Source organism: Saccostrea cucullata, unplaced genomic scaffold (genome assembly GCF_032062105.1).
Source record: "Saccostrea cucullata isolate Sc308-1 unplaced genomic scaffold, CSIRO_AGI_Scuc_v1 ctg1891, whole genome shotgun sequence".
In the NCBI taxonomy this organism is placed as follows: Eukaryota; Metazoa; Mollusca; class Bivalvia; order Ostreida; family Ostreidae; genus Saccostrea; species Saccostrea cuccullata.
The window spans coordinates 100,345-161,000 of NW_026919632.1; the positions used below are offsets into that span (position 1 = coordinate 100,345).

Sequence of the window (60,656 nt, forward strand, 5' to 3'; positions counted from 1 at the left end):
TGTTCTCAAATAAAATATTATTTGCGGTAAAATAAAAAGCCATTAACTTGGATGTGATGTTTATTTTAGTATTTTATTCATAAACTGAACGTGCATTTATCAGACAAGCGATACTGTCGTGTGTTTGTATGCAGATTCAGGGCCCTAATAAATCAATTTATTGCAAGGGTATACCCTCAATGTATCTTGTTAAAATTTTACACATAAACTCAAGAGGCATTAAGATATTTGAAAAGTGCTGCGAACCTCTTGAAATCTTGCAAATAATTTAATTATAGCTATATTTAATGTAGTTGACCAGCAAAATATTCAACCTGCCGTCCAACAAATTAAATTTTACAATTTAAAAAGGAAATCGATATAGGTTCGCATCACTTTTCAAAAACTACATATAATGTTGAAAAGGATTATAAAATAAAATAAGATTTTTAGTTTGGTTATGCCCTTGCAATATTGAAATTTATAGATGACCTCTAAACTGCAAGTATAATTGCCAAAGTCAAGTGACGTCGACATACCATGACAAGTCTAAATAAAAAAAAACCTAAATGTCCCAAACATGTAGATTTAAACCAAAGTACATTTTTTGATATCAGTGAATTCCTAAAAAGATTCGCCCATCCTAATAAAGTATGTATTTTTTATCTTAAAAAATCGCCGGTTATTTCCATTTGTAACCTTAACTGTGCTGCGTAGTTGTTTTTAAATAAAGTAAGTGCATACATAATTAAGATGAAATAGGATGAGACAGGATGTCTCTTACAAAGTTGCGAATTTTATGGTCCAAGGATCATGGGTTGAAAGTTCTTGTGTAAAGAAGTGGATGTATGGTTATATGGTGAAAGTGCGCGGGAACGTAAAAGAAGCATTTTCATTATTTTTTCGGGAAATTTAGACCTTTAAAAGAAAATGAAGTTTGATAATTCACCAAAACAACAGATACACGTTAACTATTATCGCATAAGGATAAAGTGTCTAACGCAAAACGTGCACTATCATCACAGCATCACGTGATTTCGATTAATATCGAAATATTCCTTAATAAAAAGCTAACAGAACAACTGTACCCCGGAGTTTAATAATTTCTTGGAATAAAAATCTAAAAAAGCACTTTTCATAAACTACAAAGTAATATGCAGAAACAATTAATAGCTTGAATTTTTAATTTCAACTACGGTATGCCCTTGCGATATTGAAATTTTTAATGACCTACATCCAGTACACTTACTATGCATTCATCACGTGACTGTTCATCGATTGGACTAAACTTCATGCAGTACAGAGTGGGTTATATTATGCTATTTCCATAAGTATTTAAGTTAAGATAATTAAACAGCTTAATTAAAATAAATTCAGTTTTAATAAAATCCCCCTTTTTGCACGTCTATTTTCCTTTGATTTCTCATAGTAGGCCTTAACAGTGCTGCGTACACCACAGCCACACAAACGTAGGACATATAACATGGAACGGAGGACATAACACAAAATTGTAAACACATTAAGTTACACATTAATACGGAAAGCTAGTTTACATACAAATTATTACCCACATAAACCACCAAACATGAATGCGGGATAATAATGGGGTTAACATCACAGCGCTGCATTACAGAACTTGTATTAAATGCTTTTACACAATAATTACATTATTTTACATGTAACTTACACTTACACACAGTACCTTTTCTTACATAGTTAGGTTATTGTTTAGAATCATAATGAAACTAAATACTAGAATACTAGAGCGGATACTATCCATTCATACTATTCACTATAATATTTACAGAACATACAAACTATACAAGCAAAGGAACATTCAAACGAATAAACTAAAATTAAAATACGTTGAAACAACAATGTTATCCCAGGACCGTTTAGTTATCAAAACAGAGAAGAACATGTAACTAAAACAGAAGTCAGTGTCTATAATAACTCTTTAAAATATTTCAATTTACAAAACTTTGACAGTATAAAATTGGACAGTCAGAGCTCGTGAAGCTATATCTCGGAAAGCCGGTTTTAAGAAGGCCGAAGCCTAAACCCGGTGAATTAATACCGGTAGGGGGCAGGTACCAAAAAAGGTGTTCGAATAAGAGGTCCAGCATAGGATAATTGAAAGAAACTACGGAACAATGTTAGAACAATAAACACAGTAATCAGGCTAAGTGCATAAAAGTTATGATGAGCAATGGGGCCTAGCTCTTTCAAAATAGTGAATGCCCTGGCCTCTGGTTTAAAATACGAATTGAACTCAAAAGTTAGGAAGTTGTTACATGATGCTTAGATGACCTTTAAGGCCAATGGGTTTCTTGTTTATTTTATAATATAACCTAGAAATTGGATAATTTACAAAGAAAATGTGAATTTGAATATCGGAAAAGTTTAGCATATATGTACAGTCCTGTGCAGTTTTTTAGGCTCGCATTATTTTTCGCAAAAATTAAGCCATTTAGTTCACAATGATACCATGCAAAAATGTGCAAAAATGTATAAAGGTAACAAATTAAATTTAAACAGTGACTGTTTAACTTTTTTTTTTAAAATTTTGTTTCACTTACTGTAAAATCATATATTGGGGTCAAGTTTTTTTTCGAGGTTTGAAGAAAAAATGTTCGTTTGTGGGGATTTGAATTCGTGGTTTTCAAAAAATGTTTAGAAGTACTACATATGAAATGTTACATTTCCTGTTGGTCTTGAATTCGTGGGTCTCTCCATACCTCAAAAACTACTAAAATTAAACCTTCACGAAAATTAGTGATTTCACAGTACTTAGAATATAATTCGCACATTATTATTTGACTGAATATAATATACCACTGGCTGATAAATATACAAGTTCCAAAATGTTTCTTTTTTTCATAGTTGTTTATTGTGAATTGTATCCTTTCTTTAAAGAGCAGTCTTTTGGTCTTGCCTACACATGTACAGACAGAGTACAGCTCATATAACTTAAGGTTTCGTCAAAGGTCAACATGTCCAAAATTTTATTTTTACCATAGCCCCAAAACTATGTGAGGTATAAAGTAAAAACTTTTACAGTTTATAAATTTTTGATTGATTAACAGATAGAAAGTATCACGAGATTAAAAAAATAATTTGAAAAAATATTAATTGAAAAAATTCTTCTTAAAAATGCATATATTTTCAAAAAATACACCTAATTAATTCTGGGTTCTTAGTGAAAACCATCATTGCAGAAACAAAATATGTTTATCAATGAAGGGCAAGTTGGACTTGGATAGCCTCTGGAAAGTTGTTTTCCCTGTTTATTTTGTCCAAATGTTAAGACTTGAAAGTGAAAGTACATTGCAAATGGCGGGTTCTACAGGGGTCTTGTCTTTATACATGTCATACTTTCAATAACAACCTTTCAGGGACCATTCAGGTCCAACTTGCCCTTCAGTGATAAACATATATTATTTCTGCAATGATGGTTTTCACAAAAAAGACAGAATTAAGCAGATGCATTTTTCTTCAAATATGCACATTTTCTGATACACTTTTTCTAAAAAAAAATATATTTTTTAATACATTTGTTATCAAGTGATACTTTCTATCTATTAATCAATAATATATTTATAAACTGTTAACGTTTTGACTTTATACCACACATAGTTTTGGAGCTATTGAAAAAAATATTTTTTTGGACATGTTGATCTTTAACGAAACCTTAACATCAGTATTTCTCCTTTCATTGACATTCATTTCATCTGATATATAGCATAATGCGATATTCGTCCCAATACATAAATTCAGTTTAAAACCCAAAATGTTAAGTAATTTTCCTTTTCAAACTAAAAATTTACTATTTGATTAAATAAAATAGGATTAAACTAAATAAGATTAACAGTACCTCATTATCCACTCTTTGCCTTTTTTTTGGCAGATCTGTTCATTTTTGGTGCCCTATTTCAACAAAACTAAGGCAAATATGCTAATCGAATGAAGCTTTGAAGAAGTCAATTCAAAATATCAACTTCAAACATATAGTATTAAAGAAAGCTCAATTAATTCAATTTGCAAACATTTATGGTAGGATCATATAACTGTTCCATCGTACCAGTTATTAATTAAGACCCCTTTAAAAAGTCGACTTTGAAAGGTCCTGTATCCTTGAGATGAACTTTACTACTAATGTTATTGTGCTTTAAATTCAAAACGAGAGCTCGAGGTTATAAAGTGTAATTGGTTTTATAAATAAAATGAACAGTAAACAGGTACATGTAGATAATTTTATTTTTTACAAAAACATGTTTCATGAAAATGAGTTTCCAGACCTTAATCTGAAAGATTTTCATGATTTTAAATAGAAAAGTGTGTGGTGGTGGTTGGTTGGGTGTCAGAATTACAAATACAATATAATACATATTTTTCTTGTTTTTTGAGATAATTAATGATGGCAATTTTCCAAATCGCCGATACGCTTGTAACAAATGAAAAAAAAAATCTTCTAAACTGACAACCCTTTGTTGCTATTGTTTTTTTATGCACAAAGTGAATCGTACAAAGATCCAATCATTGAAGGAAACGCAACGTTTACGCCAACTACATGTTTACATTTATCTTCGAACATATGGTACAGATCAATCTATGATCGATATTAAAAAGACAGCAAAACTGTTTTTATTTTCAAAAAAATCAAAGATAAGAAACTAAGAATGATTTCACGGGAGTTTGTAATTTGTTGTTTACTTGAAAATGCGTATAATAAAATTTAGCCGTTGCCAAGTTTAGAACACCAGTGCTTCGAGGGTGAAGAAAACTAAAAGAATTTATAAGGCATTTAAATGGATACTTTTTCTTTTATCAGAATAATACCTGTGAACACATGTACATGTGTTTTATGAACAGGAAATCCTCCTGCCAATTGAATTTATCGATAGTACAATTAAGAAAAAAGATTGAATTCAACAATATTGACCATGACCATTTTTATCTTGAAAAAAATCATCATTATTACCTAATTTTTCTTTATATCATCATATTTCACATGCATTTGAAGTGACCCTGTCTTGCATATTCTGTTGCACTCCTGACATCTGATAATAACATTGTTGTAAAAATTACATCTCATGAATAAATAATACATTCATAGTTTGTAAAATCAGTTTAGAGTTTTGATAGTTTTCATCGTTTAGGGCAAGTTTTTAATATTTTAAAGATTATATTTAATACATTAAACAACCAGAAGCATTCTATTTATCATTTTTTCTATATATTTATTAACATTAGACCAAGAGCAAGAGCCATTTTATGCATTAAATGGCCCTGTACTTATATCAATTAATTAACTATCACTATCTTTCCCATTTCATATATCAAAATAAAGTAGACTCTTGGTGTTTCATTTTCTATAATAAAATTTGTTTTGAAAATCCAGATATTAGAAAACAAGTTTGCAATGTTCTTGAAATTTGCAGAAAACGTGCGTATTTGACTACATTTAGCAAAGAATTAAAAAATGACCACAGCCCACGATCCAAAAAATAAAACATGTTTTTTGATCTTCAGAAACAAAACTTCCATTTTGTATTTGCATATTTTGGATCGGAGGTTGTGCTCTATATTAAACATTGAAAAATTGCTTCAACTTTAGGTCATTTTCAAAGGAATTTAAAGGATATGAGGAAATGACGCATTTTATGACGTCATAATGCATTGGCTAGATAAGAAATTACGTCACGATTAATAGATAAGTGGTCACCAACACTCCAAATGAAAAATACTGCATTTGCAACCTAAACTGATCGGTTTTGATTTTTCAGAAATTCTCAGGGCCAAATAAGACTCAAAGTGGCTCTTACTCTTTGTTCATATTTGTTGCAATCATATCCAAGAACATAGGAGTCTTGAAAGTGGAATTGTGAAGTGAAAATTAGAAAGGAATTTGTTCTGTTCTTTCGGTTAAGTTGGGGTGGAATTACTTGAATTTTATGACAATGTTTTGTGTGTTTATTTTTAACTCTAAAAATAACCGTAAAAAGATAAATAAAACATCTGAATTGATAAAATGAAAAAAATATGATTTTAATTATGAAACTGTCAATAATTTAATTCTGAAACGTACAAATTTATCATTATTAATTGTTGATAATAAATGAATATAAATCTTTTTATCATATAACTTGAATAAAAATCAAAAACGTAATGCAATTCTAACAAAAGAAATATAGATCTTAAACATCGACATACCCTGTAATCGTTGGATCTACTGGGTAAAAATGGCTTTATTTTCCAAAATTCAAAGTCAGAAAATTATATACTGATATAAGCTTTTTCATGTTTGGGAGCAGAAGATCAAATGCTTCTCTCCTGACATTATTAGGTATGCACTTATACCTCACTTTCATCAATGCTGGTTGTGATTTATATAACATTTAACAGTTGTAGATTGTTCATTAGTTATTGCTTTACACTTTGAAAATTCTTTATCTTACTAAATTGTCTTTCAGATCTATCTTTTTTAGCAACACTACATTTTTTTCTGTAACACTCCTAAACTGGCATAACATTTTTTTCAACATTAGCCATGACCACTACTTGATCAAACAATGGTTACTGGACTAAAACTGTAAATCTCAATACTTTGAAAAACGTTTCGCGAATCAAGTTATCAATTATGTATTTTGCAGGTGTTTAGATACTTTCTAAAGACAAATGTTGAGACATAGAAATCTATTTTCATTGACTTTATTTTTAGTGTGGTTTGATTTATATGTGTTTGGTATTTTCCTTAATTCACCCAAAAGCAACACAATTCGCCCTTTAGTATATTTTTGAGTAACCCAGAATTCCACGATTATTTAACAAATGAAATTTTTTCATAGAAATAATAGGAAAAAAATACACAATTTGAATTTTATTTACGAAATGCATCAACTATGTTTTTGTGTCTTTCCGATTACCATCAGAGTTATTTTTTTCAAACGTAAAATTCCTGTAGAATCCGTGGTAACTTATACATAATACAATTATCATTTTCATTTATCTGATTTGTAAGTTAAAGCCACGTTGGTACTTCATTTGCTTACCTGGCGCCAATAATTATATAGTCCCAGTTATTTCCCATGTAAATATCTTTGTCCATAAATATATCTAATATATGACTGCAAAAAATAATATCATAAAGGACACTTATTAAAGAAAGTTTTAATGAATTCAAGACAGACTGAAGTACATTTACAAGATATTATAAAGTGTTGAAAATGAATCACAACTTTACTTTTCTGTTAATCATGTCTTCATGTGCTAGTAACTTACTTGCAACATGTCCGTGAATAACCCTTTATCTCGCTATTGTCTCGCTAAATCTCGCCAGAGCTACTGTTAAGAGCTACTCTGAACTCGTTGAGTCTTAAAATTAGCAGACAACAGAAAAATAAATGGTTTCGAACACTTCAGAAGGGGTAATGAGATAAGTAATATATAGGAGGTTTATCTCGTCATACCTTAGTTTGATAATGTTGTTTTTAATTACAAGAACAATTTGACCTTAATATGTGCATAAGAACTCCCTGTAAGCTCGCAAAACTGTATATATTTGTATTTTGTTTTCTTTTCCTAAGGTCTGATTTGTTACCCGGGGAGGACACAATGGGAGAAAAAGGTTTGGTCCTATAAATCAAATTAAAATGCTTACGTTCACCTTTAGGTAATGTAATGCAAAGACTTTTAACAGGTCTGGGCGGCCTCCGTTTTTGGAGGATAGCTAGATTCAATATGGCAGCCAAATTTTTTACCATATATGGAAATCGCAATGCAATGTCGGATAGTTTATCTTCTGATTTCAGAGGATAGGACAGGTAATTTTCAAACGCCACATGCCTACCTTTAATCAAAAAGTGCAAGCACCAGAGTACAATTAAATAAAAGATCAGACATTAAACTATCAATTGTATGTGGCGATTTGAGATTCTATGTCTAGAATTTTTACAATACGCTTTCAAAGCTGGCACTTCTTGCGCTTCATTTCTACTTAATATTTCTTGTTATTTTGTTTAATTTTTATGTTTTTTCCCTATCAGGACAAATAAAAAGGCACTTAAATGCTCAAACAATACATAAATAACATTACTTTCATATTTCTTTTAATTAAAGATTAGAGGAAAAGGAAACACAAAAGAAAACCTACTGTAAAGACAAAATACACTCTGCCTGATAATTTAAGCAAAGATAAAATAAATATTATTTAGAGAAAATAAAAAAAGAAAAATCCCACTTTTTAGCTGTGCAGCATCTAAACTTCCGCTAGAGTTCTTAGATGAGGCCTCGACGGGGACCATGCATTCGCAGTATATATATTTCCACGGACAACGTAAGTTTCAGTCAGATTAGTTTTGACAACGGGTAGACGCAATTGAATTTAAGTCAGTCTTAACTGATAAGGGGGACGGTCTAACCTTGCTGTAGATGGAGATTGATCCTAATTTATTTCAGGGGTCTTAATATTTCAGTTTTATTAGATGTATACACATACAACAGTATAGAAGACTAATACAGAACGGAAAGTAGCTCCGCACACTAGCTGTAGTCCCGTGCAGAAGAGCAAACTTCAAAGAAAAATTCCTCTACCGTCTTATTAAATGAAATAATAATGAAACTGAATTTTTCAAAAATATGTTTTTTAAAACTTTTAAACTTTTATGCTGTTAACACATAATTATGGTACCGGAAAATGAGGTTGGCTATAATTAATTTTCAGACAGGAAAGGGTCTTTAACAAAGCTTTCAAATGAATAATTTATTGACAGCAAATTACCAAAATTTGTTTAAATGATTTAAATACCTATATTTAACCATCATCGTATGAAATTTAACCTTTTTTTTTGTTTTGGTTGAAAAATCAGAGTACGGTACATAAACTGATACTTGAGATGCAAGAGTTGCTGTTATTTGTTTTGTTTAGACTGCCCTTTGTTTTGAAAAGTCCGGTAGGTGGCGACACCTCCATCCTCTGTTTCTAGAGGATAAAATCTATCCTCCAAAAACAGAGGCCGCCTAGACCTGTTTAAAGCATGTTAAACATTTAATTATGCTCACCTTCGAAGAGGGAAGCATATTGCTTTGCTGCTGTCTGTCGGTCTGTCAGTCGGTTTGTCTGACGGTCCATTTAGTTTCCGTTCATTTTCTTCACAACCATATGCATTGCACATACTGAAATGAAATTTGGTTTACAGATATATAAGATAAATTTTAGGTCATATTTTGTATTGAGTAAGGTCGCGTCATTTTTGATAGAGTTATGGCACTTGGACTTTGGAAAATTCCAATTTTTTGCAGTTTCCGTTCATTTGCACATACTGAAATGAAATTTAGTATACAAATTTATCAGATAACTTTTTAGTTCCAGTTCTGTTTTGGGTATGATCGCGCCATTTTTGACAGAGATATGCCCTTTTGGACTTATAGTCTATTTATTGTTCCTATATATATAATCTATACAAATGCAAACAGCTCATAACACTACATATTCACTGGATGTTAGGCCGTATTCACCGGAGGGTCATTGCGCGTGCAACTGCATTGTGACATCACAATCAAAACCGCAAAAACGTTGTAAACAATCGTTGCAACAGCCGCAGCCAATCGTGATATTTAAGCAGGAACAAATGATAGACAAACCTATAAAACACGGATGTTAAAAACTGCAGTCTGGACATTTTTTTTATTTTCAACGACAGAAGTTCGCAAATGAAAACGGTGTCGTTTTGCAGTCTTCAATGCCATATTTGTTTAAATCCAGACTATGTACAATGTAATAAAACAATAATGGACTCGTTTGGTTTTCACCCAAATAGAAGTGTTTTGGTTGTCAGAGAGTTAACTTAACAGTTTTTCAACCAATCATGACGGTGACGTTGGCGCATAACAACGTCACAACAAGATAGGAATTTTCATCATTCCACCTCGATTATTGTCAAGGCATTATCACTGAAACTTAAATTTATACAGCAGACAATCATACTCAATTTGTTCACCCTAAATTGAAAGAAACCCTCTGCTTTAATTTGGGCCGCGAGCTTGGTCACTTTACGTCGGTTTTATTCTCAAACGCGCACGTTCGCGTCGTTTGCGTGATTTTTTTTAGCATGTTGACACTGGAAAAATGTAGCTATTGATTGTCGAGACTTTTTTACAAACATTCACGTGTACCATACCTGCTGGGTTCTGTACATTCTATCCTAAATCGAAAATTCGTGGGATTCGATTGGGCGGGGGATTTGTTTGCTTTGGAATAATACAGCTAATCTCAACCATTAAGACTACAGTCGGAAGGGTTGAAAACTAATGCTATGAAAAAGAATAATGCTCTAGTGAACTAAATGCACAAGAAAATCAAGTTTGTTACTGATGCAAAGAGGAGATAATGAGATTTTTTAGTTTTATTTTATTTGGGGGAGGGGGTTCGACATATTGATATCAATATCTCAGGAATTATCAGTAAAATCACACAAAATTTAGGTAACTTGTTGATTAAAGATGAATTAGAATGTATAACAATGCTGAAAAACATATTTGAAATAATTGTTTGAATTTAACTCAAAAGTTTAATATGCGTTTCTTTATCCTTTCAGTATATATTGAAGAACTCTGAGTCTGAGAATTGAAAGCGATTAACAGGGATATATGTTTACATTTTTTCGGAATTACTTTGCACATACCATTTCATGGTTGAATTCGACTTTTCCACTCGGTGAGCAGAGTTTAGACTCTGTTTAAGGAGACGAAAGAAATAAAGACAAACATACCATGCATGATTGTGTAGATAAATTATCGTTGAAGACAAAGGTGTAACATTTTGTCAGTGAATTTCTTCTGAAAGTGAAATGAGCACTATTCTGGGGGAGGGGGTACTCTGTGTTAACCGGAGCTAGTTAAATTTTTATACCCTGTGTTATTATTATGTGATGGATAAAATTCTGTTACTGAAACAAGTGCCTGCGAATAACATTAAATAATTTTTGGAAACATTTACATTTAACTACCGTTCACGGCAGCTCAGTCGGTAGAACGCTCGTTCCGTAATCGGGAGGTCGTGAGTTCGTATCTCGGCCGCAACTGACCTAGTCGATAAAATGGGTAGCAACTGTTCCTTCGCCATGCGCTCGACACTTGAACTGAAAGTTGCGGATCCTTCGTATGAGACCTTAAAAACCGAGGCCCCATTTCAGCGGCATGCGTTGGCACGATAAAGATCTCTCACTGCTCAATGGCCCTGAGTGCCGAGTAATTAAAGGTCAAATTTATTTGAAGCCCTTCACCGGCGTACGGCGACGTTTCCATATAGAGAAAAACCGACATCTTAAGAACGAACGTAACTCGCCCTAACTTCCCGTATCTCAATAGTTTTCTCGGGATCAGTGATTGCACCCATATAAAGTTTAAAATCGGAAGAAATATGTATATGTGTAAAAAAGAACGGATAGTGTTTTAACAACTTTGAAATTGAAAATTGCTCATGCCAAACTAATTGTAATCACTTACAATGTTTTTAAAAAGCGAAAGATTAGAAGAAAATACACCATAATACCTTAGACGGATTAGGAAACACGTTTGTCATGCGTCAGTGATTAAACGTTTACAAACTACTAGTACTCGTAGTGTGCGTCTTGTTCATATGGGGAAAAGGTTACGTTTTACAGCTTGAAAAAAAAAAATAAATCCGTGCAATCAAGTAAATAGGTAGCACTATAAAGTGACTTCTATTGAGAGAGAGAGAGAGAGAGAGAGAGAGAGAGAGAGAGAGAGAGAGAGAGAGAGAGAGAGAGAGTCTTTTTTAAATGTATTAAAATAACACTTCAAAGAAATTAACGAGCATTCATTATAGACAGTATCTTCTTAGAGGATGTATTAAATGACGATCTTAACTAAATTATCTTGGGTTGCTTTTATTTTATAGCGAGCGCAGCGAAGCGACGCTCGCGAAGCGAGCTCAATAGACTAACGTGTAAGAACAGAGAAAATTCGGATTGAAATCTGTACATACGTCAGCCAAATTTCTCTGTGCAACATTCCCAGAATTCCTGCACTACCCAATGTCCTTTGCGCGAAATAAATAAATAATAACGTAAATTAAGCATAATTATATCAGACTTTCAGTTTGTAGAAGTCTTTCAAAGAAACAAGAAATAACTCTGCAATGTTTTTCGACAAAAATTGCACTAGTTCTATAGTTTCAAACAGACGCTCGGCTGTCTCCGTAAGCTCCGACGAGCTTTGTGACGTCGTATGACGTCACAGCTAGTCGAGAAGTCTCGTGCAGCTTGACGTTCGAAGTGGCTGATCTCAAGTGTTTATGGTACAACTGCGCTCGTCCCAACGGTCACACCGTAAAACATATTATATGTAACAGGTATGAAGCAAGCAATTTCAGTTGGGAGGGGGGGACAACCAAACTTTTTTAGTTTAGAGTCACTACCAAACAATTCATTGGGAAGCCAAAATGAAAGATTTTTTTATTGATGGGGCACAAGTATACAGTTTTCTATAACATTACATTGTTTATTTATCGACTTCATGGGGGGGGGGGGTTATCTCCAAGCCCTCAACCCCGTTCCTATATACGAACACGTGTACATGATGTATATCTGTTTATATATGTGGATTATAAAAAAGGCTGAAAAATATGCATTTATGTAGGGTGTTGCATTTTTCTTACTAAAGTTCTTTTGTTTGTCTTAAAGTTATGCTCCACTATGTCACTGTTTGTTAACTATGCATTAATCGTCAAAATATAAAATTAGAAGATACACTTTATACACAGAGTTATTTTGACCGAAGGTCCAATATACATATAAAAACAATGACAGAAATTATAACTTGCTTTATTTGTAAGGAAAGATATATATTCACAGTCTTGTTGTAAAAGAAAAAAAAAAGATTGATTCCAGAATACCGACAAAAAAGATACCGGACTTTTAAAAGTGTGAATAATATAAAAACGTAGTTGTCACTCTTTATTTAAAAAATCATGACCGTAGTATCTTAAATAACCTCTAACATTTAAACTGTAAGTATCAATTTTGTATGTTGTAAATTGTAAATGTTATTAATGAAAGAAAGCCAAAAAATATCTTTGGACCCGGATTTATATATAGTTCAGGGATTGGGGGAGAAGGGGAGATAGGTCCTATGATGGCATGCTAATATGGAAATTGGCCTCATATATCTTAAATTATGTCAAAAACATAATTCCCTAAACTACCATTTTTACGCCCCCCCCCCTAACTCTGAAAGTTAAGGATATTAATTTCGGTCTGCCCGTTCGTCTTATAATTCTGTCCGTCTGTTATACTTTTGTTTCAAGCAATATTTCGAGAAGCCTTTGAGCTTTTACAGTGAAATTAAAAAACAATAGCTTTGGGTCTTGGATGTTAAAAAGGGGGTCCTGTTCATTATTTCCCGTGAGAATTACTGTAAACGTATTACATTTAGCGTGTACGATATTTGGCGGAAATTGACTCTTGAATAAGTGAGCGTAGAATTGATTTAGCCATTTTTTCATAATCTTATTTCTGTGCATACGTGCAAGACATTTAGCTATGTACTTGATTTAGCGGTTGCTGCGATCCGCCACAGCCGCTAAAAAGAATACACAGCCAAATATAATATGTTTACAGTATATGAAGATTTTTAACATACATGTTTATAAGAAGAAGCCTTATCAACCGACAAATTACAAACGGGCATCCCCCTGGATTTATAATATTGCAATTATACTTGTGTATTAAAGCCACCTTAATTTTATTTTTCGCAGCATACAGTATTTTGAACAAGAATTTCTTTAAAGTTTTTGGGTTTTTGCTATTTAGTTTTAGCTAGACCATAACTCCTTATTGTCCCGACCGTCCTTCGTAAAGTACCCCCCCCCCCCCCCCCCCTTTTCGACCCCTACTAGATCCGCACATACTATTATTTTTTATTTCATGCCACAGAATAATATTTTTTAAATTTTCCTTTTATTTCCCTTCTGGAACCCCTTTGCTCGTCTAAATGTCCATTAAAATGTTATTCTAGCGTCACGGTAGCGACTACGACAAGACGTGGCTTTGAGGTATCTTGTGGGGATTTTATCCATAGAAATCTCAACAAAATTGAAGAATTCAATAATGCAACCGAGAATACATTGGACAACAATGACTGATCCCCGTTTTTGGTTACGTTCGTTCGTAAGATTCTCTTATGAGTGAAAAATCCTCGAAAGGGGACGTTAAACAATATACAATCAATCAATCAATTTACATTTAACTTATTTATGGTTAACAACAACAGCATATCGATTTTTCTTTTTAAAAAAGGAGGAAGACATACGTCATTGTATGCATTGTATACATTGTACTAATAAATTTTGGAAATTATATGAAATAAAAAAATATGGACTCAATGCCCGGTCAATATGCATTTATTATGATTCAGGATGACAGATATTGACCTCAGATACATGTAGATGAATGTATACTCCATGTCTCTTCATCAATATCTGTCATCCTGATTCTTTATAAATGCGTAATGACCTACATTGAATCCATATCTGTATAATAAAATATGCAAATTTATATTACAGCATCAAAGCAACAATTACCTGATCTCAAAGGTAAGTGTTTATCGTTCGTTCTCAATATATCATGCAAATTAAATGAATGGTTTTTTAAAGCAATTATTGGATTTGGATACTAGTATAAATATATCCAAAACCAAAAAATAAAATAAATAATTCAGTGTCCGGTAATCAATATTTAAATAAAATAAAAAGGCAGCACTTGTCAAAACGTAAGCGCTTTCATTATTTTCTTCAGACGTTTTAAACAATTTAAACTTGTGACGTAATAACGTTACAATACTGATAGAGGAAACTTTTAAATGAGTTAAAGGAAAAGAAAGCATACTTTGCAATCATTTTAGTTCGTGGGGGTCAAAGTTCAAGGGAAAGCAAAATTTGACCTGTTCGTGGGGACGTGGGTTACTCGTAAACCCAATGGTTCGGGGGGTGGGGGGTTGGAAATTCGTGGGTAAAGGTGACCCACGAAATCCACGAAAATTGGTCCCCCACGAACAAAGATGATTCTACTGTAGGATTAGCATACAAATGTCTGTGTTGTACAAACATATAAAAGTGTCTAAAATGAAGGTTTTTAGTGATGGTTTAAACTGTTTAAAAAGTATCTTTCATTGTCTCGTCTTTGCACTAGATTGTTTGTATAAAGGTTGTTAAACGGAAAAATTGAAAATTGTCCCCGGTCACATATATCAAGATGTCCGCTTACATTTATTTTTCGGTATTCAGGTTGGTAAATGTGCCGTTTGTGTATGCAGGGACGTGTACATAGTGTGGTTCTAACTTTCCCCAATACAGAATTGTCTACCTCCTGCACATGTAATACAATATATTACGTTTTTAGATACGCATGTGATGTCTGCCATTACGGCATTATTCCCGAAATTAAAGGTATTTTCAGTTTTCATGTAATTGCAGGTTCCACAACGGAAATCGAAACACTTGTTCACTGAATGTAATTGTTGCTGATGGAATGAGGATTTGCATAATATCCGTCGTAGATTCATTGGTTGTCGTTTGCTGTTGATAAACTTATATTTTCTAACACGTTGACCATTTCCTCATCGGTTAATAGAACGTTGTTTAGTGGAAGAGAGGTTAAGTTTAAATTCTTATTTTGGATTGTCAGTGGTGACTAAAGGTAATATCTTTAAATCAGAAGTTTGGCTTCTGGTTGGATTGATAAGGTATTTTCTGTCCAGTTTTATTGCCTCTTTGATTCAGTCTTCATGATACCTATAGGATAATACTGTTCAAGGAAAAAAAAACATTTTTAATTCACTTGGAAGTTTATCTCTTATCTCTTGTCACTAACTATAGTGCAGATTCTTCTTGCTAAGTTATAAGGAATTGAGCGTTTTGTATGGCTAGGATGGCAGGAACGAAAGTGAAAGTATTGATGGGTATCTGTTGGTTTGTAGTAAATATCAATCGATAAATGCTCCTCATGTTTCGTTATTGAGATATTACATTTTTAAGTTAACACTATAGTAAATCAAACTTTTCACCTTAGTACATCAACGTTTAAATAGAAAACACTATAGTAAATCAAAGTGTCAATATTATCACTATAGCAATGAAAGTGTCAAATAAAGTTATCACTATAATAAATCAAAGTTTTCATAGTGTCAAAGTTATCACTACACATGTAATTAATGCAAGTAAACTATAGTTATTAACTTGAGTATTTTTTGCTAGGGTATCTGCTTTTGTCCGTTGTTGTTCGTAAACTTTTGAACATTTTAACTTGTTTTCTGGACCTGCGAAACCAATTTCAACACTGGGTCAAACGTTTTGGTGTTACGTCGAGTAATGGAAATGCATGACATCCTTATGTTCTCTTGGGCATTCCAAAATTATGGGTTTAATGGCCCCCAGGGTAAGGGTTCTGGTGTAAGTGTGGGGCTTTAATGATTATACAGTAAAATTCATGAATTCTTTCAAATATTCTCCTCTGCTCCTTGGTATTTTGCGAATAATCTAAGTGCATGTATATATCGAAGTATCTATTTATATAATTTATAATAAAAAAGAATCATTTGCTTTGAAATCTGCTTCTGGGTATTAATCAAACATCTTTAATGGGCATGGGTGCCTTTTCCAAAATTGTGTATTTTATGATCTGTGGTTAAAAACACAAACCAAATTCAATTGTTGGAAAGTTTTTAAATGATACTCAGGTGACCTTTTTATGTCTATAGGCGTCTTGTTTCAATAAAAAAAAACCGTTACATGCATACACAACGAAAACATTACTTACGGAATCTCGTCTTTTCTGCTTAATTGCAAGTGGCATTGCATTCGGAAAAAAGGATGACCTCATCAAACATTAACAAATATACTGCTACTATTTATATATAATATAGTGTTGTGTTTTGTATTCAGTATGCCTAGTCAGGGTTTGACACATGATGCACGAGCCGGAGGCGTGTGCACTACGTATCAAACCCTGACTACTATTTCGGCATAGTGATCGCAAAACACAACACTATTGTTATTAAAATGCTGACTGTTGCATAAAAACGACAGTATTTTATCCATTTCCAATATTTCATCACCTCTTTAGGCTATGTGTTATCATCTTAGTACACATGTACACCTGTTATGACGTCACGTTGTACTACATTACGTCATAATCTTGTTTTCTTGTTTCATGCAATTAGGGAATAACCATCTTCTAATTTGGTATTTGTGACCGTTAATGCTGATTTAACGGTCGCAAACTGTGTTTTACCGGCGACGAGTAAGCGGAGCCGGTAAAAAGGATGTTTACGACAGTTAAATCAGCAGTAACGGTCGAAAATACCAAATAAGAAGACAGTTATTCCCTTTCTAATGCAACCCATGGATTTTGTTTGTGGTTTACGTGTTATTTTGTTACATGAAATACCTCACGGGACATTGTGTTTTTGCGTCGCTCTATTATGACGTCACAATAAAATGCTTTCTCTCTCGTTAATTCTCGTTTTACTGCTTTAAACATCAGTGCATTAGTATATCAAAACGTGTTTTACAAAACAATTGCATAAGAATAAGGCATAATGTATAGATAGGTTCAACGAATGTTAGTTATGTGAGTTTGAAATAATTGAAACTAACTATATATAAATATATTAAAATACGCATTCACAGATATTGGCGACTGTGGTGTAATTCAAGCACGTTATTTAATTAACTATATTCTCATGCATTAAGTAAGCCATGGTCTATCAAAATTTCATTCAAGTCTGAATGCCATGAAAAACGGTCTTGGTTTTATACTGTAACAGTTTCAATGGAAATCGAAATTAATATAATGATAAAAATTTCCTTATGCCAATTAATCCCTACTTTCGTTAACAAATGAAGAATTTAAATGTTCAACGAGTACTGCTAGAAAAAATTCAAACTTTTGACCAAGATATACAGCGATTCTTTAAATTATTGCATGCAGCGATTTGTGTTGAAATTAATGAATAAAGCTCTGAATATCCACCCCATTCCCTTACTACATTTTGTGTTGTTTGTCACGCTTTAAGTTTATGAAAGACGAAAACATTCCTTTTAATATGTCTTGTGTGAATTCCATTTTGGAATTAAAAATTGACGTGCAAACCTTTAAAAAATTTTGTTAGGAAAGGCATACCTCCACTATGTTTGTATGACTTTGTATTTTGCAGATAAATTTGGCTACTTTTCATATATTTTTATTCAACATATGGCCAAAGGGTATCAGAATCGTTGCATGATCACCCTGGCATGATCTGTGTTAATAGAACATGGTTATCAGATCGCAGTTGGTCGTAATATATCCAAAAAACCCATCAGAGGTATTCAGAAGAAAAACACCGCAAGAATGATTCAAATTTGATATTGAATTTAATCATTTACTGAACATTTTATTTGAATGCAGAGTATAAAAATCTCGCATACGTGCTTACTGTTAATAGCGCAATTGTACAGTAAATTTCCGTTATCGATAGATTACCTGAAGAAATTTGAACGTGTGATGTCATTGACTCCTGACTGGTTAACAGATAAAGCATATCATTTAAAAAGATAAAGATCTTGCCATAAATTTTAATTATTGAATGTTTTGCTAACAATCAGTACATTCCTTCAATGACTGCAAGATATTAATATCAGAGAGACATTTCCTTTGAACAGTTAGCAATACCCTATGTTTTATTCATCAGAGCATTGACCTGTTAATAATTAATTTGAAGAATGAAAAGTAATGATCTTGTATTAGAAATTACTATTTAGTAGAAATATTTAAAGAATAAACAGGAAACACGTGTCGTGGTTAGTCGGTATGATCGACCAATAGTACTAGTCGAGAACTCGAATATTCCTTGACATTCCTAGTAATTATGATATCAATTTCTTTTTATTTGACATTCATTGCGTTTTTTTCTCAGTGAATTTTAGAAATTAAAATGATGTAGACCATTATATATCTTATTGTATTTTCAAACATTTTTTTCTATGACAGGTGCAAAAATTTAAATAATGATTTTAAAATAGTTTTATTATGAAAATATAACTTGTGTTTACATTTTAATCCGTAATTTTAAACCACTTTCATTCAAAAATGAATAAAAATACAGAAAATAGACGAACTATTGAATCAAATCATTGAATATATCAATATTCTACAGTACAGTTAAAAGGACTATTCATGTCTTACGAATCATGATTTTTCTCATTGATATATTCATTTGATATTTCTCTGTTCCAAAAACTTGATTTTTCATAATTCATATATTAATTTTATGAAGATATCAATTAGTTTTATATTAATTATGTTATATACATGTAATTAAATAAACACATATTATGTTTTGTATTTTTTTTTAAATTTTCAGCTAAAGATGGCACTGACGGTAGGACATTAATTTGGATTTTTTTCCGAAAATGAATATAGCTGCAGAACTGTAGCTCTCCGAAAAAATACATATTGATAGACTGGAGATCTACAGTGCCACCCATTGAAAAAAAACTGTATATTTATTGCGCACAAAAAAGTGTGCTCGATTCTTGATTAATTCTTCCAAATTCTTACCTCAATTGCAAAAAAAAAAAAAAAACAAACAAACAAAAACTAGATTTCAATAAAGTCCATACTCCTCTATAAATCACACTTGTTGTTTACATCTGTACGAAGCGCTTTAGACCGAATTATCTTGCAAACCAAAATGGCAGTATAAATAGGCAAAATGTTCGATTATTTCAATTTCAGGGCCAAGAGGGCTATTAAAAACAATTATAAAGAATGTTTGGTGTGGAAACAGTGAAAGAATATGTTAGAAACGCAATAAATATATAATTTTTTCAATGGGTGGCACTGTAGCTCTCCGGTCTATCAATATGTATTTTTTTCGGAGAGCTACACTTCTGCAGCTAACATGAATACTGCATGAATATGCAAAATGTGAATTCCTGGTGATTTCTAGTTTATACTTGTAGTTTTATCATAATATAGTTCGCCTTATGAAAATAAAATCTGCACAATGAAAGATTATTCCATTCTTTTTTTTAAGTGGCCTGAACAGTCACTTAAGTATTATACAACAGTCCTTAGAATATTTTTATATAATGACACAGGTTTTTTTTTTGCAAAATCTGGTATAATTTTAAATTCATACCTAATAGAACAATATCTTTTGAAAGAATTTTCAATAGATGTATTGATACATATTGTTTATTGTATTGTTTATTACAAGAATTTAAAAATGCAGATTTTATTTGTTTAATCAATTATTCAGTCTTTAAGAAAATGTTCACAATGGTAATAACTCCTTTCAGTTATCTTCATTTAGGCATTTTCTGTATTGTACTTCTTATGAAAAATAGTTCCAATTCAAAAGTACCTTATGAGTATTCAGTATTTACATGTAACAAGACAGAGTCTAATGATGTGCATGACTTTTTGCAGCTTTTTAATTTCATCTGAGTAAAAGTATCATATGTGGGACAAAACACCTGAATATTTTTATTTTGATACAAAGTTAACAGTATCTGTAACTCCTAATGGTCTGAAAATGAAATTTTACGACAACAATTAACGATTAAACCCTGAAATTGCCCGGCGTTACAATTTTCTGAATGTGTAAACAATGTATAATGTTTAAGGTTTCGTCAAAGGTCAACATGTCTACAAAATTATTTTTACAATTGCTCAAAAACTATGTGTGGTATAGAGTCAAAACGTTTACAGTTTTTAAATGTATCTCTGATTAATAGATAGAAAGTATCACTTGATAGCAAATATTTTTAAAAAGATATTTTTTTTTAGAAAAATTGCCACAGAAAATGTGCATATTTAAAGAAAAATGCACCTGCTTAATTCTGTCCTTTTTGTTAAAACCAATATTGTAGAAATAATATATGTTTATCATTAAAGGGCAAGTTGGACGTGAATAGTCTCTGAAAGGCTGTTATTGAAAGCATGACATGTACAAAGACAAGATCCCTATAGAATCCGCCATTTGCAGTGTACTTTCACTTTCAAGTCTTAACATTTGGACAAAATAAACAGAGAAAACAACTTTCCAGAAGCTATCCAAGTCCAACTTGCCCTTCATTGTTAATCTGTTAATCAATTACAAATTTATAAACTGTAAAAGTTTTAACTTTATACCTTACATAGTTTTGGGGCTATTGTAAAAATAAATTTTTGGACATGTTGACCTTTGACGAAACCTTAAGAATGAAGCATAATTCGCTTATGTGTTCAAAACGTCCATGGATATTATATGATACTTAAAACTAAAGACACAATATCATAAGAAACATGCATATGCTAGCAACATAAACATTTCTATTTTTTTAACCGAAAAAATGATGTGCTCCGATAATTCATATGCACTTATATGTATTTATATCATTATACATGTATATCAATTTTTGAGAGATTGATCTTTGAAAAATTATTAAATAGTTATTTCCTAGACCAAACAAGATGGTGAACTTTTTTGAAATTTGACGATTTGGTGGTCTTTACAATAACTTTTATTTACTAAAATGAAAAAGAAATATTTAGGGCAGAAACACAAAAATATGTTAAAAATGTGATAATTTCTCGTTTTTCCAACTGATTTCCGTAGAGTCTTATAGTATTAATTGACATCTTTTGAGAGGGCCAACTAAGAAATTTGAATGGTAAACATTCGATTTTTTAACGTTAAAACAATAAATATAACAGTAAATATTAATTATCGAAAGAATCCCTAAAGTAGAAATAAGAAAACTCTGCCTCATCAGAATTATGCATTTGAACAAGAATTTACATAATGTTCATACATGTAACAAATGTGCGATTTTTTATGTTGACATATACATGTAGGTCTACTTCTGATTATTTATTGCTGCCATCTTAGATTATAGGGCGACCTTTATATTTTTGGGAATAATTTGAAAATTTAAACTATATAAAATGCAGTTTTTGTACTTTGAACCATTACAACTGGGAGGATGGAAAGACCTCAAGGTATACTTTTACTCAGACCAGACAACAAAATTTTTTTTGCTGACCCATTTTACACCCGGGCTCTTGATTTGAATAAACTTGAATTTACACTATTCGCAGCACTGTTAAGGCTTGAAAAAGGGGCGGGGCCTAATTTATACGGGAAATTTTTACTGTCACGTCACACAAAATTGGTACATTTTGTATCCCTCATATCACAAGAAAATCAAATACTTTTCAATTTTTAACTGTATTAGCATAATAAACAACATAAAAACTTATCAATGCATTAAAAATAGTTGCAGTGAAAATGTATATTATTATTGAACAGAATATTAAATACAGATTTTAGCTATTTATATCAATGTAAGACATTTGTTTAGTACGATTATTCAATGATCAGCAAGAGAATATATTTAATTAATTTTACCGTGTTTATGTGTGCAGGTTTGGCATGTTTAACATCGAGGTGGCTTATTAAATCGCCTTTTTGCAAAGGCATACACTTAATAAATCTATGTTAGCCAATTTGGAATATAAATACAGGATATGTTCCTTAACTTGAAAAGTGCTGTTGCTTTTTTAAATTGAGAGTGTGACTTAATAAGGACAAAAAATATATAGTTAAAGTCAAATACATTTCGATATAAGCATATTTACTTAAAATTTTAACTTATAAATGCGAAAATTATATAAAGCAGCAGTACTTTCTAGAAACTACAAAGTATGCAGAAACAATTCGAAACTTAAATGTTTAATTTTAACTAGTATATGCCCTTGCGATATTGAAATTTTTTTATGACCTATATGCCGTATACATACTATGCATTTATCACGTGACTGTCCATTGATGGGACCTAACTTAATTCAGTGCGGAGTGGGGTATACTATATTATTTCAATAAGCATTTGTCATGTATAAAACGGCTTTATAAAAATTAACTCAGTTTTAAAAAGTTCCTTTTTTTGCAAGTTTATATTCTATTGATTTCTTTATATTAGGCCTTAACAGTGCTGCGTCTGCCGATATTTCCACTTGCTGTAAAATCACAATTTTTCAAAGGGTCTAATTTTCGTGGTTTAAGGAAAATATATTAGTTCAGGGGTATTTGATTTCATGGTTGAAGAATTGATTAATAGATGTGAAAATTTGCATTTCGTGGTGGGCATAAATTCGTTGGTCTCTTCATACATGTACCTTGAAAACCACGAAAATGAAGCCCTTACGAAAATTAGTTATTTCACAGAGTTTCCTTTTCCTTGTCGCAGTGGTCTGCAGAAGAGGATTTTTTGAAGGTTTTTCTTATGCATCTCTGTGAAAAAAATGGACCATCTAATACATAAGGGGAAAATAACTCGCTGTGTTGATACTCGCTCTATTAACGGTGTTAATAAGTTCGCAAATTCAAGAAACAGTGAATAATTTTTCAAAAATCTCCATATTTTATTTGGAAATTTGAGAATAAACACGATAAGTATTTACGTGCAGTACAATTGTACATGGACATAGTTCTTGTCAAAAAATTACTTTAATAAATGCGTTATTTTAATTAAAATCAGCAGATAATAGCCTGTATGTATTAAAAAAGATGGGTTAATAGCCAACGCTACATGTGTCATCAATCAAAACATTTGAGCCATGGGTTTTGTTAACCCAAGCATAACTAATGTAACCACGCTTTTTTTGTTTTTGCTTAACTAGTGCATATTGTTTAAAAAAAAAGATTCAAATTACTTTCGAACTTACTGAAGATGTGGAATGATATTAACTCGTCGACCTACATTAACAAATTTATTATCGTCAAGATGTAATTAACGTATCGTAATAGCATATAGGAAAGCCATTTGATAACTTTTGATAACTGCACTTGTTTAGTTAATCGTAATTTAATGAATAAATAATAATAAAATATGCACCTGAGTAACTCAGTTGATATGAAAAGTCTGCTAACGATGACTTCAATACCTAAATCTTGAACTTTAAGAACTGATTAGTCTAATTTAATCTTTTACAAACAGGTTTGTTGCCTAAACCATTTCGAAAACTAAACGAAGATGGTGATGATTTTTCCAGAGAGGTCAGGAGATATTGGAAACTACATGAAGCAGTTCCATATATACATATAATTGATATCTTTTGTATCAACTTTTCCACACTTATATTCTTTAATTAATTTGCTTTTTTAAACAATAGCATTATATGTTGTTTTGTTGATAAATCATTAAAATGTTACTCCTTTAAATAAGGAAAATATAACTCAGTTGTATCAACAAATTCAGTTGCATATTTCTTTACTGAGCGAAATCTCATCTCACTTCCTTTATACGGTATTTGGATTGTATCCATAAAACTCACTTGTCACGACAGGCGATATAGAAAAGACACTGCTCAAGGACCCTGAGTGCCGACCAAAGTTTAAAATTTGAAACCCATCACCCTATGTGTATGATGACATCTCTATATGAGTGAAAATTATCTCAAATTATTCACAGATAATATACATTAATTCAATCTTTTAGGATATAAACATGTTTAAAACATACATTCATTTAAATTTAATGGATAAAAGATCAGATTACAAATGTTAAAAAAAATATTCTAATGAAAAAATCACTGATCAGTATATCCTTGAAATAGAATGATATATTTTGTGTTTAAATAAACACAAATTAAGTACTAAATGTATGATGGAATTAGATGGTATGCTGTACTGGAAGAAAATATTTACCATAAAAAACCTAACAAATAAACTTTTTTGAAATAAGAATTATACATGATAAGAGCCAATTTTAGCCCCCTAAGAATTTTCTTTTTAGAATGATATTCATATAAGTTTAATAGATTTTTATTTTGTAGAAGAGATTAAAAATATTTTCTTTTTTTTTTTTTTTTTTTACATTTATAAGCACTTAATGTCTGTACTTGATATGAGAAATGCTATTTTTGCCATCCAATCACAACAATCAAAAAATTTGCCTTTTTCTTGATGTTTTTTTTCTTATGGGAAACATAGAGCACAGTGTAGAACAAATATAATTTTCCTGTTACCAATTAGTATTGGATAGAGACATCTTTGGTTAAAATATTAAATTTGTTTTAGTCTGAGCTCAATATTTTCTGGGGAAAAAATTGCTTAAAATTATTTTATACAAAATATGCAAAAATTGCTGGAAATCGTGAATATAATGATGTCATTTTTCTAAATTAACAGCATTTTTATCAAATTGAAAATGACCAATACAGGTCACATGTATAGCTGTGCAAAGTACATCAATATATAATGTAAGATTAGGATATCTATTTTAAAGGCCATTTGATAACCTATCAAATATTGCTCTTTACTAATTATAACAGGTAAAAACATTTCTTTGTATAAATTTTTATAAGTTCAAGGAGAAATTGATGCAGGAAGTCATTGAAAAGAAACCACCAGAGGGCATAGGTTATTTTAACATCCTCCTACTGGGACAAGCTGCATCTGGAAAATCGTCTTTCTTTAATACCATTTCTACGGCCATAGCGAACGAAAAAAGAATACTTGAACCACTTTCTGTACTTGAAAGTTCAGACAGCAGTGTTACATCTAAGGTATACTATTTTGTGAAAAAAGTATTTCTTCAAACATGTCTTTCAATTCAGATATTACTCTTTTGATGACTGAAAATGCTTGCTTATATATGGGTAAAATTTACATCTTAAGTGCTTTGAAATATTTAATTATCCAGGTCTAATCACGGATGAACAGGGATTTACCCCGGTTTTTTTTCCCATACAAGCTGAGACCGATTTATGCTTGTGTCAGTAAAGGTTATATAAATCTTTGACTTCTCAAAAACGTAAATTTTCAGCGTCTAGAGATACTTTATCCAAACTTTATATTTCCTTTATTTGACCACAGTATGAATTTGCATTCGAACTTTGGTCAGATTGTTCGTTAGCAGATATTGATAAACATATCAAGTTAAACGGATTGCTTGAAGAAAAGTGACAAATCTTCCAGTATTATCATCTTAAACTCATTATTTGTGAAAACAGGTTGAGATCCTCTTATAATATGAAATGACAAAACCAAGCTTCATATTTAAAAGTCCGCCATGTACAACAAATGCAGCTCGATTTTTACCATGCATTAGGTTTATCAATGTCTTAATCTGAGCAAAAGAAAAATTCCTGGGCATTTTTAAATGCCTATTTTTTCAGATACTGGGGTCAAATTTTCTCTAATGTGGCATAGTGCAGTATCCCTTGGACTTCCGGTCAAGAAACTGTCAATTATGCTTTTGAAACAAATGAGCCCGAAAAGTCCTTATGTAGTGTATGTTTGCATCTACCACTCTCCTTTTCTTTATTTTATGTATTTCTAGCATTAGCAATAAAAATGAGTGCTTTCAGTCAATTTGAGGAAATAAAGGCATCATGTCCGGAAAAGAAAGAAGGCTTTTTCTCTCGAAAATTGAGTACAATACTTGTGATTAATGGCTAAAAAGCCTTGAAAACCCAAAATATTGTCAAACATTTAATTAAAATGCTTATTTTTGATTTTCGTTAAAAGAGCTAAAATCAATTTCGGATAATGATGAAAATCATTTAACCCTTAAATAACTGATTTGGCAGTTAGTTAATGATGTCCTAACTTTTTTAGTTATAACCCGTTTATATAATTCAGCCCCCCAAATTAGGGTGTTGCCTTTCTTTTGAGTTTCAGTATTATATGTTTAAACACATTTGACAATTCTTGTCTTTTTCGGAGGAAGTACTTATACTGTACATGTATTGTTTATTTAAACCTTATTGGTCTCCTTCAGGTTATTTCATTAATGTAGCTTCATGTACATAGAAGAGACATTGTTTTCGGGTGTCAGAATTGTGCTGTAAAGCACTTGCATTTTGAAATGCTATGTTAAATATTTCTACGAAAGATTATTATATTTATGTGAAAGAAATTAAATTGATAAAGACAGTTACCTTGATCTAGTACCTTAATTCAATGATTTATTCAAATATTGGCACATGAGTGAAATTGACTTGATATTTTCCTGTATTACAATTGATGATTTTTTTTATTTTCAAGAAATCAGTACATTTTAAAACAAAGATTTAAATAATTATGCAGCTTTAATATTATAGTGAGACACATTGCACATAACTCAATTGATATCAGATATTGACGGAATAAACTTGAATGAGGCTAAAAAAATCAATATTAATTTGTTACAAAAATATTCTAACAGTTACAAACACAGCCATTGAAATCACACAGCACTGGTTCTACCTTACCTATTCGAATATACGATTGCCGTGGTCTACACAAATCAACTGGAATTCCGACAGACGACATTCAGAAAGTGGTTCAAGGACATATAAAACCCGGTTACACGGTATGTTCTTCCGATTTCTAATGAAAAATCATGCTGTGTATGTATCTACGATGATTTTTACTTTAAATCATAAATGTTCCATGATTAAAAAAATGTATTTTATATATTCATATCATACTCGTACGAGTTGTTGATACTTCCAAATGGTAAAAACTAAGCTTAATCCATGCAAACATGGGTATGTTAAATTACGAGCACTTCCAATTATGACAGAACCCTTCACTTCAGTTTGCAAAATTTCTTATCTTTTTAAACAAATACAAAGGACCATGAATGATCGTTTAAAAGAAATTGTCTCTCATCAATATATGTTTCTTTATTTCTTAATAGAGCCTACTGCTATAACGGAATTGTTCTAATAGAAAATTTTCTAATTATAAGCGATGTTGCTGATTGATAAAATTTATATGGCTCAGTTATATAGAGAAGTCTTTTTACTTTTAAAAATGTATTTTTAAACTGTAGAATTTGTAAATTTTCATAGATCTGTTTACTGTAGCCATACATGTACATAAAAAATTCAGAGTAAGGTATAATTGATACCTCATTCCTTGCAACATAGTGCAACGTTCAGTCAGAATTCTGACAGGTAATAAACTGAAGTTTAGCAGTCTGTCAAACGCAGAGCATACAAAAATTGTCCCAAAAAGTCGTTGACAGGGAAAACGGTTAAGTTTCTCTTTGCTCAATTAATTTTCGTTCTTTGTCATGGCAAAAAGTAACATTTTATGATTATGCATTTCAAGTTTCATGATGATATCACATCTAATAGGAATATTATGTAAAAATAAAAAAAAGACTAGATATGAAACTCGTTGCGAGCAACGAGAGGTCTTCCGTCCGATTCTGGAAAGAAAACGTAAAATCGAGCTAAAAATGAAAAGAAAAAGATTTGCACACAAGGGGAATTGAACTCAAGTCGCCAGCAGGAAATTCCAAAGCACTTAATATTATGCTATCAGGACCTCTACTCTAAATCTACTTGAATATATTATGGAAACAGTGCTTCTCTCTTAAAATTATGAAGGGTGGGTCACTATTCAAAATTTAGCGCCAAACGCCACGAGTTAATCTTGAGCCTTTTCTTTGGAATTTTCTATTATATAGGTGTGATAGCTTCATGAAATTAAAAAAAGAACGCTCTTATAGCTTAAGATTCGAGGTTTAGAAATATCTTTTTAAGTATGGTTTTCTTATTTCTGTCTTTTGTATTTGTTTAATTCAAGTGTGCATTAGGAAAACGGTGGTTACGTTTAATACTTACTATATATGTTTCTTAAAAACTATTACTTATAACTATGGTTTAAAATCTGTTTTTCCGCAAAATGTAAAAGATACTAGGTATCGTATTTCATTTGCACATTTAGTCTTTTCTTTTTCTACTTTGAGAACCAGCCAAAACCAATTATAGAAGACGTTTGAGACCACCATGGATTAAAAAATAGTTTGACACACGTTTGCAACGTTACAACGACGTGACAATCCTAGTATTCCTTTATCCTTATTTTACTTTCGTTCAAGCAAACGCTCTGCTGCCTCCGTAAACCCCTATTGCGAAATGTCGGAGTTGACAGAGACAGCCGCCATTTTGGACCTACTTCAGATTTTTGAATGTTGATTTCTAGAGTTTGGATTTATCAATATTCAAACAAATTATATAGTAAGCATTATAAGAAGGGTCTCTATTAAAATTCTAAAAATCAATGAAAAATATCGAAAAACAAAAAAGTTAGAAAATACGGACTTTTTAATTTCGCTTCCGGTAGCAACCGGAAGTACCGACGACACACGAAAAGGTGATTCGTCATATCTAAAAGTCATCATCTATAATCTCTTACAAGTCTCCAGTTAATATCTTAAACCATTTTCGAAAAAAGGGGGACAAAATTGTATTTTAAAATCAGAAAAGTGTCAATAACTTGGAACCAAAGGTGAGTATTCCAAATTTTTCTATCCATGCCACAACTTCATATAATGACGCATAATTCCTGAAATTTTCACAGAAAACTACTGAATAGTTTTCGAGAAATCGCGTGCACAAAATTTTGGGGAAAAAAAAAATAACAATTAACAGTAGAATCACTAGAAGGTCTTCCGTGAAGACGGAAGACCTTAAATATGTGTACACCGGCGCACGAAAGCAAGCGTAAATTACGTCTCTTATAGCGTAATTTCTCTTTGTCTGCTTCACTCGCGTTAATTTACATTCAATATCTTTTTTAAGTGATAAATCACTCTTGACAAAGGGACTTATTTAAATTCACTGCTGTCCTTTTGTTTTTATTTTTAATTTTTTTGTTGTTACCAGATTCAAATTTCAGTCGAAATTTAGTCGAAAGATCGCCTTACATTGCAGGCAGCAGAGAATACACATTGTTTGACGTGGTTCACGATCAAGATTGTTACTTATTGTTTGCGTTTAACAAACAGTACTCTACTTATTACATGCCTTGACTATTTTTGCTATAAAGGAAAAACTCTCATTGAATATAGTGCCATTTAAAAATAAATTCTTTATTAAAATCTGGTGTGTAATGTAACTTCTGTTCTCTTTTTTCCATGCAGTCTCTGATGTATATAAACCATATCCAACACAATATAGTACATCTCCTTGCGACGGTTAGGGGTTTGACGACGTCATTTTCATCAAACTCAATACCAATGATACTATGAAAATCATGTCACCAATCGTCTGTTTCTAAAGGAATATATATGAAATTTTGACATATTATTAAGACTTTGATTCTGGTTTCGGTGATTTAGATTTGAGTTCAATGAATTACATATTACTAAAGAAATCAAAACAAATGTAATAGTTATATGCATAAATTATTCCGAATTTTGTTCGTGCACCGACAGGCCTTATCGGTCTTCATACTATCGTCCTAATATTATTAATATAAAAGATATTTTGTTAAAAAATCACAATTTTAAAGAACATTGAATATATCATGTCTATGCAAAATTTGGTAAGCATTTATTGAGCGGTTAAAAAATTATAAACATTGTCTACAACTTTTTGGGACAACCCCGTATATTATTTCAGTCAACGTCAATTTACGCATCATCGATTTCAATCAACACTGAAGCTCCATCATCATCATAACTTCGCTTCATCGTTATCGTGACATTGCATTATCACGACGTCGACCTTCAAGACAAAGCTCGATCGTGAGATAGGGAACTGTATGGCCCTATCCGGATATACTGAATTTAAAAATTTGCTAAAACACAAAAAAATGTATGAGATGAATGGAACATCTATTGTGTTATTAGACTTTTTCTTTATCCAACACGTCGAAATTGCGTATAGTCAATGAGCAAGCCTTGCAAATGATAATCATTTCCGCGCATTGGATAAGGAAAGTATAAAAACACACGGTTTTCTATCAATGACGTAGCCAGGCTACTTTTGATGTAGACGCAAGGGTAGGCATGGGGTTTGGGGGGCCTAATGTCCCAAATAGGTAGGTGGTTTAGCCTTGGTAAGGATCCAGAGGGCGATGCCCCCGACAGCTATTGAATTTCGATGAGCATATTCGACCCTTCTGATCGTATTTTTCTTACAATTTTTTTTCGAACCTCGAATCTCGAATGAGTCTTTTGATTTGTTAATCTGGATCTTGAATCTCGAAACTCGAATTTCGAATTTCGAATTTTGAATCTCGTATTTCGAAACTTGAATCTCGAATGAGCCTTCTGGGCTTTCGTAAAGAACCCACTTAAAACAATTTTTGACTTTTAAAAAGACAAAATACTGATGATAAATTAATCCGTTTGATTGGTACATGTATATAAGAATGTAATGCACTTAGAAAATACGTAAACCAGATTCAAGGAAAATCTAATGATTTCAGAAATAGCTTAGCTGTTAAAGAAACTGAATTGATTTTACCCTGGAGCAGATGTAGGTTTTGTGAACAGTGGCATAGCCAGGCTACTTTTAAAGTAGACGCAAAAGTAGGCAGGGGCTTTGGGGGCCTAATTTCCCAAATGGGTCCGGAGAGGATCCAGAGGGCGATGCCTCCGTCAACTATTGAATTTCAATGAGTATATTCGACCCTCTTGATCGCATTTTTCTAACACTTTTAAACTTGTTATGCAACCATGTTTTGAGGTCTGTTTTGTTTTTGTACAAAAGATGCACAACCACTCTAAAATGAGAAAGAATATGCCCAATCTATTGTATCGTTGTTCATGTAATATGAAGAGCCCACTTAAAACAATGTTAGACTTTTGAAGAGACAAAATACTTATGATAAATTAATCCGTTGCATTGGTACATGTATATAAGAATGTAATGCACTTAGAAAAAAATCAGCAATACATAAACCAGATTAAAGGAAAATCTAATGATTTCAGAAATAGAGATGTCTACTATCATATTTTCCCCTAAAACTGATTCTGTTAATTATCAGTTATTATTCATTGTTTATTAAATTGTTTCTAAAAGTATTTAATTATTGCAAAATGATTTAAGAGCATAACATTTCGTCAGCCTCTCCCTCTCTTCTTTTTTCCCTAAAATGATGTGAACTTTTTTTGCGTACAAACGTTCGCCTTGCTACGCGCCTGTCTATTTACTTGTATATAGTATTCTATTGACTTATGAAAGCGTCAACAGTCAGTAGAATTAAATTTGCTTTGTTCCACTGCTTTTAGTTTAATACATACGAGACCATCAAAGAAAAGGATCCATTCTACCGATCTAAACCTGGACTAAATGATGCAATCCATTGCCTTGTATACGTGGCAAAAGCAGATAATCCATCTGAAGCCTTGACTGATGAAAGTGTTAAACAGCAGTTTGACAAAATGCGATCAGATCTGTGTAAAATCAGTGAGTATTATAAATGATTCCTAAAAGATTATTGTCAGGTGTTTATCTCAACTGCATAATGTATAAATTATTAAATTTTTTTTCTCAAAAAGGTCTTGAGAAAGATAAAAAATTGTTTGTAATTTAACATTTCCATGTTTATATTATCCTCATTTTAAAAATTTATAACTACAAGACTAAAGTATCAGTCACATTATCCAGCGAATGAGTATTCGATGAGAAACCGATGCGTGTTTTTTCATTAAATTTGTGTGGTTGCTAACCGGACATCTATAGTACCGACCGGACACAACCTACCAGAAAGCGAACCCGGAGCGGAACACGGGTTCGGTCTCTGGGTCCGCTAGGGCAGACTCCGAGCGAACCCGTAGCGGACCCAGAGCGAACCCGAAGCGGACCCAGAGAGCAAACCCCAAATTAAGTAGCGGTTCCAGAAAGCAAACACACGTTCGGTATTCCTTTACGGAGCTGACAATCAGGATTATCGATTAACCAATCAGCGCGTCGACCAATCGAAATGGTATGTTGATCTGTCGACAAGGATAAAAGATCGAATGTGTGAAGCTCTGATGCGGCCATCGGGCGGGAAATGTGACTTAAACTCCAGTTACATTTCTAACAAGAGACCCAGGGGCCACATCGCTCACCTGAGAAAATCGGCTAGGAAAAAGCACAAATCAGAAGGGAATGGGAGGGGGCTTGAATTTTAACACTACTTGAGGTTGCTTTCATATTAATATAGCTTATGACTTTGCTGTTCTTGATAAAAAGATTTTTTTTTACATTTTCTTCCTATATATAACTTTATAATAATTTGAATTTGATTCCCCCTTGTTTTCCTCCCTACCCCATAGGGCTATGATTTGAATAAACTTTAATCTTCAATACATGAGGATGCTTAAATGTCAATATGACTAAACATAGCTTTTCTGTTCTTGGGATTTTTGCCCTTTATTTTTCTATGTAAAACTTTGATCCACCATATTGTGGCCCCACCTTACCCTTGGGGGTTATGATTTGAACAAATTTAATTCTACACTACCCGAAAATGCTTCGATAAAAATACTAGTATTACTAATCATGGCTTTGCTATTTCCACCCATTGTGGTCAACCCTATCCCTGGAGGTTATGATGTGAACAAACTAGAATCTACACTACCTGAGGATGATTCCACATAAATCTTATAAATCATGGCTTTGAAGTACTTGAGAACAAGATTTTAAAAGAATTCCCTATCTAGTCCTACATGGAACTTTGATCAGCCATTCTGTTTCTCTTGCCTACCGCAAGGGGTCATGATTTGAACAAACGTGAATCTACACTACCTGAGGATAATTTCACATGAGTTTCATCTTTCCAGGCTCAGTGGTTCTTGAGAAGAAGATTTTTAAAGATTTTCCCTACATGCTCCTATATAAAACTTTGATCGGCCATTGTGGCCCCACTCTACCCCCGGGGGTCATGATTTGAATAAATAATAATCTACACAACCTGAGGATTATTTCACATGAGTTTCATCTTTTCAAGTCCAATGGGTATTGAGAAGAAGATTCTAAAAGATTTTCCCTATATACTCCTATGTAAAACTTTGATCAGCCATTGTGGCCCCATCCTACCCTCGGGGATCATGATTTGAATAAATGTGAATCTACACGAATTGAGTATGCTTCCACATGAGTTTCATCTTTCCTGGCCCAGTGGTTCTTGAAAAGAAGATTTTTAAAGATTTTTCCTATATACTCCTATGGAACATTTGATCGGTAATTGTGGCCCCGCCCTACCCCCGTGGGTCATGATTTGAACAAACGTGGATCTACACTATCTGAGGATGATTTCACATGAGTTTTATCTTTCCAGGCCCAGTGGTTCTTGAGAAAAAATTTTTTAAAGATTTTCCCAATATACTCCTATGTAAAACTTTAATCGGCCATTGTGGCCCCATCCTACCCCGGGGGTCATGATTTGAACAAACTTGAATCTACACTGCCTGAGGATGCTTCCACATGAGTTTCATCTTTCCTGGCCCAGTGGTTCTTGAGAAGAAGATTTTTGGAAAATGTCATTTATTTTTCACTAATTCATAATTATCTCCCCTTGGAAAAAGGCTTTACCCTTCATTTGAACAAACTTGAATCCCCTTTACCTAAGGATACTTTGTGCCAAGTTTAATTGAAATTGGCCCAGTGGTTCTTGAGAAGAAGATGAAAATGTGAAAAGTTTACGACGACAACGACAACGCCAACGACAACAACGACAGACAACGGACAGATTTTGATCAGAAAAGCTCACTTGAGCCTTCGGCTCAGGTGAGCTAAAAACGACCAACAGCCGACGGTTTTGAAGCAAAAGTTATATTCTTTGGGTTGTTTGTCGGCAGTTCATCGGCCCGTTGTTTTGCTCAATTATGACCTCTTTTGTTGTCGGCCGACCAATTTGGTATCGGTCCAAGTTATAATTTTTTCTGCGTCGGTGGCCGATTTCTTCAATCGAAGTTATCCATTGCCCATCATTTGGTCCGACTATCAGCGGTCAGTTTATTAAGTCAGTCGACCGCGTCGGTCGACAATAAGGGTTTCCAAAATTTCGGCAGAAGGTTAAAATTAAACTGTTACTCAGAGCTCGATGATCGGGCAACGATTGGCCGACTTATGAATATTTAACTCATTAAGGATGCATTACACAAAAAAAATTTAATGCAAAATGTGACTGCTCCGTGTTGCCCGATACTCGTGTCCGCCGATCATGTTCTTTTAGCCGACAAGACCAAAAACATTTTGTCTCCAGATCGTCGGCTTAAAAGTGACCTAGGCAAAACACTTAAGTTTATTTTATTTTTAAGTATCTTAATGCGCAAACGAGATAATCTTAACATACACATGTATAAAGGGTTCCATATAAATATTATTTTTAGCACAACATATAAGTCGAATTAAAGCGATTTAAGGTTGTGAGGTTTAATTTGTTTTTTTTTTTTGCATTTACATTTTGCTTTGAGCATTCCAGGGGTTAACTATTGGTGCGCTACGAATTCGCACGGGGTCAGCTACATGTACAGTATATATTTGATACCAAGCAACACGGGGTTCACCTTAACAGAAAAAAACTATAGTTAACTACAGTGATCCCCCGTTATAACGCCAACATTTGTACCTTGGTTATTTTGGCATTATAACGGGGGTGGCGTTATATCGGGGGGAGAGAAGTGACGTGCACAAATAAATGAAACAAATTTATGATCAATATACTACATATATTTCTAGATTTTAATGCCTTTATATCAAATAAACAAATATAAAAGCTTACGTATGCCTGTCAGAAAATCACTGTTTTTTGAAAAACAATTGTTGATTGTTCTGATGGTTTTATTTTAATAGCTAATTGCAGTAAAAAGTTTATTTCAGATTTAGTTGGTGATTCTTATGATTCTAAATGCCGTAACAAACATTCAAGTCCCTGTCTGGCCTCTACGTATGTAGGAACACGCGGAGCTGAAGAATATCACATACAGACCTCTTTTTACATAAATTTTTCATAGTTCTATAAAATAATTAGAAATTTCTTACTGAAGATTTTTTTCGTTATATTTAGTGATTTCCATTTTATGTTTCAATTCCAAGATAACGCGCCTTGATTTCGGCGAGTTAGCCATATTCAGACTTCAAAAAGATTTTAACTCAAATAAATATGTATGTAACTTATTATCTACTCCAAATTTTTATACCTGGAAGATTGATGGCGGATAATTGCTTAAGACTTTTCATTGAAATTCTCTCCCTGAAGATATAATTGGCGGTATTTATCGGGGGTGATTATAACGGTAATGGACAGATTTGTACGTGAAATACGTTGGCGGATGGCGATAGGCGGGGGATGGCGGTAAAACGGGGTTTTATATAGCGAGGAAATCGGGACTTGACTTTTTTTTGGCGGTAGGCGGGGGTGGCATTATAACGGGGGGAATTAAGACGGGGGAGCACTGTATATGTTTTCGCTAAAATTTATTAAAATGTCAAAGTTTTCGACAAAGATTATGGTGTCATAGTTTTTCAAAATGTCAAAGTGATCACTATAATAAAACAAAATTTTCGCCAAAGTTTATCAAAATGTCGAAGTTTTCGCCAAAGTTTATCAAAGTGTCGAAGTTTTCGCCAAATTTTTTTTAAGTGTCAAAGTTTTCGAAAATTGTTTTTCAAAGTGTCCAATTTTTTGCCAAAGTTTTTCAAAGTGTCAAACCGTTCACGGTAGCTCAGTCGGTAGAGCGCTCGCTCCGTGATCGGGAGGTCGTGAGTTCGTATCTCTGCCGCGACTGACCTAGTCGTTAAAATTGGTAGCAACTGTTCCTTCGCCATGCGCTCGGCACTTTGAAGTGAAACTTGAGGGTCTATTGGATGAGACCTTAAAAACTGAGGCCCCGTGTCAGCGGCAGGCATTGGCTCTATAAAGATCCTCACTGCTCAATGGCCCTGAGTGCCCAGTAAAGGTGAAAATTTGAAGCCCTTCACCGGCATACGGTGACGTCTCCATATGAGTGGAAAAATCTTGAGAGGGACGTTAAACAATATACAATCAATCAATCAAAGTGTCAAAGTGATCGCTATAGTAAACCTAAGTTTTCATAGTGTCAATGTTATAATTATTAATAGTTAATTATAGTTAACTATACTTAACTGTAGTTATTCATAGTTTTGTTTGTTTGGGCAGTATTGGTGATTTCTGTAGACTTGAGCATACGGTCTACATATATTACATATTTGATAACAAATATTACTAATTTGTTTTTAAATCGAATGCTCCTTTTTATGTACTTTGACTTATTATAGATGTTCCACAAATGGCATTAATCAACATGATTGACCGTGTAGGACAGGAAAAATTAGAGGATGTCTTTTGGTCCAAAAGTGTGGAGAATGTTTGCGAAGGAGCCCGGAGATTTCTGTGTCTTCCACTAAACCATATTCTGCCAATGTCGTGTTACTATAACGAGATACGGCCAACAATTGTTAAGGATACTCTGGCGTTGTTCAACTTAAATTCGATGCTTTACAGCGCAAATGATTATTTGAATGCAAAAATGAAAATTGACACACCAGAAGATTTTTATGACTAAACTTGAAATCTTTATATAAGTTATGCTATAAACAAGATGATTTTTTTCATGTAGAGCTTGACACGTCGTTCGTTTTTATAACGTGTTTGTTTTGAATATATTTAGTGAACTTGTACATAATGATATCTATGATGTCTGCTCTTAGAGAATACTTTTTGTTGTTCTCTATCTCAAGATGTATTGCAAAACCATTTATTTTAAGATATCTATATTATAATGTACATGAAATGATTTATAACTATACAAGAATATAGAATATAATAATGATAAAAAAAGTTAATCCTGAAACTTTTTAACTCGATTTTTTACCGTAACTACAAGCAAATTTTGACTTATTTTGGAATAAAACATCTATGGGTAAATGGGTATTTTATTTTCTGTGGTGGAGCAAATCCATCAATATCAATGAGTCAAATGCATTCGTCTTTCTTCCTGGACAATCAGCATCCATATAGTTGGCATGAATATAATATTCATTGAGCCCTAAATAAGTAAATGCAAACAATGCCATCATGTCAACAATAAAAACCGTCAAGAAAATTCATTCTGTATGATGCTAGCTCTTTGATCTAGTGCTGTAGGTTAAAACCCCAAGTATTTGATAGAAAATATTATTATTCCTTTATCAAACACCCTTCCCTTTGAATTGAAAGTTTTGAGTCTTTCGAGTGATTCAATAAAAGTACAAGCCTGTGTCACGACCGTTGGAAAAATTGAGATCCCTCATTGCCCAATAGCCATATTGGCAAACAGAGGTCCTTGGTTGAAGCCTATATATGGTGATAAATGTAGTGTACATCTTTTTGATGGAATATAACATACAGGCAATCAATGAAACATAGAATTTGCCTTATGTGGGTTTTCAACAAGATGTTTGACACACCATGCAACATCAACATTACTACAATAGCCTGCTATTTTGTCCCCCGCTTCCACTGAAATATGGGAGATACTCTAATTACTAAGATTTGCAATGACATACAATAAACAACTTGCTATGACCTCATAAATACCCCCATCAAGTTTGAAGTTAAAAATGTAAAGGTCAAGGTTAAAAGATTTTTTCTGTTTTAACGGTTTCATTTCACGTTGCAATATTTGTAAGGTAGCCTCAATTGATATTTTGCAGGGACATTTCATTCCACAAATCCCAAAAGCCACGAGAAAACCCTAATGATGTGGGGTAAAAAATTGAATGGTCCAGCTTGTAAATCCAAACATTCTGTTTGTGTGTAAATTAAACTTTCTTTTCCTCGTGATATCTCAAAAAGCTTTTGAGCTTTTGCAATAACTATAACTACATATAGCTCCTCTCGCTCGTCTACCCCCCCCCCCCCCGATTGATCCCCTCTATATCCGAACACGCTTTGTTTACATTAGCGGGGGACACATATTCTCTGAATAAGCTTTTTTCTTGGATATTTTTCTTAGAATGTAAAATAGAGATAAGAAACAGTAAAAAAAAGAGCTCACGACTACACATTGTAACAATATATACCGGGAACGAAGCACACACGGACTTCTTAAAAAAAGACGTGGAATCAGGTCCAAGAGGGAGTTCATTATCACCTCCTTCCTTGTTCGGTCAGAATCTATTGCTTCAAAACTATATATCACACTTTTAAATTATTTTTTTCTAATATACTTATTTTTAACAAGGTAATTTGTTCAACATTAAATAAACACTGCCAATAAAAATGATAGGCAAGAATAATGAGAAACTATTTATAATAGAAGAGGAATATTTAGGAAATTTTTAATATTTTTAAAACAAATTTTACGTTTCCTAAACAATTACCGAAAAAAAATAAATAATTTTTAAAAATTCAGGATAGAATTCACACGGGTCTTTTGAGCGAAAAGTGCAAAAAGTTTTATACAATGAAATATTTTATGGCTCATGAAGTTTCTCTTCAAATGCTGAATAAATTAAGTGAGGCGAAAGAAAATTGTAGGCTTAAGCTTCATCCAACATCTACAAGATCCCACAGTGTGTCTTCTTTTAAAACTAGGATATTGATTAGGTTTTAGAGTCCAGCATAGGTAAAGAAATTCAAATTAATTCTTTATTATTTAGTTTTGTCAATTAAGAGTAGAAAACACTCCATCTCAGATATGACATTTAATTGAAAAAAAAAAATAAATGTAATGTCAAGATGTACATGTAAGTAACCCAGGTTTATAAAGTATTGTTTAATTTCTACAACAAATCAAAAAGTATGCTACATCTTTAATTAAATTATTAAGGATTGTGAGGAAAAAAGTCGTGTATACGTACCCAAGCGTACATTTATACACACAAACATCCGCATCATTTTGAAGAGAAAAAAGGAGAGAGAGTTGGGAACAACCGAATAAAGTTCCAGGACTGATTGTATGCATTTAAAGCATGCACATCATTTTGCAAAAAAAAAAAAAAATAATAATAATAATATGGTTAATAATTAATTTAAAAACAATTACAATAAAAAAGAAAATTAAAAGATTCACTTTTAGGGATAAAAAAAAGTAGTTGAATCTATACTTTTCAAAAGTTATTCCCCTTGCCTGCCATCTTTCAGGAAAAACCTATAGAATCCTTACACTAACCTTTGTAGTTCAATCTTAAAATATCCTGTTTATCTTGTATATTGAATGTCCCAATCTGGGGCTACACATATATCAAGAGACAGATATTAAATACAGTGGATTACTCAGCATGCCCAAATGTTTGGTAGCATAAAGAGGAGAATATCATCTCTTTCCCTTTTGGCTTTTTGCGCGGGTAGGATTAAGGAAGTATATAAATCATTTCTCGGGAAATTAAGACTTTTTTGAAAAAAATTAAGTTTGATAACTTATCAAAACCACTGATAAACGTAAACTATTATAAACTTTTGCATAAAGATAAAAGAGTGTCTAGTACAAAGACGTGCGCCACCACCACAGGGTCAGGTGATTTCTATTAAGGAAAGATGATAGAAACCTTTTTTTCTTTGGAGGAGACTTAATATCATGTCACGGGTTCAGAAAAGTGGATAATTCTGAGCCTTTTTCTCCTACAAACTCGAAAATGAAAACATAGAAATGGAAAATATTAGTAATTTTTCTATAAAATTACAAATATGGACAAAAGACACTCAGTTAAGGTTTACAGATGAAAATAAATTTCATCATATATTACCATGGTTCTTAAAGTGTAATATAAACTTTAGAAAAGTATACCAAGCCAGATGAATTTTATCAGGGAAAGCCAAGTGGTAAAAATCAACCTATATTATATTGCTAATTTTTTGTCTTTTTGTTTTTCCTCATAAAATTCACCTTGCTTTGTATACTTTTCTAAAGTTTATATTACAATTTTTGCACCAAGGTAACATATTCCGAAAAAAATTAAAACATAAATACTGTTTTTACTTCAGTGGAGAAAATAACAATCTAAGAAAATATGTCTTTGATTATATCCATCTTTTTAAATGTGTGCATTAAATGATTTGATAACAGATTTTATAATAGGTGTTACAATGGAAATCAAATTATATCCCAGGGTAAATCACTTTTTGCAGAAGCCCCCCACAGAATAACAACTTTTTTGTAATCAGTGTTGAGATGATTCTTATTATCTTGCATGTTGACATAAATCAGTTTCATGTCATCATAAATATCTTGTATGTCTACATAATTATCTCGCATATTAACATAAGTATCTTGCAAGTTGGCATAAATAAGTTGCATGTCGACATAATTAATTCGCATGTTGACATAAATATCTTGCATGTCTACAAAATTATCTTATTATTCAATGTCAAATACGGGCGCCAGCACGTGATTTAACCCAGATTTAAATCAGATTTCCTAAAAAAGATTTGTAACTTGCATGTCAACATAATTATCTTGCATGTATACTTCATTTTCTTGCATGTATACATAATTTTCTTGTATGTTAACATAACTTTCTTGCATGTTAACTAGCATGTAATGGGCAGAAATATGCCACCATAATTGATGATAAAATTAACAAATGTTATTAGTGTTTTTTTAATCAACATTTATATAGATTAGGTAAAATTGACGTTATTATTAAAAGCTAAAATTTGAATATATTGCTTGAGTTAATGAACATCAAATCAAACAGATGGTCTCACAGATGACATCATCATGTCCTACATACTCATACTGTGATATAGTACATACATGAACATAATTTGGCTCTAATTCATAATATACAAAAGAGTATTTCTATTGATTATAGTTTAACAATTCTATAATGGTTGGCAAAAAAGCGGGAAATACTTAGATTTCCAAGGATAATGGGAAATGCTACTGATAATTTCCAGGAATTATTGATATTTATTGGTAGTCTGATATATAAGAACAAGATGCATATTCATTATTTCAATCATGCTTGCTTGTTTCAAAACAAGCAGTTTACATGTTCCTATTTGGTCAGTCATCAACCTAGTATCACTTACTATTTCAAAATTTCAGGGTTGCTAGTACATTTACTTCCTTTTGAAAAATCATGTTAATAATACACTAATATACCTAAATGCTTGAGGGTCATTTGTGTCTTAATTGAGTCAGATGTCTATAAAAGTCCATGAAATGCACCGATAGTTATCGGTCTACGTACACTGACTTCTTTGCTTATAATTAATTATCAATAAGTAAATAGAGAAAAATTATTACATGACAACATAATAATATACATGCTAGTCACAATAAGATAAATTAAAATAAAGAAATTAATCTGAAAAGTGGAAAACAATACCTATCAACTGGTGTTATTATTTATATATATTTACAAAACTAACATTTAACTTCATAGAAAATATAAAAGCATATTGTTAATTGGTATAAGCCTGTACTTTGAAATATTCTATTCTATCGAGCAGCAAGTAAAACATTCTGATTTTAAGGTGGTAGGAGTGTCAAGTACAAATTGAAACAAAAACATCAAATCAAAATGTATACTATAATACACCGAAAATACAATTTGTCATGATATAGTTTGTTCCTTTTGAGTTAAATTTTAAAAGATTCAAAATGGAAATTAATTCCAGTTCACAGAATGTCTTTATTATAGATCATCATCTTGTTTATTTATCGCGTTTATTCATATGAACACGCGCTCGCTTCATTATCGTGTTGATGTTGAACAAAGTAATCAGATCCTTGAAATCAATCGAGACTACTTCATCGCTATAACTGGACTGCGGGAAAACGTCGTTAGGGTTAAGACAGAGAAAGTCTGCCGCCTGCTCGCATCGCTCTTTAACTCTTTTGTCTCTGAAGATCTGTTTGATATCTTTGATTCCAAGACGGTCGATTTTTGTCAAAAGAATAAGCTGGAGTGTGTCTGCAAAGAGAAAGATTTATGTCAATCTGTAATGATGGGCTAGATTCAAAACCTTCAAAAACTCCACAGCTAACACATATTTATGCTTTTGTGTGAATGGTATAGATCTTTGATTCTTTGAAATCTTTAAAGGAGGAGAGAAAGATCCTATTTTGATGTCTTCAGCAAAATCTAATTTTAGGAAAAGTTACTCCTGCTAAGGAAGAAACTTTCATATTTTATATTTCTTATTTATTTGAGAAGGGGGTGTTAAATTGTGATAGCCAGACTCTTTCTGAATGCAAATAAACATCTATACTTTTTAATTTCACTTTTGTATTTTTAGATGTCCCAGAACAACGTTGACACTACTCTCTGAAATCTAATGCCGCAACGTGCGTTAACTGCAGTTTCTAAACATTCTTAAAATGACATATTATGTATATTTTTGATAACCTTAATTGTTTTACACATATAAACTTAAAAATATACTGCATAAGTGGAAATTTGAGGGCAACGCAAATTTAGCGATTTTTCCTAAAAAAAAAGGTTTTATTTTTAGCGAGATTTAATTTTAGCGATCTTAAATAGCTCACTAAAAAGCTATTGAAATTAAAGCAAAATTATTTTTTAAGCGATATTCAATTTTAGCTAGACCTTAGCAACCTCGCTTATAAAGCCCTCCAAAAAATCCTCGCTAAAAATTCTGCTTATACGGTAATTGGTTTTTTTCTTTCAAACTAATGAGGCACCTTAACTTCATGAATCTTCATTCTATTTTATAGCAATTTTAGTAATTTTGGAAAAGGGATTTAGACAGAAACAAGGAAGGGTGTATAATGTATTAAGTTGAAATAAAATTATATTTATTGAATCCAAACCAGGTATTCTTTTATATACAATAATATAGTTTATGTTAAAATAAAATAATAATAATAAAAAAAATATAATAAAGCACTTGCACCACGTAATGTTTAATACGAGATGTCCCTAAAAGATACCGAACGCAAAGCATAACATCTCCGCGCAAAAAAGTACCACCATCGTGATATTAAAAACAATATTTTTTGGTTGTTAGTCTGCATTCACCCATCTGCACACACGTCGTTCCTTTATTCCTTATCACTTTACGATAGGATAAAAATCATTTATTTTCTAAATCGCCTAAAACTTCTCATGGGAAATAAAATGAAATAATAGGGAATTGAAGTTTTTAACATGTTAAATTCTCTAATTGTCTATAAATAAGCTAGCATTGACTTTATTTGGCCCCGAATTTTGAAAGTCAGATGAAACTAGTGCTAATTGTAACGGGTACCGTTACAGATGTTCCCCAAACGCTCCCCAACTCCTTTTTGGTGCCATATTCCCTGTAAGCTTCATTAAATAAGACAAACTCTGTGCATTTTGACTTTAACAACGTTTTCCAAGAAGGATACCAATTATATTCAAATTTTAGCATTGCACCCGTGCGCATGTGAATGCATGTCCGTTATGATCATATCATCTTGTCTACACTATCTACATATTTTAATATACAATTTATTAAAGCATTCAGTCCAAAAGTATGAAAAATCACTTTCAAGTGTATTTTTCATTTCACTCGTTCCAAATGAACGCACGTCCGTGCACGTACATGATGACCATACCTTCTTGTAGGAGTCCCTTACATCTATCTATATTCTAAATCCCATCCTGTTTGGTTGAAAAACAAGGGAGTTATAGCCATTTCAAGTTTAAGCCAATCAGATTGCAGCAAACGTCAATGCGCGTGATTTAATGATTTTTTTTTTCTATATCATATTGTAGGATGTCCTAATGCATGACAATGTTTTAAATTTCAAAGCATTTCGTCAAAAAACAAAGTAGATATAGCCATTTAAAATGTCAGCCAATCAGATTTCAGGACGCGGTCATGCGCATGCTTTCATGAAAATTCTTATATATCATGCTGTAGAACTTCATAATGAAGGTTTATTTTAAAAATTTCAAAGGATTATGACAAGAAACAAGAAAGATATTGAGACTTTAGTTTTAGCCAATCAGAGCGAAGAACACGTGCATGCGCGTGCGATCTTGCTATTTTGACCATGTCATCTTGTGTATACTATTAATATATACTTATAAAATGAGTTTCAAAGCATTTCATCAATAATCTTAATAGTTACGTCTGTATCAATTATATTGGACATTTCTCGTGTTGCACGTGCGAGCTCTTGCAAGCACACGTGCATGCACATGCTTTCATGAAAAATCTTATATTACAGGCTGTAGATCTCCCTAATATATGACTAAGTTCAAAATTTCAAATGATTTTATTAAAAACCAAAAAAGATATTGAGACTTTAGTTTCAGCCAATCAGAGCGAAGCACACGTGCATGCGCGTGCGATCTTGCTATTTTGACCATGTCATCTTGTGCATACTACTAATATATCCTTACATTATAAGTTTCAAAACATTTCGTCACAAAATAGAGAAGTTACGGTTATATCCATTATATATTGGTCATTTTAAGTTTTGCACGTGCGCGCTCTTGCAAGCACGTGCGCGCAAAATGACCTTGATTCCGCAAATCTACATAACATGCCTACTTACCCTAAAAAGGTTTCACCTAAGTCGGATGTGTAGTTTACAAGATCACTCGCGGACAAAATTTTCCCAGGAAGAAAAATAATAAGAACTAGATGCGTTCTTGTTGCTAAAGCAACAAGCGGTCTTCCGACCGACTTTTCGTTAGAGATCTATACTGCGTGATCCCATGAAATAGATTTCATAATGTATTTTTTCCTTTACGTTCATTTACAGCAGTCTCTCAGCATATATCATGATTATTTCAGATAAACCTTAAAATATCTTTAAATATAGCTTTAAAAAATCGGCAAAATATTTCATACATGTTATAAAAGTGAGAAAAGTCATTTACAATTGAAAAATTATAGAAACAAAGAAAAAATTTGGGAACGCCCACGGCAGGATTCGAACCCCCGACAGTGAGACAAAGTTTGGTTCGGTCATATCTTTTCAATAAATGTACGCATCAAAATTCTGAACACATATTTAGAATTCTCATAAAACACACTATAAACCCTGTAAATCCTAGAGAAAAATATTGAAAAACAAAAAAGTTGAAAAATGGGACTTTTTGAATTCACTTCCGTTTGCGACCGGAAGTGCCGACGACGAAAAATAAAGGCCCTTCCCCATAATGGAGTTTGATGTTCTATCACCTCAGTGAGTTTCACTTTCATATCTTTAGCCGTTCTCGAGAAAACTGCTGGACAAAATGCCTTTTAAAAAAACAAAAATCCCCAAAAATCGCGAAGGAAAGTGAATTTCGAAAAAATGAAATACACGTCTAGAGATATTCTCATGATGCATCATTCCTGTGAAAATCTTTTAAATCCGTCAACGCACAGCTGAGATATCGCCCTAACTATGAAAAAAAGAAAAATAATAATAATAAAAAACAGACGAATAACAGTAAGGTCTTCCGATGGAAGTCGGAAGACCTTAATAATAGAAAACAGAAGGAAAACAATAAGGTCTTCCGAAGGAAGTCGGAAGACCTTAATAAACACCACTTTAAATCATTCTTTTCATTCACAGGACCTTGACCTTTGATATTTGATGCTCTAGACACATTAAAACCTTTAGTGAGCAAAGATTTGTGTAATGTATACCCCCCCCCCCCCCCACCTTACCCCTGCGCAATGTCAACGTAGACTTTCTCTCTAAACTCTAATCCAAGCATCGTACTAAAATAAAATTTTCAGAATACTTTACAAAAGACTCCATAAAAAACTTTCTAGAAAGTTTAATGGTCATTATCTCATTTACCTAGAAGATATACAATTTATCGGCAAGAAAAAGAAATTCAGAAGTGCCTTAAATTCCGTTATTGATGATCGGAAAAACAAAATATACATTTTATCTAGAATTTCTTCAAATATCTTTGATGTCCTTTGCTTCTTCTGTTATGATTAGTTAATTTCCTTTCAGATATTTATCTTCCTTTTCAAGCATCAAATTTATTTTAATTTTATTTAGAACTAATACATCTTGTACAATATGCTTCTTTTTTTTTTAATCATGGAATGGGTTTGATGTTTTTTTTTCCCCTGTACATTCTAAGCTGACATGATTTGAATTTAAGTTATGACAGTCTGTCTACAAAACACTTCAGGATCCACCCCAGTATTTTAATTGTACTCATTTCAGGTAGCAGCGATTTTAGTTTCGTACTAAAGTCCTGGTCAAATATCTTAAAACACTGAGATCTCTCATGTTTGACATAGGCGTCGGAACTGGGGGGGTTAGGGGGGGCTTAGCCCCCCCACTTTTTTTCCAAATATATACTTAGTATAGACATTGAACATATCTTCGTAAGTTTAGCCCCCCAACTATCCATAGAAACGTCTTAGTATGGGTTAAAAAAGGGAAAAGTGGTGGTGTTTGGACGAAAATTTTTGTACTGGAGTTCGAACCTACCCCCCCCCCCCCCCCCACGAAATAGGATTTTCGTGTTTTGGGAAAAGACATTTCCCTTTTTTTTTTTTTTTTTTTTTTTTTTTTTTTTTGCTTGTCAGGTTTTTTTGGAGGTACACAAAATTTTTTTTTTACACTTAGCCCCTCCACTTTCAAATTGCTTCCGACGCCAATGTTTGATGTGATATTCGATGCAGCAAAATGAAAGGAACCATTATGGGATATATGGCCAGTCTAGCAGAGCGCTTGTTGAAAAAGTACAGCTACGCAGCTTACAGGATAAAACCTTACTTTCACTTTCTACGCTCACCAACCGTGCAAAGAACGATAACTCTAATTACGCGATGATATGAAGAGAGCTCTAAAAATACAAGTTTTTCAAGCCTCTGAAACTTCTATAAGGGGTCATAAGCGACCCCATGAATTCAGATCTGAAAACTGTTTGAAAATCCATTGAGAAATAAAAGAAAGTTACAGACAAAGGTGTGTTTTCAATAATGCGGCTTTAAAAAATCGGCAAAATTCTCAATATATGTTTTAAAAGATAGAATAGTCATTTCAAACTGAAAAAAGTGGGAAACCAAAAAAAAATTTTTCAACTGCCCCCAGCGGGATTCGAACCCCCGACAGTGTGTCAAAGTTAGGATCGGTCATATATTTGCAACAAATGCACGCATGAAAATATTGAAAACATATTTAGAATTCTAAAAAGACACTCTATCAACCCTGAAAATACGAAAGAAAAATATTGAAAAGCAAAAAAGTTGAAAAATTGAATGTTTTGAATTTACTTCCGTTTGCCACCGGAAGTCAGAACGACGAAAAATGAAGGTCGATCAACACATCTACATTCGATACTCTATCACGTCCGTGAGTTTCAGTTTCATATCTATTGACATCCTCGAGAATTTTTTGCGACAAAATTCCATTTAAAAAATACAAATTTCCCCAAAAAACGCGAACGGAGGTAAATTTCGAAAAAGTGAGGGACACCCCTGGAGATATTAACATGATGCATCATCCCTGCAAAAATCGTTTAAAATCAACCACGCACAGCTGAGATATGACCTGTACTATGAAAAGTGGAATAATAATAATAACTAGATGCGTTCTTGTTGCTAAAGCAACAAGCGGTCTTCCGACCGACTTTTCGTTAGAGATCTATACTGCGTGATCCCATGAAATAGATTTCAGAATGTATCTTTTTTCCTTTACGTTCATTTACAGCAGTCTCTCAGCATATATCATGATTAGTACAGATAAACCTTAAAATATCTTTAAATATAGTTTTAAAAATCGGCAAAATATTTCATACATGTTATAAAAGTGAGAAAAGTCATTTACAATTGAAAAATGATAGAAACAACGAAAAAATTTTGGAACGCCCACGGCGGGATTCGAACCGCCGACAGTGGGACAAAGTTTGGTTCGGTCATATCTTTTCAATAAATGCACGCATCAAGATTATGAACACATATTTAGAATTCTCATAAAACAAACTATAAACCCTGTAAATCATAGAGAAAAATATTGAAAAACAAAAAAGTTGAAAAATGGGACTTTTTGAATTCACTTCCGTTTGCGACCGGAAGTGCCGACGACGAAAAATAAATGCCGTATCCCATAATGGAGTTCGATGTTCTATGACCCCAGTGAGTTTCACTTTCATATCTTTAGCCGTTCTCGAGAAAACTGCTGGACAAAATGCCTTTAAAAAAAAACAAAAATCCCCCAAAATCGCGAATGAAAGTGAATTTTGAAAAAATGAAAAACACGTCTGGAGATATTCTCATGATGCATCAATCCTGTGAAAATCTTTCAAATCCGTCCACGCACAGCTGAGATATCGACCTAACTATGAAAAAAAGAAAAATAATAATAAAAAAACAGACGAATAACAGTAAGGTCTTCCGATGGAAGTCGGAAGACCTTAACTAGATACGATCTCGTTGCGAGCAACGAGTGGGTCTTCCGTCCGATTCTTGACGAGATGAGATAAGATTTTGAATGAGATTTTCATTCTAAAATAATGATTTTCCATAATCTGTAAAAAGACATTGAACATTAGAGACTTTTTAAAAAATCGACTTTTGGCCCCTCACGGTCCCAAACATTAGGGATCAGCCCTTTTTTCTTCATATCATCTAAAAGCTTTCATGATTTTGATGACTTTTTGTTCAACAACTATTCAAAGACTCTTTTTCGTTTTCGAGTTATTTGCATAGGAAATATTTAGGGGTCAACCCTTCAACTCCTTAATGGGGACGTTTAGCGAAAAATGAAAGTTTGCATATTGTTCAGAACACGATTTTAAACATCTTTTGTTCAATATGACTTATCAAAATATTCTCCATTTTTGAGATATAAAGCGTCAAAGATTTAGCATTCTGGCCCCTTATGGCCCCTTATTATGTAACATACGATATGAAAATCATAATATAATAGCTGTAGATTGTTGAGATAAACATTTTTGCTTCAGTAACGTATAACAAGATATTGATTGCTAAAGAGTTATCGATTGAAGACTTTTGGCCCCTCTCAGCCCTTAATTTGAGTGTCCAGCCCCTTTTTCTGGATTTTATCTTAAAGCTCCTTGGATTTTGAACACGTTTTGTTCAACAAGTATGCAGAGATTCTGTTCCGTTTTCGAGTTAATGGCAAAAGAAATATTTAGGGGCCAGCCCTTCAACTCCTTAATGGGAACGTTTAGCGGAAAATAAAAGTTTGCATATTGTTCAGAACATGATTTTGAACATCTTTTGTTCAATATTTCTTATCAAAATATTCTCCACTTTTGAGATATAAAGCGTCAAAGATTTAGCTTTTTGGCCCCTTATGGCCCCTAATTATGTACCCTACAACATGAAAATAATTATATATAGTTGTAGACTGTAAAGATAAACATTTTTGCTTCAGTAATGTTTATCAAAATATTGCTTCGTAAAGAGGTATCGATTAAAGACTTTTGGCCCCTCTCGGCCCTTAATTTGAGTGTCCAGCCCCTTTTTCTGGATTTTACCTTAAACATCTTTTGATTTTGATCACTTTTTGTTCAACAACTATTCAGAGATTCTGTTTCGTTTTTCAGCTATTTGCAAAAGAAATATTTAGGGGCCAACCCTTCAACTCCTTAATGGGGACATTTAGCAAAAAATGAAAGGTTGCATATTGTTCAAAACATAATTTTGAACATCTTTTGTTCAATATTACTTATGAAAATATTTCCCACTTTTGAGATATAAAGCGTCAAAGATTTAGCATTCTGGCCCCTTAAGGCCCCTAATTATGTACCATACGACATAAAAACCATAATACTCATGTGAAGATTGTTGAGATAAACATTTTTGCTTCAGTAATGCATAACAAAATATTGATTGATAAAGAGTTATCGTAAAAAGACTTTTAGCCCCTTTTGGCCCCTAATGTGATGACTCAGCACTTTTTTCTTGATATCATATTAAGGATCATATCATTCTGCACAAATTTTGTTCAGTATGTTTTAACAAAATAATTATTCTTTAAAAGATATAATGCAAAATGTCTCAAAAAATCAGTCATATTTCGTGTCCTAGATTTCGACCCCTACCGAGCTTCCATACTAAGCACTTTGGGAAGATTTGAAAGTATAGGTGCAAAACTACAATATGTTGTCTTTTAGTCCTGAAAATGACAGCATTCTAGCTTTTGTCGTTTTTGAGTTTTTGTCCGGACAAAATGGTTACTAAAATTCGATTAAAGGGCGATAACTTCCGACCGGAAGTGAATATTCAAAAAATAAAAAATATGAATAAGGTTTAGTTCATGATACATCATTCCTGAAAATTTCAAGTCAATCGACTCAAGCATCTCTGAGAAATCGTCTGCACAAAAATGTTTAAAGAAAAAAATAACTAGAAAGTCTGCTATTGCAAGCAATAGCATATGTCGCCCCGTATTGGACAAGACTTTCATTTTTATCATCACTAAAACAATGGTCCATTAGCTAAGCTTGGACAACCATCCAGTCGTATCAGTTCTTTCCGTTGGAAACGGAAGACCTTAATTGGGTACATCCCAGTCATTATTTTTAGAATCTGTAGGAGAAGAAAGTAGTGCAGGAAAAAAAATTACAAGTCCAAAATTGCAAACTTGCATAAAAGAAATTGGGCAGATGTACTGAACTGAGCCTCATACTTGTTAATTGGCAGTATCTTTCCTACCAAAAAAGCTTGGCAAATATTATTTATTAAGAAGATCAGCCGAATTAATTTGTGTATCATAACGCCAGTGAGAACTCAGAAATTTCCCTACTTTCACTTTAATTTTTAGAGGTTTTGCCGGAAAACAAATGTGACATGCCACTTTCAATTCGAGCATTTCTGCATTGTACAGGGCTGATGCTTCTTATGAGATGATAAATCATGTGTAAACTTTCTCAGTTTAGCGGAATCATGAACATTTTCGGCGAGATGAATGTTTTGTTTATAGTAGTGATCAAGGCGTAGCGCACCTGTATAGGAGCGGATCCAAAGATTTATGAATGAATAAAAACTATGGAAATAACGTACCAATTTTCTAATTTATTCTTGCACTATTTAATGAATTTAATAATATACAAGTAATAGATATACCAAAAAACGTGAAATGCTAATAAATGCAGTTGACAATCGTTATTTTTTTATATAGAAAAAATAAAATAATTATAAAATCTAGAGACAAGACAGAAGAAGAATGACTGTTGGCAAACTATCAAATCACATCAGGAGAACTGAATTTTATGAATGAAACTTTTAAAAGGTTACTTGTAAATTGTATATGTTATATCTGTGTATTCTACCTGGCAGTGCGCTTCAAAAAAAAGGGGGGGGTCGTCTTGAACATAGTACCTTACGTTTGAACGGTAAGGGCTAGGGCTTTCGTATTTCAAATATGTAATCCTTGTGAAAAGAACTTTTATTGGACACGAACAACTTTGACCCTTTGACCTAGACCTTGGAGAACACATGTGTACATCTGAACCTTTTTTTCTGTTTCGTACTTTTAAAAGGTTACTTGTAAATTGTATATGTTATATCTGTGTATTCTACCTGGCAGTGCGCTTCAAAAAGGGGGGGGGGTCGTCTTGAACATAGTACCTTACGTTTGAACGGTAAGGGCTAGGGCTTTCGTATTTCAAATATGTAATCCTTGTGAAAAGAACTTTTATTGGACACGAAGAACTTTGACCCTTTGACCTAGACCTTGGAGAACACATGTGTACATCTTAACCTTTTTTTCTGTTTCGTTTCTATGACAACTGTGAGCGACTCATTACAATTATTTTAAAAGAAGAATTCAATTTGACACATTGCAAGGAATTAACATTGAAAGTTTCAAAACGATTGCTTGAGTAGTTATTGAGAAAATCGAAATTAAAGAATTTTAACATTCCCCTGGTTTCCATGGCAATAAACGATTATTTGAAAATTTTAAATGCAAGGCGCACAACTACAGATACTAATCATTAAAATAAAAAGAGTTTCATGACGAACGTTTAAGGGACCAGAGAGAACACTCTCGGACAAAATTCGTCGCTTTTTACAGGTTTCCATGGCAACGGTAGACATATTGGAACTGAACGACCTCACTGCACAACTACAACCAGTGATCGTCCTTTGAGGAAAGTTTCAGGAAGGTTGCCCCAGCCATCTCCGAGAAACAGCCTGGATAAAAAAACATGCGTACAATATCAATATGTCGTCCCCGACTTCGTTCGGGGCGACATAATAATAATAAAAGTGAAAAAGAAACAATAGAATAAAAGAAGGGTCTTCCGCTGGAGACCCTAATAAGAATAACTAGAGCAAAGCTCGTTGCAAAGCAACGAGTAGGTCTTCCGTCCTGTTTTGACCGGAAGTGACGTCAACAAATGAAAGCAAATGAGCTAAGTGGTCTCCATTGACTTTATAATTTTGATTTTGTATTTAAACATTCAAAAATAAGCTATTTTTGGCTACTTCCGGTCACTTCCGGTTTGACCGGAAGTGATGTCAACGGACAGAAAATTAAGTTTTATGCTTCCAGATACATATGTTACCCAAAAATATGTCAAGAACGGCAAAAATATGCATATTCTGACGACTTCCGGTATGACCGGAAGTGACGTTGCCGGACGCATTTTGACGACTTCAACAGATTAAGTTTGACATTTCGAACAACTTTGCTTTTTAAACGTATAACAAATTCTCAATACTTTTTGAGATATAAATGAAAAACTTTCGGCCCCTCTAGGCCCTTTATTTTAGGGGCCAGCCCTTTTTACGAGATATCATTTGAAATATCATGAAATTCTACACTTCTTTTGTTCTATATGTCCATTTTTGGACCATAGCGAGCGTCGGCGTGCAGCACTTCCGGTAAAAATGAAATGCGTATGTCACATGTACATACATTGCTCTATCATTGCTCAAAAAACTCAAGTTTCTATCTCAAGCCGTTTTTGAGAAAACTCGCGGACAAACTGACCCCCTGAAAATCACTAAATCGCAAAAATCTCAAAACCGGAAGCGACGTCATCAAAACAAAAAATTATATATCAGCTTTGTTTGATGCTTTATCAGTCCTGGAAGTTTCATAAAAATCGAGCGAGCCGTTTCTGAGAAATCGTGTACACAAAATCGGTAAGAAAAAAAACAATAAAAATAATAAAAATAGTGGAAAAGAAACCTAAGAATAACAAGAAGGTCTTCCGCTGAAGACGGAAGACCTTAATTACAAAATGTCGCCTAGGTTCACGGCAAAATATGGAGGAGGCAAAATAATTCCTGAATTTTCCTCTTTAACTCGAGCATTCATGCATTGGACAGGTCTGATGTTTGATTTGAGATGATAAACCCTGTGTAAACTTTCTTAGTTTAGCGGAATCATGAACATTTTCGGCGTGATGAATGAATTGTTTACAGTAGCGATGAGGCCACCGCGCAGCTGCGAGCGGATCCAAGAATTTATGAATGAATTAAAAAAGATGGAAATAGAGTTTGATTTCTTTTATTTTATTTAATGACATTATCCATATGCAAGTAAAAGATATACAAGAAAATGCGAGATGCTAATAAATGCAGCTGACAATCTTTATTTTCTCAAGATAATTTTTTAAATGAAATAATTATAAATTCTACAGACAAAACATAGGAAGAATGAATGATAGCAAATTATCAGATGACATAAGGGGAACTAATTTTTTTTTATGAATGAAACTTTTAAAACGTTACTTGTAAGTTGTATATGTTATATATGCTAATTCTACCTGGCTGCGCGCTTCCGAGGGGGGGGGGCTGTCTTGAATATAGACTTGTAAATAACCATTATTTTTTAGAAAGAAATAAGCCTTATCATTTTCTTAACTTCAAGACGAGTGCCTTGTTATATAAATGTCAAGGTCATTTTATGTAGAATGTAAAACATTAAAGCGGAATTAGCATTCATTTCAATAAGTGAGAAAGATGGGGGCTAGGTTTCTTGCAGTTTTCAAAAAAAAAAAAAATAGGGTGGGGGGGTATAAGATGCAAACACATGATATATGGTTCATACATTTTATTTGCCAAAAACTCGACTCTGTGGAACCAGAGAAGGTTTTCTACAGGTCCATTCCCCATCCCGGGGAAGACCTTACCTGCACGATGGCACAATGTGAGATACTCGCGCAGCCTTTTTATGAGAAAATAAAATGAATATTTTTTAGTGTTTAAGGAAACGTTGAACCTACGCTTGCGAAAGTTCTAAGACATTCAAAGATATTTAATTTCTTCTTTATCAAATCAGGAAACTGGTTATACGTTAAATCAGCAAATAGGGGCCTTTACTTATGCCATGAATATCACAGAAAAAGAAAGACAAAGAAATGTAAAAAATCGACTTTTAATCCCCTTTTTCGTGACGACCGGAAGAATTGACGACGGACAAAATGGTGTTCGACACATCTTCAAGTCATGATCTATGATATCCGAAACAGTAAACTTTCATATCTAAAGCTGTTCTGGAGAAATGGACCGGACAAAGGTCATTTCCAGAAGTTGGTCAATACGAAAATAGTAAGAATACTAGATGCGTTCTTGTTGCTAGGGCAACAAGCAGGTCTTCCGCCCGATTTTTCGTTAGAAATCTCTGCTCCTTCAGGCCATGAAATAGATTTCAGAATGTATTTTTATCGTTTACTTTCATTGACAGCAGTCTCTCAATATAGATCGTGATTATTACAGTTATTCCACAAAATATCTCAAAATATAGCTTTTAAAAATCGACGAAATCTTCCATACATTTAAAAAAAAAAAGAAAAGTCATATGCAACTGAAAAAAGACAGAAACAAAGAAAAAAATTTTGCACCGCCCCCAGCGGGATTCGAACCCCCGACAGTGAGACAAAGTTTGGATCGGTCATATCTTTGCAACAAATGCACGCATGAAAATATTGAAAACATATTTAAAGTTCTTAAAAGATACTCTATTAATCCTGTGATTTCCAAAGAAAAATATTGAAAAACAAAAAAGTTGAAAAATTAGACTTTTAGAATTCACTTCCGTTTGCGACCGGAAGTCAGAACGACGAAAAATGAAGGTCGATCAACACATTTACATTCGATGTTCTATCACGTCTGTAAGTTTCAGTTTTATATCTGTTACTGTTCTCGAGAATTCTTTGCGACAAAATTCCATTTAAAAAATACAAATTTCCCCCAAAAACGCGAACGGAAGTAAATTTCGAAAAAGTGAGGGACACCCCTGGAGATATTAACATGATGCACTATCCCTGAAAAAATCGTTCAAATTGAACCACGCACAGCGGAGATATGACCTGTACTATGAAAAGTGGAATAATAATAATAACTAGATGAGATCTCGTTGCGAGCAACGAGTAGGTCTTCCGTTGAATTTCTCGATAAGATGAGATGTGATTTTGACTGAGATGTTCGTTAAAAGACAATGACTTTAAGTTTTCCTTCATTAATTTTTAAGTTTCTCTTTTTTATCACGATATTCTGAGCATCTTTTCTTCAGTATTGCATATCAAAATATTCCCTCTTTTCGAGATATAAAGCGTAAGAGATTTGACATTCTGGCCTCTTGTGACCCCTAATTATGTAACATATGATCAAAATTGTATCATATATTGTTGCAAATCGTTATGAGAAATACTTTTGCTTCAGTAATGTATCACAAAATATTGATCATTTAATAGTTAAAGATGAAAGACTTTTGACCCCTCTGAGCCCCTAAGTTTAGGGGTCAGCCCCTTTTTCTTGATATCAAATGAAAGGTCTTGTGATTTTGAAGATTTTTTGTTCAACACGTATTCAGAGATTTCTTTTCGTTGTGGAGATATACTGAATGGAAATATTAAGGGGCCACCCCTACAAGTCCTTAATGGGGCCATTTTACAAAAAGTCAAAGTATGCATATTGTTAAGAATATTATTCTGACTATCTTTTGTTCAATATTGCTTATGAAAATATTCCCCCTTTTCGAGATATAAAGCGACAAAGATCTGACATTCTGGCCCCTTGTGACCCCTAATTACGTAACATATGGTCCTAATTGTATCATATATAGTTGCAAATCGTTAAGATGAATAACTTTGCTTCTATAATGTATCACAAAATATTGATCATTTAATAGTTAAAGATGAAAGACTTTTGACCCCTCTGAGCCCCTAATTTTAGGGGTCAGCCCCTTTTTCTTGATATCAAATGAAAGGTCTTGTGATTTTGAAGATTTTTTGTTCAACACTTATTCAGAGATTTCTTTTCGTTGTGGAGATATGCTGAATGGAAATATTAAGGGGCCAACCCTACAAGTCCTTAATGGGGCCATTTTACAAAAATTCAAAGTATGCATATTGTTGAGAACATTATTCGGACCAACTTTTGTTCAATATTGCTTATCAAAATATTCCCTCTTTGCAAGATATGAAGCGTCAAAGATTTAGCATTCTGGCCCCTTGTGACCCCTTATTACGTAAGATATACTTAAAAGTTAAAATATGTTGTTGCAAATGGTCTAAAAGTAATAAAAATCGAAAAATCAAGCAGAAAAAGTGATAAAATTTTTTGGACACACGGGGGATCGAACCCGGGTCGCCCGCGTGAAAATCCAACGCGCTAACCATTCGGCCATTGGAATCGCCGCTTCGCGTTTTCAAATGCAAATATCTCGATATTGGCTTTTTTGATTTTCAAACAAATTACATATTTGGCTTCTGCAAAAGGGTCTCTATTCAAATCTAAAACAAAAATATTAAAAAACAAAAGTTGAAAATTTACGATTTTTAAATTCGCTTCCGGTTTCGACCGGAAGTACTGACGTCGCACGAAAAGGCAATTCTGCAATGCTATAAATCATGAACTATCATCTCCAATTAATCTTTAGTTCATATCTAAAGCAGTTTTCCCTAAGTAAGCAAGACAAAATTGCATTTTAAAATCAGAAAATTGTCCATATCTCACGACCGGAAGTGACGTCATCAACGAAAAAAATTTCCAATAAGGTTCAGATCAGTACCTATCAGATGTTAAAGTTTCATGAGAATCGGTCCAGTAGTTTACGAGAAATCGCGTGCACAAAATCGGTAAGAATAATAATAATAATAACTAGATACGATCTCGTTGCGAGCAACGAGTGGGTCTTCCGTCCAATTCTTGATGAGATGAGATAAGATTTTGATTGAGATTTTCATTCTAAAATAATGATTTTTCATATTCTGTAAAAAGACATTAAACATTGAAGACTTAAAAAATCCACTAGTGGCCCTTCACGGCCCCTAATTTTAGGAATCAGCCCTTCGTATTCATATCATCTTAAAGCTTTAAGGATTTTGATCACTTTTTGTTCAACAACTATTCAGAGATTCATTTTCGTTTTCGAGTTATTTGCATAAGGGATATTTAGGGGCCAACCCTTCAACTTCTTAATGAGGACGCTTAGCGAAAAATGAAAGGTTGCATATTGTTTAGAACATGATTTTGAACATCTTTTGTTCAATATTACTTATCAAAATATTTCTCACTTTCGAGATATAAAGCGTCAAAGATTTAGTATTCTGGCCCCTTGTGGCCCCTAATTATGTACCATACGACATAAAAATCATAACATATAGTTGTAAATGGTTGAGATAAACATCTTTGCTTCAGTAATGTATTACAAAATATTAACTCATAAAGAGTTATCCATTGAAGACTTCTGGCCCCTCTTGGCCCCTATTTTGAGCGCCCAGCCCCTTTTTCTTGATTTCATCTTAAAGCTCCTTGGATTTTGAGCACATTTTGTTCAACAACTATTCAGAGATTCTTTTTTGTTTTCGAGTTATTTGCAAAAGACATATTTAGGGGCCAACCCTTCAACTCCTTAATGGGACGTTGAGCAAAAAATGAAAGGTTGCATATTGTTCAGAACATGATTTTGAACATCTTTTGTTCAATATAACATATCAAAATACTTCTCACTTTCGAGATATAAAGCGTCAAAGATTTAATATTCTGGCCCCTTGTGGCCCCTAATTATGTACCATACGACATAGAAATCATAACATATAGTTGTTAATGGTTGAGATAAACATCTTTGCTTCAGTAATGTATTACAAAATATTAACTCATAAAGAGTTATCAATTGAAGACTTCTGGCCCCTTTTGGCCCCTTTTTTGAGCGCCAAGCCCCTTTTTCTTGATTTCATCTTAAAGCTCCTTAGATTTTGAACACTTTTTGTTCAACAACTATTCAGAGATTCATTTTCGTTTTCCAGTTATTTGCATAAGGAATATTTAGGGGCCAACCCTTCAACTCCTTAATGGGGACGCTTAGAGAAAAATGAAAGGTTGCATATTGTTAAGAACATGATTTTGAACATCTTTTGTTCAATATTACTTATCAAAATATTTCTCACTTTCGAGATATAAAGCGTCAAAGATTTAGTATTCTGGCCCCTTGTGGCCCCTAATTATGTACCATACGACATAAAAATCATAACATATAGTTGTTAATGGTTGAGATAAACATCTTTGCTTCAGTAATGTATTACAAAATATTAACTCATAAAGTTTTATCAATTGAATACTTCTGGCCCCTCTTGGCCCCTAATTTGAGCGCCCAGCCCCTTTTTCTTGATTTCATCTTAAAGCTCCTTGGATTTTGAGCACTTTTTGTTCAACAACTATTCAGAGATTCTTTTTCGTTTTCGAGTTATTTGCAAAAGACATATTTAGGGGCCAACCCTTCAACTCCTTAATGGGGACGTTTAGCGAAAAATAAAAGGTTGCATATTGTTTAGAACATGATTTTGAACATCTTTTGTTCAATATTACTTGTCAAAATTTTTCTCACTTTCGAGATATAAAGCGTCAAAGATTTAATATTCTGGCCCCTTGTGGCCCCTAATTATGTATTATACGACATGAAAATTATAATACATAGTTGTAGATTGTTGAGATAAACATCTTTTCTTCAGTAATATATAACAAAAAAACTGATTGCTAGACAGTTATTGAATGAATAATTTTGGCCCCTATTTTTCCTTAAGGTGATGAGTCAGCACTTTTTTCTTGGTGTCATATTAAAGATGTTTTCATTCCCCACAAATGTTGTTCAGTATGTCTTAACAAAATAATTATACTTTAAAAGATATGACACAAAATGTCTCGAAAATTCACCCATGATTCGTGTCCTAGATTTTGACCCCTACCGAGCTTCCATTTTGGACCTTTCTGAAAAATTTTGAATCCAATGCGCAATTCAGCAATGTGTCGGCTATCATCGCTAAAAATTTCAGCTCTCTAGCTAATGTCGTTTTTGAGTTTACTCATGGACAAGGAGACCCTCTAAAAATCAGTAAAAGGGCAATAACTTCCGACCGGAAGTGATTTTTTCAAAATTAAGCCGGGGGCACAAACTTCAGATAGAAACACATAATCTTTGAAAATTTAAACAAAATCGATCAAGTCATCTCCGAGAAATCTTCTGCACAAAAATTGTAAAGAAAAAGAAGAATAACTAGGAGACTTCACAGAACAATAAGAGGTCTTTCCACCTTCTTTGAATTTCAAATTTTTATATCTGACTCCTTAAAATTAATTTCCATGAAAATAAAACCAGAATTGTCTTAAAGCATAGAAAAAATGAAAATGTAAAACAAAATGAAATGACCTTGACCTTCGACCTTGAAAAATATTCAAGGTCAAAGGTCAAGGGTCATAATGCAATTGGTCCCATGCTTCTATGACTTACAGTTTTCAAGTTATAAGGTTTAATAGTAAGTACAAAAAAGTTAAAGGGCAATAACTCACATAAGGGTCATCAGATCCTTTTGCACTTATACAGTGAAGTTAGGCCTTAAGACCCTTAAGACATTAGTGAAGGTTTGGTGTCTTTACGGTTTACAGTTTTTGAGCAGTAGCGATAACAATGTTTTTCGCAGAAGGGGCAATAACTTTTAAAAGGGTTAATATTAGGGGACAAGAATGAAATCTTTGAAACAGTTTTAAGAGCACATATTAATGATGCATAGACATTAAGTACATGT

The 60,656-nt window shown here is 33.0% G+C and overlaps 1 protein-coding gene across 1 annotated transcript; it reads left to right on the forward strand.

The window, feature by feature from the left end:
- The first annotated feature begins 24,026 nt into the window (after positions 1-24,026).
- Positions 24,027-37,562, forward strand: LOC134234949 (interferon-induced protein 44-like). Its single transcript, XM_062717029.1, has 5 exons — positions 24,027-24,081; positions 25,392-25,592; positions 27,236-27,382; positions 32,045-32,222; positions 37,044-37,562. Exons 2-5 carry the CDS (start codon positions 25,407-25,409, stop codon positions 37,328-37,330), a joined length of 798 nt encoding a protein of 265 aa, XP_062573013.1. The 5' UTR covers positions 24,027-24,081; positions 25,392-25,406; the 3' UTR covers positions 37,331-37,562.
- Positions 37,563-60,656: the final 23,094 nt, after the last annotated feature.

Excerpts from the sequence above, each read along its gene's own strand:
- LOC134234949 (XM_062717029.1), top strand. The coding sequence starts at position 25,407 with ATGCAGGAAGTCATTGAAAAGAAACCACCAGAGGGCATAGGTTATTTT. Across the intron at positions 25,593-27,235 it reads ACAGCAGTGTTACATCTAAG|TTACAAACACAGCCATTGAA; the intron begins GTATACTATTTT and ends ATATTCTAACAG. Across the intron at positions 27,383-32,044 it reads ATATAAAACCCGGTTACACG|TTTAATACATACGAGACCAT; the intron begins GTATGTTCTTCC and ends CACTGCTTTTAG.